Source organism: Dipteris shenzhenensis, chromosome 17 (genome assembly GCF_047967505.1).
Source record: "Dipteris shenzhenensis isolate YYH24624 ecotype China chromosome 17, Dip_SZ_1.0, whole genome shotgun sequence".
NCBI lineage: Eukaryota > Viridiplantae > Streptophyta > Polypodiopsida > Gleicheniales > Dipteridaceae > Dipteris > Dipteris shenzhenensis.
In genome coordinates, this window is record NC_141612.1 from 17,662,690 (window position 1) to 17,733,154 (window position 70,465).

Here is a 70,465-nt window from a genome sequence, read left to right on the forward strand (position 1 = left end):
CAACGTAACGTTAAAAAAATCAGAAAAAGAAAAAGATAAACCCGTCGAGTTTGCATTCAATGAGGACACTTGAGCTACTTTATTATATCTGACGTACGGTTCAGAATTTGGTATTTCTGACACTCGAACTTGTCAAATCACTTTCTTTTGTACAGGTGGCTTTTTGGACCTTTTTAGCCCTTTTCGGCCTCTGGGGAAAAGTCTGTTTGGGGGTTTTGGCCCGCTCCGGATGCGCTGGTGATGTCAAAAATAGCAAGTTATGAGCCGTACATCAGTGGGGTTATGTCATATTTTATTGTTTGAGGAAAGAAAAATGAAGAAATCATGAATTTCTCTCAGGACTCCAAAATGAGCTCCCTGTTTTCCTAATGTGACAGATTCAAAGTGGACTATAGACTGATAGTACCAGTGTATAGGAGCCTACAACATGTGCCCGAATAAGCATCAATATTGATGTAAACATGAGCATTAGCATCAACATTCACATCACTAGTAGCATAAGCATTAGCCTCAACCTTGAAGTGCCCCTTTTACCTTCCTGTTGTCTCTCCCCCGTGGCTAGCCCCCTTCTGACCTACCATTGAACTCACTTTATTCACCTCTTAGATATCTTCCCCTCTTTTAGTCCTCTAGCATTCCCATTGCCTGCCCTATCTCCTATACCCCTCATTGAGGGCCTTTCATTGACCTCCTTACCCAACAGTAGATTTTCAAACTTCCACATTGAGCCATCAGCTTGTAGCCACAACAATGTTGACCCCTATAGAGGCCTCAAATTAGATTCTTGTGGAGGTCCATTGCCTTCGTGAGCATGAGGCCAAGTAGGATAGGTACATCTATAGCGTCAACAAAAAAGTTACACCGCTCTACATGCACATCATTAGATGGCAATAGCTCCGACTGATGGACCAGTAGTGGAGGAGCCAATGGCCACCATGTAGTTGGCCATCGAGGAGACTACTAGATGGGTGGATGTTACAAAATAGGAGCCCGAAAAGGCCACCTTTCTTGAGTCAAAGTAGAGAGCCAGTAAGACTCAACATTTGAGCCCAAGGGATTCATGAGCCTCACATCTAAGTCTACGAGATTCATGAGCACTCCACCAATGCCATAGATGATGCTACTTGCTTTGTGGCCTCTGCCTTAGAAGTCCATGAGCATAAGATTGAGGGTGCCTGGTGCACCAACCTCAGGCCTACTTGCAAATGGACAATGCTATGGGACCACCCCTAGATTCATATGGACGAGTACCTCCCACACCTACAAATAGAGGAGAGGCACGTACCCTTCTATAGCAATGGGACATCATCTATAAGGAGGGGAAGTGGACACTAGTTTAGGATGGGTGTCTCTCGATAGCCCCTTGACGGGCATCTAGTTGTCCCCTTGCATAGTGAGTGTCTCTTGACACGCCCTCGATGGGCACCTATTGGTACCTCTGTATAGGGGGGCATAGTTTATGAGACTTAGAGCATTAGGACCATAACATTCATTGTTTGGATATGGAATTTCTTGCACTCATACACAGGATGAGATATAACTTTCTACACAGAGACTCATTAGAGCCCAGAGCGCCCTTTGCCTATACTTGTGGAAACACATGGGAGATAGCATACCGAGACGAGGCTTGAGAGATAGATGGAGTTCATGTTCAAGAGAGGTGGTACTATACAAATCATCTCTCATTGGGATGATCTTTATTGAGAGGCATAACACATTCTAAAATCTTTGGATCCAAATCTGATACACCTCTTGATAGGATCTATTCATCATAGTATGCTATTTTACCTTTGAGACCTCATATTTTGCTGTAGATCTCCATGAGAGGCTAATAACTCACCATAGGTAGCCCTACATCCAACCATGATGGATTTCTTGAGACTTGGGGAGTACTACTTCTTGATTTTTGAGATGATTCTAGTCTATTGCTTGATGTTTATCTAGATGAGGTAGGGATAACCCAAGTACTATAGTCAAGCAAGGCCTCGCCACCTTATACAGGCACTCTTTCTTGTACATGGGTAGGATACATGACCTTAGCATCTGTAATGGTTTGGATTGATGGCCCTCTTAGGGGGGATTCACTTGCTCTCCACATAGAGGGAGCTCTAGCATAGTTGATTACCTCATGGGATCCCCTGCCTTCGCCCCACACATTACTAACTTCTCAGTTTTCCTACCACCACCCAAAGCTGATCACACTTATGTTTTCTTTAGTATATCCATCCCCCAAATTCCATGCGCATGCTCACTTGGGATACTACATTACTTGAGGCATTCTAATACACACTACAAAATCATGCCGATGCTCACTTGATAAGTACCAAATGCCTTGGGATACTACATTACTTGAGGCATTCTAATACATACCACAAAACCATGCCATCATTGCATTCAAGACATAGGAGGATACGTTGGTGATTCTTTACCAAATTAAAGCCTTGAAAGGCACCAAGATACGGATAGTAAAAGAGCTCCCCCTCGATAGCTTAAGATGACATTCAAAAATTATAGGGAGCTTGAAAGCATGTGAAATGGGTAGTATATCATGGCATTACTCTCATTAAAGATTTCAAATTGGCCAAGACGCTAGCATAGATGTGGACACTCACTCTATAACTGATGTAGTACATAATCTTCTAAGACATTAGGATGGAATCTCTATCCGAGCTCTATCCTTAACTAACATTTTGGTTTCAATGGACTCACAATCCTCAATTGACGTTTTTGTTTTGATGGAATCTCATTCTTGAATAGATTTTGGTTTATTTAGCCTTTTGGTCTTCGTATATTGTAATATACTTTCTCTCTCTCTCTCTCTCTCTCTCTCTCTCTCTCTCTCTCTCTCTCTCTCTCTCCATCTATCCGTCCGTCCGTCCCCCCCTTCTCTCTCTCTCTCTCTCTCTCTCTCTCTCTCTCTCTCCCTCTCTCCGTCCCTCCGTTCCTCCATCTGTCCATCCATTCGTTCATCCGTCCCCCCCGCCTCCCTCCCTCACACACACACACACAGACACACACACACACACACACACACACACACACACACACACGCATGCATGTATGCACGCACGAATGCACGCATTATGTTCTTCAACAATATGAAATTCTATTTGCAGTTTGATTTCAAGGAATAAGCACTCTCTCCTAAACAACATTGGCCTTGCCTCAATCCTAGCTAGTGAGGTATCAAGGTTATCTTCAACTTAATTGATGGCTATTTAAAAATGATAAAACATAGTTGCATATTGATTTCTCCTTGAACTTTATTATCTACAAAATGATTAAGCCTCTTTTCTTCTCACAATCTTCCTCTCCTATATTTCACTTTCATTTGGTAGAGCTTTATTTCTCCATATCTACATTCTAAATGGTTTACGTTCTATGGAGACAAACAATCCTTGATACATGTTTTGCATAGAGAGAAATGTATAAATATCTCTTGATTATTTGAAGCTCCCACTCAGTGTTTACTTCACTTGTTTTCTTCATGTGCTTGATCTCCTTGTGTGCATGCTCCCTCATCACAATAATTAGCATATGATAGCATGTCCTAACACTACAATTCCTACGACCTACTCTCGTAACCTATAAATCCTAGATTAGTCCTCTCAACACCATAATTCATCGATACATGTTTTCTATGGAGACAAACAATCCTTGATACATATTTTGCATAGAGAGAAATCTATAAATATCTCTTGATTATTTGAAGCTCCCAGTCAGTGTTTACTTCACTTGTTTTCTTCATGTGCTTGATCTCCTTGTGTGCATGCTCCCTCATCACAATAATTAGCATATGATAGCATGTTCTAACACTACAATTCCTACGACCTACTCTCGCAACCTATAAATCCTAGATTAGTCCTCTCAACACCATAATAAGCACAATTTATCCTTGCAACATTAACTCTTGCATCAATCTTCTCGACCCTTACCCCCCTTGGTCCATGAAGGAGACACACTCTCCACTTTGTTAGCTATAAATTGCAAGTAACATGTGAATTTGCTCACTAGCAGTTTGATGGGCTTCACAAAATGATAGAGTGCATTTTCTAGATGGCTTAAAATGAAATTATTTGTTCATTACAACATGGAATTAGCTTGCTCATTCTCACACATTAGTTAATGGGCACCTTCTGTCACATTTGCAATGCTTCATTGAAGCCCTTCATTTGGGAAATTCAACTTTACCCTCATCTATTGTTGTAGCCATATCCTTACAGCTTTAATATCTTGCTGCTGCATTGTCATAATTGCCTTTTTCGTGTTTTTGTTTCACCTTGGAATAGGTGGATGCATGCATTCAATTATGGAGATATGGTGCATCTTCTGATATTGGGCCAATTTGTAGTATAAGATTATTTAAATAGTTAGAGTAACAATATCAACATTTAAGAAAACTTTTTTATGTCCCCATATTTGGAGGAGTTCCACACAAACAAAAAGATCAATCTAGGGAGCTGATAGGAAACCCATCTTTAAACATGGAGATACAAGTTAAGGTTCCTATAATATTACAAGGTTGAGAGGGAAGAGGAATGGGTATCAGGCTCCTCCTCCCTACCCAATGAAATTATTTAATGGAATAAAGGTTGTTTGCCACCCATCCAAGCAAGACAGTTTCCATCCCAAAGCTATGATATACTCTTGATATTAACAAATCAAATCTATTGAGGCACAATTTTTGGGCTAGTTTTTTTATCACACAACCATCTTTTTTCTTTCCTATTCCACAAGTCCTCCCTTAACTTGATGCCCCTTTCATTTAAATGTAGTGCCTACTTTATATTTGACTCTATCAACATAACATCCTTCCATATCACTAAAAACGAAACTAAATCATTAGCTATAAATGTGCCTATCCTTCTACAAAATGCTTCAACCTTGAAAAGGTCCAAAGCTTCCCCCATCCCTTCCACATGACTTGCTAAAGGCTAGAACCATGGGTAATATAAGGTTACCGTTGCAATTTTTGGGTAGTCCTTCCCAAGCCTACATCTAGCAGGACTGGTGTAAGCCAAGTGCTTTCTTAGTAGTGTAGCCTCACATTTGTCCTTGTTTTCCACTACATTTATAATCCATTGTCCCATGAATCTAGGTGCTGATCATCCTAGATTCACTACCCCTAGTCCTCCATCATGTTTGGGAGGGTGCAAAACTCCCATCGCGCCTTAGCTATCTTCTTGTGTCTTTACCCCCCCCCTAACTCCCAATCCCTCCCTCTAAGTGCTAATCATTCCATGTTCCTTGAACTAATGCTTTCAATCTCTAAACTGCTAGATCAACATACCTTTTGTCTCTAATCCTCTTAGGTATTTCAAAATCACTCTCGTAGAGATTATGCTCAATTTCACGTGCATGTCATGCTTGCATTTGATCACATGCATAATATGACATAAAAGTATCTTTATCCTTACCCTCACTCCTTCGATTGACTTTTTTCAAAATTCTTGCAAGCGCACACATTCCTTCAATTGACTCCATGAGAATTACGACAATGTCATTTTAACTGACTGTACCATGACCCATGGCTCCTTGTTCATTGGAGTGTTGAGGCATAGCCTTGCTAGTGTAATTTACTCTATTTTCCTAGGTTTTTTAAAAGGGGTGGGGGTGGGGTGGGGGACCGGGGGAGGGGGGGGTGTCCTTCTATGGACTCTTTAAGACCCTCAAACCAATGTGTTATAAAAACATTCATCATTGAAATGTAAAATGATACATTAAAAAAAAGTGGTTAATGGCCTTAAATACCCAATTTTTATATCTTGTCTCACTAGCCTTTCACACCATGAAAGCACTTTTGGTACATTTTTAAAATCTCATACCACTGGTACAACATGTCGTATCACTATAGTTTTCACACCTTGAATTTTAAATTGTTGCTATCTTGACATTGCCATTTCATCAACATGGATTTAGACTAGCACTAGCATTTTCTCTCTCACATACTCTCTCACATGATAAAAACTGTTACATTTCAAGATTCATGAAAGAAAATGGTATTATTGACATTTGAATATAGGATGGTTGAATTTGAAAAAGGCAACCATAATTGTTTGTCATTCTATGCAAATTTCTTTATTTAAAACATGGCTCCTAAACATCATCCCGTGGGACATACACAAAGAAAACATTATTAATCACAAGTAAGAATGGAAAAGAAACGACAAAGATCAGTAAAGGAGACAAGTGTAAAAGCAAGTTCAATGGATTCAATGTACAAAGCCTAGAGCGCATAAATTTGTATGCTTTAGTCATAAATGACTTTCTCTACAATGTGGACCTATTGTATGGGTGACAATATTCAAGAACAAGTGTAGATACATTTATGTAATAGAATCTTCACCAAAATGCAAGGCTCCTAAAAACCCTAATATGGGTCCTACAATTGGTGTGGGCATGATGACCTTCATCAATGTGCTAGTAGGTTTCCCTATATAAGGAATCCTTTCGAGTAAACTTTTCAAAACCTTATTTAGAACACGCGAAGTGATAATCCCTCCTACTATGAATAGCCCCAGCCGCTTAGTTCTTTCTAACGCTATATTCTTACAAACTTGCCTTGCTGCCCATTCAAACCTTGCAAAATCCATGGGTTGATACAGATCAAATGACGGATTGTCTACCGGAAGTATACATATATCCGAAGGTGTGGGTTGTCGTAAACACAATCTCCATGTTTTGGGATCCAATCCTTGTGCAAACTTCTGAAAAGGTTACACACGGAGAAAAAATTAATGGTAATCAATGATATGACTGCTTTCTCATCTATAACACAGAGGAATGTGGATTTGGAAATGAGAGAGACGTAAATGAACTGGTGCTATGACAACGTATGTTTATGGTGCTATGACAACGTATCAACCCATATTCTCTGCGTACCTTCAAACGATATACACCGATGATTTATGTGTAACGTAAATGAACTGGTGCTATGACAGCGTATGTTTTTTGTGGGCAGGCAAGTACGTACTCAAGTCCAAATGTTAAGTCGTCGAAATTGGAAACATGGGATCAAGTTCTTGGATAGATTCTTTGCTGTCGGATTGGGTATGTGCGATACAGAAAGCTCGAAACACAATACAAGACAAACATGAATTTGTGGGAAATTGGAACAGAAAAAGAAGAGGCATGGAGGATACGATCACCTTGAGCAAGGACTGGAGGGCGGGGAGTAGCAACTTTGCCGGGAGCTGTGTGCCGGTTTGGAACTCAACAAACGCCTGTCGCGCAGCCGCAGAGAAAGCTGGCGAAGAATCCAGCATACGGTCGATGCTAGCAGAGAACTTAGCCCAGTCGATTCGTTCGCGAAGCTCTGCAATATTGCGCTCTCCTCCTCCTCCAACTTCTCCCCCTTCGCGATCGACCTGCCGACCTGCATCGTCCTCCATCTGTTGGTCGAAGATGCAGAGCCCAAAACCCAAAACGTTGGGAGATCTTCCAACACTCGCTCCTTAATTGTCAGATGGGTGCACCATGAATTCGTCCATACAAGCCAGGCATCGCGTGCCAAGCAAGGTCGCCATTTTGTATATCCTCCAAGGAATAAAAGAAATGTTGGCATCAACAAATTTTTAAGGCTATAAGTCTCTTTTCTCTTGCTCATGAAATGTGGCAGCACGCCAAAATTTTGGTTCTCTAAGAGGTTTTCAGCATAGTCGTTGAAATCAATCCACAAGTATGCGGTTATTCATATTGGTTGAAATCAATCCACAAGTATGCTATTATTCTAGCCCTCTCCAAGACTCAAACCCACCTCCATGTTCTACTAGCCTTTCTTTAGGATATTCTTAGAGGTATAGGATATCTATAATTATTGAGTGCTATGTAGGCCATTTAAAAAAAAATGTTAAGCTTCTAGTTTGAAATCATGGATGGATGGACAACCTCTAGAAGTGTTCAAGCATTCTAAATACATGTAACTTGGGAAGTAATCTTGCACTTGAGAATCCTAAAAAATAAGAATATTAGCATACTTTGTTAAGTGATCTAGTGGTATATTCTTCAAATAATTTAGGAGTTACGTGGCCAATATATCCTCGAGAATTTTTTTAGGAAAGTAAGGTGTCATCATTAATCGAGAGTATGAAGTTTTAGGGATCCACCATACTATAACATGACATTAAAATATTGCCTCTTTCACATATAACCATCTAAGCTTGGGGGATCCATTCATACTTTAAGGTATCCCCATCATATGGATGTTTTGACCTTAAGAAGACCCCCTTGTCATTATGAAGTTTAGAGTCAATCCCTTTGGCCTCTTACATGATTGTTGAGAATGGGTGAACATAGTCTCTAGAATTGTTATAAAATATCATATTACTCCATTACAAATTCATTCCATATGTACATTAAAAAATAATCATGTGATCATCTAATAAGAATGATGTGCACTTGGAGTTACTATCTACATGCTGATGTGTTTGTTACAATGTATGTGTGTCAAGTGCCTTAATAAGCGACACCTTCCTTTCATTATGTGTCATATGTGCAAATGTCTTATAAAAGAGGGAAAGAGATGGAAAATATTAGAATGGATATGTGCCTTATAGGAGGAGAGCACAAGTAGATTATGAAAATATTGGAATAGATATGTGCCCTGTAGGAGGAAATCATAAAATAGATTATGAATGTAAAGCCTTGTGCTAAAATTTCATTTATAAGTATGCATACAAAATTTATGTTCACACTCAGAAGGGAAATAGTATGTACAAAATAAAATAGAGATTGTTAGGACTAAATCCTTTGCAAATGAGAGTACGTAAATACAATTACTACAATGCAAAAGGTTTCCCCTTGCTCATTTTTATGTGGCATATGTATGAGTGTAGTGCCATGTTTCCATACAACTTCAATGCTCTTTCAAGACCCCTCTAGCAGACTATGCATTGCACTTGTCAAAGCTATCAGCATGATATCTAAAGTTATGGGCAACATCGTTTGTCCTTGCAATCCCCTTGAAACATGAGATGCAAAATTATATTTCTACTCTTTTCTCTACTCTAAACTCTTAATGAACCACTTATAATAAACTTGTTGGTGGTAATGACCTCACCCCTCATGTAAGGCTTAAATGGGGCCTTGAATAGGCCGAATGGAGGTGTGGAAAGTGGACTAATGTGAAGGTGTCTTGTGCACATTAACACGTGTCTCTGTTCGTGTTGTGGATACCCATGATTACGAGCTGCACCTTTCTATGTGGGATTATATAATGCATGAAAAATTTCTCTCTTCTCATAGAAAGGTGCAAATCCTAATCATGGATATAATGCATAAATTTTTTTTCTCTCATCATTTTAGAGAACTTGTTTGGAGGAGGGGAGGCCAACTAGCTAGGCCACCCTATGTGGGCATGCAGCTTGGGCACATGGTTATCCCAATTACAATCCTCGAGGGCTTCACTATGTATAAACCCTATATATCACGTGCGTTCAAGACCTATTTGTAAATCCCCTTATTTGTAAATTTATCATGAAAAAAATACACCCTTTTTCTATTCAATTTGTGAATACCCCCTTTATATGGTACCCTTATGTATGTGAAAAATGTATGAAAAGGGGATTTTAAAAACTCCTTCTATTGAACCCACATGCTATAATTACATATTTATAAGTGACCCCCTGAGTTACAATCATATGATATGAGAATGGATAGAAAATCCAATAGAGCACATATTATAGAATGACCATTCCTGTGCACACTGTTCGATTCTTGAATGGCTAGGGTGCTGCAGCTATTAATGATATTGACACTCATGGATTGTGCATATTGATGGAAATTTTAAATATGCCATGGTGGGTAGATTTTGGTGTCAGCTATACTTCCTATTGATGGAGTATTGTTAAGCTTTGGTGACTATAGGCACTCATTGTTGATGTGAGTGTTGATCAAATAGTCTCCACTTGTAGATTTATCCAAAGGGGAGTGTTGGATGTGATGATGTCACCCCTTGTATAATTTACAAATGGCGCCATGAATAAGGCAAATACATGTGTGGAAAGAGGCTTAATGTGAAAGGGGCTTGGACACATTAACATACAACTCTCCTAGTGTTGTGGATGATCCCACCCTGATCCCACATACAAAGATGCAAATCCTAATCATGAGTCTATAATTTACATGAAGATCCTCTCTCTTGTCATCCGTGTACGAGCTTTTTTGGATTGGCCATTTATTTTGTTAGATTGATATTGCACTAGCTCTAGATGTGGACTTGCATCATGGGTTATGATTGAAAGACTAACCTGGGGTTTTGGCATTGAAATTCTAGGTAGCTAGGTTGTCTTGAAATGTTTTGTACATAGTCCTTGACTTGGTAGCTAGTCCTTTGTCACTAGATTCAGCCTTCAAGTCTATAGAGTTTAGCTCATGGCCTTGAGGAATAGTGATGAAATGGGTACTTATAGATTCCAAATAATGGGTTTCTCTATTTTGAATCTACTCATTGGAATGTATCATCAAATTTAACTATTGATCTCCTATATTTTCTCTTTCACAGGTCTCCTTGAACCAACTCTTAATACTAGTTTAGGTCATGTGCAAAGGTAAGTCCTCAAACTTCTTTTAGTAGCTCCTAGAATTGCTAGTCTTTGGGTGGCACTTTTGTGCCAAAATTTTGCAACTCTTGGCTAGACAAGCTCACCCTTAATCTTTGAAGCCAAGAAATGCCTTCACCATTGGCAATAAGACCACCTTCTCTCAACCTAGTTTATGGCACCTCTAGGACGTTGCTAATGCATACAATGGAAACAATGCATCCTATGAGTCTAGTGAGGGTAGGAAGGATTGTGACTTGATTGAATGTGTTGAGTTAGGAGGTGGATGGAAGCATGTTAACACACTATGCTTTTTGTGCTAGTTAGCAGTGACAAGATAGCATGAGTTGAAAGCACACACAAATGGACCTTTTTCGTAGATGTATGAAATATGAAAAAGATTCTTGGGCTCTAATTACTGAATTGCATGGCCAACTAAGTTGAAAGGCTTGAGAGGGGAGTGCTCGGAGGACAGCTAGTCTCCTAGCTCCAAAAAGGGGAGGAATGGTGGAGGAATGGCAAGAAACCTCCCAATCAGGAGAATCAAGTTGTAGAGGAACCAAGATGTAAGGAAGCTCGTTCAACACCAAAAAAGAAAAAGCTTCATGAAGAGGTGACAACTCCTACAACAAGGCCAACTCAAAGAAGAGCACAAGAATCACTGGCAAAGCCTTCTACAAGCTCAAAAGCAGAGGAAAAGAAGCATCAAGAGGATTCAAGTCCACATGCACTCCATGTTAGGATCATCCAAAGTAGGTTGGTTTCATTTCATACAACTATCTCTTAATCTCAAGCAGCTCTACACAAACAACTTTGACTTCATTAATGAGCATTAGGTCTATAGCTCTACATGAAATTTTCTCTCCACTTGCAAGTTATATCTCTGACTTCATCGATGAGTGTCATCTTTGTAGCTCTAGCTTCTAATACCAACTACACATTCCTTTTACTAAACTAACTTTGCTTCTTGTACTAACTACGAATTCCTTTTGCTAAACTTCCAATAGGTTGACTCTATTGATACAAAACTCATTTGTGTAGATAAGACAGCTTTGCTCTATCTTATCTATATTCAGTCATCTATAAAGGTGAACGGGTATTTTTAATTTAATGCTCAATATGAACTTGCTTATTATAAGTGTCACATCTGTTCTCTGTATATGGTGCTCAAGCATTAAAGAATGTGGACAACAAAAATCTCAAGAGCCTTAGTCCCATCACAAGGAGTGGCTGGGTAGTCACATATCTATAACTTTTCTTCATATTATTGGCTGGTGAATTGTTTGCAAAGAAATATACAACATGGTTGATACCTGTAGCTTTGTATGAAGTCTTTAATGACCTTTGTTGCTTGCCCAATTTGTGTGATACTTTTGTGTGTTGTGGTAGAACATATCTACATCAGATTTGGCATAGGATGTGGGTTTTGTTGAATGTATTGAGTCCGCTTCTTCCATAGATATGTAGATAAAGTCCTATTCGGTCATCTATATCTTATCTATATTTAGTTGAGCAACAATGAGAATAAATGAGGCAAGGTTAACTTGGTATTAGTGCAAGTGTGCTAGCAACTTGGCTAGATATATTTGAAGTAATTTGTTGTCGCTTCCCTTCAGGTGATTGGGGACATGATTTATTTTTGCACAAAAACTAGGGACATGAATTTTAACCTCTTGAAAATAGAAACAGGGGTAGATGACATCCATTGGTATTATTATACCAATGCCAATGATATTTTCCATAGACTACAAGTTATGATCCTTTGTTGACTCCCCTCATGTGATTGGGAACACAATTTGTGCACACCTTGAAACTTAGAACAGATGCATATGACATGCTTGTTATACCGATGCCATGCATACTTTTTATAGAGGTAGGTAATTACTCTACCATGCTAGGTAGCAGTGCTACCACTAACAGCTTAGCTTTTCAACATGGTAATTAACAGAGAGACCTAGCAGGGAAGTAAGCATCAAGAAAGAAATCAATTTTGAAATATTATTAGGCCTTCATATCAGAATTTAAAATGACACATGCTAACTAGCATAACATTAACCTGCTTTCATTGATTTTCTCTCTACCTATTCTCACATGGTATATATGCTTATATACAACACTTCTCCTTCTATCTGTGTGCAAGTAGATGGAAAGCTCCAAAAGTGGAGTATGCAAAGTAGTCCGGGTTGTGCCTCAAGAAGGAGGACTTTTATGCAAAATATTGATTCAGCTTGGCAGGAGTTAATCCTAAGACCTTGAAGGAGTCAAAGTTGTTAGAGAGTAATGGCTTGGTGTTTTTAAAACACCCAGGGATCCCTCCTTATACAAGATAAAGTGAAGATCTATACAACTTGATGGGTATAGGGATTTAATTCTTTTCCACAATAAGGTTTACTAGAAACAACGCCCTACCAACTTAGAACAGATGCATATGACATGCCTGTTATATCGATGCCATGCATACTTTTTGTAGAGGTAGGTAATTACTCTACCATGCTAGGTAGCAGTGCTACCACTAACAGCTTAGCTTTTCAACATGCTAATTAGCAGAGAGACCTAGCAGGGAAGTAAGCATCAAGAAATAAATCAATTTTGAAATATTATTAGGCCTTCATATCAAAATTTAAAATGACACATGCTAACTAGCATAACATTGACCTGCTTTCATTGATTTTCTCTCTAGCTATTCTCACAATGTGGTATATATGCTTATATACAACATTTCTCCTTCTATCTGTGTGCAAGTAGATGGAAAGCTCCAAAAGTGGAGTATGCAAAATAGTCTAGGTTGTGCCTCAAGAAGGAGGACTTTTATGCAAAATATTGACTCAGCTTGGCAGGAGTTGATCCCAAGACCTTGAACGAGTTAAAGTTGTTAGAGAGGTAATGGCTTGGTGTTTTTAAAACACCTAGGGATCCCTCCTTGTACAAGATAAAGTGAAGATCTCTATACAACTTGATGGGTATAGGGATTTCATTCTTTTCCACAATAAGGTTTACTAGAAACAATGCCCTATCAACATGGACTTAATGCTCCTTTCTCTTTCCCTCATTTTATAGCATTTAGATTTCGTGGCAATTACCAAAAGACAGCTATAATGGAGCGATGTTCTTCTTGGACCGCAAACTTTGTAGCCTAAGGCACCATTTGGTTGAATTTTAGAGCTAGCTGAGATAAATTGGAGCAAGCCGATGCAAACATGATCTGTAGGCTGAGACAGGACATGGCATGGAATGTTATCGAAGTTGACCTAGCACATAGAAAGAACAAAAGAAAAAGAAATTATTTGCTGTTCTTTTCTTCGATCAATGGCTCATATAGATCTATCCAGAGGATATCTTTCATGACCTTGATTATATTCCTAGTGGGACAAGTTCCTTTGATAATTCCCTACATAGCCAGGAGGTGCATGAAGAAAAAATTAAGCTAGATAAATTAATGCTATCCACTCCAACATAGGAATTACTCCAAAGAACACTTGCCACTAATATTGCAGCTAGTGTCTTTGTGACTGCAAGGAAGCAACTGAATTTCAACCCTCTCCCACCACCTCCAAAGAAGAAGAAAAAGAAGCCTATCAAAGTTCAAGTTCAAGTTCACGCTCAGCACAAAATGTAGAACCCATAGGTCAAACTTGCAAAGTTTACTAGCAAGAAAGGTCAAGACCCTGACAACCATGTTGGGCAATTTGAGACAAGGTGGACAACTAGTGGATTTGGACAACTGTCAGATGAGACCAAGAAGGAGCAACTTGCTGTGGCATGAATTGGTTTATGCAGTATGGTATTGCACATTTTCACACTTATGATGAATTGAAGATTGCTTTCTTAAGTCATTTGAGAAAAGAGAAAACACTAGAGGACATTTTAAAAAAGCTGAGAACAATGAGACATAAAGATCTCATGGTTGAGGACTATTCACAGATGTTTGGAGTTTAGAAGTCTAAGGGAGGTTATAGGGGTAGAAAAAGAGCAATTCATTAATTCTAGAGGCAATCCACAAGTTTGTATCAAACTGGATGTGGCCGAAGAGGGCCGAAGAGTTGTCCGATACACTAGTGATAGTCATCAAGAATGGTGAGGTTTATAAGGAACAGCCCCTAGTTTACAAGAACCTCCCCAATTCCTACTTTCTTTGTGGTCTTTTCTCACATACTATGAAAAATTGCACCCTCAAGAAGACTAAAGTAAATCTACCAAAGAAGTTGCTCCTCCTCCTCCTGCCCCCTCCCCCAAGTCTAGATGGACCATAAAAAAAAACAAAGATAAAATTGTCTCTACTAGTCTTGGTTGTGCATTCATAGTCGCAAGACGTGCCCTATTTTTGCTCAAATCATTGCCATCTTGTCTCTCCCTTCTCTCCATACCTAAGGCTCTTAGCTTAAGAGTCAAGACTCCTCATAGTAACAATCACATTCATTGGCACTCATGATCGTGGTCCACAAGTTCCCTAAACGCAAGGAGTCAGAGTATAGACCACCCTCAAGAACATACAAAAGACACTCGTATCTAGTAGCCCTCATGTTCATGGTCTACAATTTCCCCAAGATGCAAGGAATTAGAGGAGCAAACCACTCCCACAAGTATAATAAATGCTAACTCACTCTCCTCCTTACAACTATTCAGATCCAAGTCATGGTTCACTTTCTTTCCCAACTTACCAAAGGTTTTATCGAGATATGAATCACAACCGGATCGAATGACGAGCCTCTATCACCATTTTCACCAATATATAGCATTGGACTACATGGGAATCTACAACCCAAAGCACCACCGGTACATAAGATACTACCAGGGGTAGTAATCACATTACTGACGGTAATGTTCATTATCCCGGATGTATATAGTACCACCGGTATTTATACTGCCAGAATCATCAACATTATGGCCACTAATGTGGTTACTACCGCTGGTTATATAAGCACTACCGATGGTAGTTTTATCTGGTCTCCCGGTCAACAATGTGATCATGTTGTGTTGACACTACTTTAAAGAGTAATTAACGGACGCTAATAACCCATTAATGCAAACATCAAAATGTGAACATAGTCCTTGATTGAAGCTATGTAAGAAGCCTTGATATATGAGACGAGATGAGCATGACCATCATTGTGCCTTTGCCAATTTGTATTGCTGCATTTTTATTCCAGCCATTTACTTTTATGCAACGTTGCAGCCCCCATTTGTGTCTATTAATGTCATTATGAAATAATTTTGGTATTTCTCCATTGGATAGCCCTCTCCTTACTAGAAGGGTAGTCAAAGGCACCATTAACTCATTGGGAAAATTTCCCTAGTACGATTGCTGTGTTGACATAGCTTAACTATGCTTATCATTGATGTTCATTATGACTCCCCAAAGTGTAGTCTGTCTGGTGAGTTGAAAACTCCTTTCAAGACAGCAAAGGGAGAAAGATAAAAGATCTATAACTTAGCCAAATTAGTTGCCATTCTTGATTTAAACAAGGACATAATGATGAATTTCATTTGCCTTGGATATCTGATTTCAAAAGGTCAGTGATGATAATCATGACCAGCATTATAACATTCCAAAAGTAATTGGCAATCTCATAGGTCATTTTATAGATTTACATATCATTTTAACATTAAATAGAAGAAGCTAAAATCAAAGACATGGTAACTAATATCTACTTTGTTTCTCCCATTTGTGAAATTCCATGAATTTGTTGTAGTATACTCATGAATTTGTTGTAGTATTGGATTGTTTAAAACCAATTCCTCTACTCTATCACCAACAATCTCATCCTCAAAACCAGATGGCTTTAACTAGGTTCCTACAAGCTTTGTGTACTTTTTAAACTCACTGTCACATCTTTCCCAGTAACTTTCCAATGATGAGCAGTTTTCCTTCGATGTGGACATGGATGGGGGATGAGCTATAGTGGATGATTGAAAAGGAGTTGCAATCTTGATGGCTTGAAATATTGAGGAAATATTGGGGGATACAAAATCCAAAGTGGACATGGATGGAATCTATGAGCTGCAGTGGTGGTTGATTGAAAAGGAGCCTCCCTAGGTTGCAATCCTGATGGCGTGGAAATATCTCGGAAATATTAGGGGATGTAAAATATCCAAAGTCCCATGACAATTAACTGTTGTCACCCATGATAAGCTCCAAGTTTCATTCACCACAAAAGCTTTAGAATCTCATGCTACATCACTTCCAAATTGCAACTCTTCTATGTTTGTTGTGGCACACAAAAACCCTAGTTGTGCTCAATTTTGACATTGTATTCTTGGTTCTAATTGCAAAGAAACAGTACATTTGTATATCTAGCATAGTTTAGAAATTTCTATGAACGAACATCAACATCCAATACTGAGAATACACTAGCACTCTGGCCTTGATCAGTGTGAGGATTAAGTGGGCTTTGATATCTCTGAAACCTGCAGTTGTTAGCCCCTAATCTACCTTGTGTCTCAAGGTGTGCTGAAGACTAGAAAACAATCTATAGTGGCTCTACCATGAGGGACTAAAGATGTGAATGCTCATCCTGCAATGACATTGCTTCTCTTGGTTGAGCTATTTGTGTTTTCCACAGGGCAACGGTGTGGGCATGAAGTTGATCGAATGAATTCATAAAAAATTAGAGATGATCGAATGAATTCATGGCGAGAGCAAATTGGAAATCAGAAATGAGATTGGATGAATACCTCTATGGGGACTCTCTTGTTGTTTCACGAAAGCTTCACGCCCACCATGTTGCCTCATGGGAAATGTAGATAGCTCAAGCAAGCTCTTTGCATGCTTGCTCTCAGTCTCTACTGCTAATCACTCCTTCTAGGTCCCTCACCTCACTCTAGTGAGCGTAGCCAGAACCCTGTTAGCCAACTGCTTCTCGAGTAGGACTCCACTTGGAACTACTTCCTCATCAACCGGAGACCCTCCTTGCTTTTCAAACGTGCCACAAGGGAGTCTCTAGCCTTCAACTCATTTCTTGAAGCCTTGCTTCTTAGAAACCCGACAAGGTAATCTTCACGACACCCTCCCCTTTCCCATTACCTCCAGATGCTGATTCCCAAAAGAGGCATCCTCCGTATTAGGGACGTTTGGGCACATAATCTTCATGAAGAACTCCAGCTCCATCTGCAATTCATAGATGAGTACCCTTACATTACTGTAGATCATGAGTTCTTGGGAGTAGTTTGGAGACCTTCTGGGGTCTTCAAGAGCAATGTGGAATATCACTACAAGACTTTGAGGGCAAACGCCAACTCTATGATTCAACTCATACAACCGGGTTTTAGTTTTATTAATGAGGATGGAAAGTTAACGAATTGCGGCAATGGTGAATATTGTGCCTTGAAGTTCAACTTTCATAGATACGATGTATATGCTCCTAATTCAACTGAGAACCACTCAAGGATGGCCATATTTCTTGCCTTTCAGCGTGCACCTCCTTTTTCCACTTCATTTTTGCATTACATGGACAATGCTACTAGGGTAATACATTAGTTGGAATGGCTAGAAGGGTGAAGGTGAGGATTGAGGAGGGAGCGGCAAGGAGGGAGTGGAGAGGAGGGGACCAGGGAGTGGAGTTTCCCACCTTCACACCCAGGTAAATTGCCTTGGAGAATGGGGGGAAATTCTGACCATCCACGTAGGATGATTTTCCCACCAATTCCCGTAAAAGCCCCACTTTGGCATATGGGAAATGTAATTTCCCACAAAACTCCTCCCATGTCATAGGCCTCATGTACCCCTTAGAAATAGCTCCTCTGGCATTTCTCTTTAAATAATTCAACACTGCGGATCACTTAGGCGAAGAACCAAGCCACTGAATTGCGCCATAAGAGAAGCCTTTGGAAAGTTTTGAACATATTCTCGCTTCGATGTTGTCTGTGGAGATTGAGCCGGCCCTCAAAACAAAACAAAAACATTGCCGGCGGCAAAGCATTTCTCACTGTCATAGCTCCTGTCGCATTTCTCTTTAAATAATTCAACACTGCGGATCACTTAGGCAAAGGACCAAGCCACTGAATAGCGCCATAAGAGAAGCCTTTGGAAAGTTTTGAGCATATTCTCGCTCCGATGTTTTCTGTGGAGATTGAGCCGGCCCTCAAAACAAAACAAAAACATTGCCGGCGGCAAAGCATTTCTCACTGTCCTCAGAATCTCTTTGGAAGCGAATCGTTGTACACCTCCCAACAGATAACTAGGCTCTCTCATGCAGCAGATAATCCGGGCAGTCCATAAATTAGACGCAGCACAGTACCTCCTTATCAGTCAGTATGGCAGACCTTAAGAATCGGCTGTTAGCACGATGGAGCTTGCAGGGTTACGCTGCATTAGTAACGGGGGGCACGCGAGGAATTGGGTAAGGTTGGCAAGCGTCTTCGTTGTTTCCAGTACATAAGTTCGGCCGCTGCGATAAGTAACGCCACAGTGGGGGGAGCAGTGTGATATTACGCTCTTTTTGTTAATGCGGCCAATTTGTTCCACCGTCTCCCTTTCCTAGTACATAAGTTCGGCCCCGATATTACGCTCTTTATTTTCTCTTTTGTCAATGCCAATTTGTTCCACCGTCTCCATTTTCTCTCACCCTTTCGTCTCATTGCGTATTAGTTTCCGTGGGCTCAAACTCCGCGTAGGCGCTCGTTCTGTGTGAGTTCGCAAATATAACTTGGAATGTATCCATTTAGAAAAGAAGAGAAAGCAAGCAAGAATTAGAGCGATACCCGAATGCTATGAGATACGAGCCTAGATCTGCTGTTTGGCAAGTAATCAATTAGATCAGGTATCTACATGTGGCGGTAATCCGTTAGATTACGTATCTGCTGTTTGGCAAGTAATCCATTAGATTACATAAAAGAGACTTGTATCCGTCTGTGCAGGAAAGGAATCGTGGAGGAGCTAGCGGCGTTGGGAGCATCGGTGTACACCTGCGGGCGGGCGGAAGCAGATCTGGAGGAACGTCTTAAAGATTGGAGGGAGGCAGGACTGGAAGTGGCGGGATCAGTGTGCGATGTTTCTTCGAGGGTGGCAAGGGAAGAACTGATGCAGAAAGTTTCAGATCATTTTGGAAAGAGGCTCGACATCCTGGTGAGAGCATTTCCCAAACTAATCCAAACATAATCAATTATTACTACCATTAATAATATTAATGGGTCTCCTAATCTACTCATTGACGCATCGAATTTTCTTTGGATTTGTTCCATTAGCTTTGTAATTTTGTGTTTTGATTGTCTTTGCATTCAAACATTACATTGCATTGCATCTACCAAGCTTCTTAGATTTGAGAACTTTGCTCCAAACATGTTTGCTAATCTATCTAACACTTTAGCGTAAGTTTAATCTAATCTAATTAATGTAATCTAATTAATCTAACCTAATCTAATTAACTCAACTAACCGAACTAACCCTGCCTCTCCCTCTAACTCAACAAACCGAACTAACCCTCCCTCTCCCTCTAGCTCTCCGCCTTCCGCTCACCCTCGCCACCTTGCTCCCTTCCCCTCCCTCCACTCAATCCCTTCGGAGCTGGCCTTTTCCACTCGCTCTCTGGATGCAGCATCCTCATCCATAGCCCAATCACCTCCCACTCCCTCCTCAGCCCACTTGTTCACTGCTGCCATCAATTCGTTTTCACAACAGCGGCTGCTCATGCTTTCCTGAGATCAGACCGCAGCCTCCTTTATCTCTGTGGGAAAACCGAAACGGTTGAAATTATCCCCAAGATTGGAGGTGTCTTGCAAATGCTGGACCCCCTTAGCTGCACATCGAGCCTGGGAGAACATACAACCTTGAAACGAGGACCATCCACGAGATCTCGAACCTTGCGGTATTCCTAATCGTCTGTTCCCTCACCCTCGATGGTGCCCTCAAGTGCAAGCGGATCTCCCAAGTCTTTTGCTATAGTATGGAGAATCGAGCAATGGGTGTAGGGACAACGGAGGGCACAACAGTGCTGAGGCTAGAGGTCGATATGTGAGTGCCAACAATGAAGACAACTACTGCGATGATCTTTTTCTATTGATTGACCTTGGGGAGCTCTTGCTTCACAAGGAAGGCTCAAAATTGGTCGAGATGGGTTCTCAAGGGAACCAGCCAATACAGGGAGCTTCTTCTTCAACAGCTACACAAACAAAGCGTCTCCCACACCCCATTGCTGAAACGTTACCCACTACAACTTCAAGGTCGATTGGTTGATATGCGTACGGGAACTTGGGAAGGCAAAGGCAAGGAGATAGCTGGAGGCAACGGATATAATTAGGGGATAACGGAGGGAACATCGAGCATGGAGAGGAAGGCATTGAGCAATGTCGCATCGAGATTTATAGAGGAGCTTTAAACCTCCATCTAGAAAGACCTTAGATTATGATCACTTCCTTTTCCCCCCTCTCACTTTCCCCTAGACAAATTAATGGATTTTTTTCTCTCATAGGCCCCCTATTCACTCACTAATTAACCTTAGTTTTATGGGGAGGAAAACTAAAGGCTCCTAATCACTCCCTATTCTCTTTTTAAAAATAAAATAAAGTAAAAACTCTATTAATTAATTAGTTAGCGCCTCGGCTACCTCCCATTAATTGAATTAACGTATGCTCCCCTCCTCTGCTCGCTGTACCAACGTCACTGACTTCGTCCACTCAACTCCCTCCGCCTTCCTTCTCTAACCCTCCTCTGCTCCCTCCTCCTGCTCCCCCTCTCTGCCTCCTCCCTTGGCTTTCTCACTCCTCTCCCTCAGCCCTCCTTCCCTCTCATTACTCCTTTGCCTCCTACCTCCCTCTCCCTCAGCCCCGCTACGCTCCCTCTCCTCTCCCTCACCCCCACAAGCCCCACCCATCCCTCCCACTCCCCTCCCTCACTCCCTCCTCTCTTCTCCCTCCTTCCCCCCCTCTCTCCTCCCCTCCATCCCCCACTTCCCTCATATACTCACAAGAGGCAATTCACAGAAGGATTTAGAAGACTCTCAAGATTGTGGAGATTTTGCCATTCACACGTGGCTTAATTTTTGCTTGCCACCATCGCTTTAATTGACTTAATTGACGTACTATTTAGATTAATTTTTCTAATCCGCATAGCTACTATTGCTCATAGGCACAAAACACCAACTGGGGGCCCTATTCACTCCTTGCTTAACCTTAAATTTGTGGGGAGGAAAGAGAGGGGGTTAAAGGGCTTTTCCAATTCACCTATGTTTGTTATCATTGGAGGGTAATGGGTTTCCACAAGTTAAGCTATGGTATGGTCATAAAGAAAGTCATGAGGGAGGACTGTATGAGGTTTATTGCAATGCGACGGTAGCCAGGAACCTACAATCTAACTGCAGGGTTTCTTGGGCATCAAGGGCAGTTGCTAGGTTTGAGAAGGACACGGATGCCATTCTCTTAGTGATGATAGCGATAAGACATCCTTTTCCATAGGTTTTCCAAGTTTTTTGGCGGAGCGATGCCCTTGACGAGTTGAGGAGGGAAAGACTACTTATCTCTTGCTCCCCTTGTTTGCCTTTCTTTCTCCTCAATCTTGACTTGTTGCTCCCCCTCCTCCTCTTCTTCTCCTCTCCATGATCCCCCCTATTTTTCTCAATCTCCCTCCATCTCTTACATAAGGACAACCTCAACCCACTATCCTCCTATGCTAGTTGCAAGTTTAGCCCCTACTTTATATAGTATGGGATGTCATATATTAGCCCATGAGGGAGAGAGGCATAGTTCTCGCTCCTTACTTATTCCTTGTTGCACTAGTGAGTGGTGGGGTTAGAAGGGTGAGAGGAGAAAAGGCATGGACTCTATCGTGTATGTATGTGCAACGTGCATGTGTGCGATGTGTGTGTGTGCATGCTTCACAAAAAATGTGTGTGTGTGCGTGCGTGCATCACACACATGCGTGTGTGCATGCATGCATGTTGCAGACATGCGTGTGAGCGCACGCACGTGTGTGTGTGTGTGTGTGTGTGAGAGAGAGAGAGAGAGAGAGAGAGAGAGGTAGGGAGGAAGATGGGGATTTTATTATTATTATTTTCCCTCTCATTTGCCCCTTCTCACTCCCCCTCTTATTCCATTCCCATCCTCACTAAGCTCCAAAAGTCGATATTCTAGCTCCTGGTTCATGATTTTGTTTTTAAGCTTAGTGTAATAATGTGCTGTGGGTATGTCGATATTCTAGCTCCTAGTTCATGATTTTGTTTTTAAGATTGGTGTATTAATGTACTGAGTATGTACTCAATGAATCAACAAGCTCTTCCTGCAACCTCCCGTAAGGTCAACGATCTTGGCTATAATATATGATCAACCAAAGTTGCAAAGTCAAATATTTGATATGTCTCTCTTCAATCAATGGCTCAATCTCTTGCAGGTGAACAACGTGGGTGCTTATGGCATGGAGAAACCCATTCTTGAGCAAGGCAAAGAGGACTTTGATTTTATGCTTTCAACAAATCTAGAGTCAGGCTACCACCTCTCACAACTTGCATACCCCATGCTGAAGGATTCTGGCAAGGCTAGCATTGTCTTTATCTCCTCAGTGGCAGGTCTTGCACCCATAGCTACAGGCCCCAGCACCCTATATTGTGTGACCAAGGGTATGTCAATTATACTTGACATTTACCCAAGCTATGTTCTTTCTTTTTGCATGTGTGATTACCATTGAGTACCTTTGACAAGAAAGAAAGAAGCTCCCATCTATAACATAAATTGGCACTCTACTTTTGGCTTCAATTGCTCATAGTCTAAGGTATCTTTATGTGGTGCCTACAAGCTCTAATTCCATGGAGTTTGTGGCCATTTTTTTGTTTGAATTCCTACTTCATCACCTCATGTGCTACCTCCATTAGAACTCTATTTGCATTTATTTGAGTGCAGGTGGTATGCACCAACTTTCAAAAAGTCTTGCCTTTGAATGGGCTAAGGACAATATTCGAGTCAATTGTGTAGCACCAGGTGGCATTGTCACAGAGAAGCATGCTCAGGTCTTGCTCTATCTTTGCACCCTTGTTCTTCTTCCATTCTTTCTCATATATTGTTATACTCATCTTGGTTGTGCATGCTATAATAATGTACCATCACCTAATTTTCAATAGTGTACATGTTTCTAAGTATTTTCAACAATTTACATGTTACCTCATTTGTCAATTGTCAGACAAGCATCATTATCATCTCATTAAAGCATCTAGTGGGATAATGAGCTTCACATTGGAATACATATATATTTTTTCTAATTATACCCATTCAAATATATCACACTTTCAATTTTATCACACTGCTGGGCATCTTGTGCATACTTGTGTGTGCATATTGGGCATATATTTTGTATATGTGCATGAATATAATGCACACCTATGTACATTTGTATGTGTGCATGTTGTGCATATATTTGTCGATGTGCATGAGTTAAAAACACACACACACACACACACATGTACATTTATTTGTGTAGATGCTAGGAATACATTTGTATATCTGCATGAATCTCTCTCTCTCTCTCTCTCTCTCTCTCTCTCCCTCTCCCTCTCTCTCTCTCTCTCTCTCTCTCTCTCTCACACACACACACACACACACACACACACACACACACACACACACACCCACATGCACATGCACACACACATACGCAAGCACGTGTGTACACATGTGCACGTACGCACACACACACACACACGTGCGTGCGCATGCATGCATGCATGCACGCACACACACATAGGCACACGCACGCACATGCACATGCACATGCACAGGCACACGCACACGCATGCAAGCATGTGTGTACACATGTGTACGTGTGCACACACACACATGCACACACACATTCACACGTGCATGTGCACAAATACACACACACTAGTGCGCACATGCATTCACATGAGAGTTGCTAAAATAATCGACACAGTCAACCATTCATCTAGACATGCACACATATGTGTTTACCCCACGTGTATCACACTAGTTGCATGCATGCACATACACACATGCTTACATGTGCTCATGCACCCTTGACACATTTGTAGATGCACCTAGAAAATAATGCACACATAGTGCATGAAGCAAAAAATATGTTTAGATTAGAATTGGATGTTTTCCTCTGCCAATTGTTCTTCCTAAGAGTGATTAATCATGTGTCACAGGCTATTGAGGCAATAATGTTGGTGAAACCTGACTACTTCAGAGACAATATACCACTAGGACGAATTGGGAAACCTGAGGAAATAGGGGCCCCTGTAGCATTCTTGTGTATGCCTTGTTCATCATTCTGTACTGGAGATATTGTAATAGTGGATGGAGGAACAATGGTAAGGGGATTGTTTCCCTTGAATTGAATTATCTTATGTTTATACTAAACATAAACAAGGTTGTGAATTTATATGAAAACTTGTTATATATGATTTGGAAATGTTCAAGTACCTTTAAAAAAAACCCCATTTTTTTGGTAGATACCACAATACTAAAGACAATCACTTTATATAATCTTTCTATTACTAATAATCACACTCATGTATGTTCAAATTACCACCACTCTCAAAGTACACATCCTTTAACTAGAAACGTAACCTAAAGCATCATCTAATAAATCTTCTACCAGGCTTATAACTTGTAATCCACTTTGTCTTCCGATAAATTATTTCTTATGTGTGTCAAAGTACACGATTTCATGTCATTTACAGATGCCTTTTTGAAAGGACCTCCAATAACATTTTTTCAGTTTTAAAAAACTCAAGGATCTAAGACTGATGAAGACTATAGCTAAATAATGGTGTCCACACATGATTATAATTTTCTTCCCTTTGGACCTTCCCAAAAGTGGTTTTACCCATGACATCAAAAGAGGCTTTCAAGGCCTACTTTATTATAATGAAACATTTATAGGTTTGGGTCTTGTAAAAGGCTCTCTTAAAAAGCTAAGCAATCATACCATTTTAACAAAAAGAGCAAAATTTGCAAAGATACGAAAAATTAGAGTAATAATTTTATATCATATTCTAGGAGCACAATTGAAAACCTAGCTCAAATATAGAAAAAGATTTTCATCGTTCTTTGTTCCTTGAATTTTTTTTAATTTAAGAAAGGCTAAAATTTCATATTCTTGTGACAAAGATTTCTTTCAAGAATACATTACTACAAGCTATTGGTCAGTTTTTGACACTAATGCCAACGAAAATTACAAAAAAAAATTTGGGTGGGCACAAAGTATCACAAAATCATTGGTATATGTGTCGGTAAATGTGCGTTGGTATTAGTTTTGCTATATACCAACACTAATAAGCATCGGTATATACCGATGGTTTACAGAAGCTTAAAAAAATTTGTGGGGCAGAATGGGGCTTGTTACAACCCCATTATGCCCCACTATAAATATATTATTACAAGGTAGTACAGAAACAAATACATTCCATCCGAGCTACAAAATTTCCTACATCTCTCTCATCATGTATTACAAAATTGCCTACAACTCTCTCATATTATACATGCCATTAGCTCAACAATAGAAATAAAGATAAAGGTAGAAACTATTTGCGTTAAACAAAATTGGTCTGCAAAAATGACATTGTCATGCATACGTTGAAGAAAAAAGATTATTATTGCTCCCTCCATCATGGCTAGAAGGGTCACTCGCGATCTCACCTTGTATGTCTTGTTCTATGTATTGGTACTCTTCTTGGATGATGTAATAATACTGCATGAAGATATCAACACAACTGATTATATCCTTCACGTGAATCTCTTTATTGATATCGGGCATGACTCGATTTCTCCAAATCTTCCTGGGGCTCCTCTCGGGCTCCTCAAGTTGGTTCTTGCCACCTGCAAGAAATGCTCCTCCAATGAATTTTTCTCTCGATCTCAACCATGCGCACACACATCCACATTAAACTTAATCCAATGTTCATCGTGTTAAATTTTAGCTATGACATGGGATAGCAAGGTCTCCACATGCCATATGGTGGCAGCATGAGAGAGAGCGCTCAGGTTCATTAAAGATTGTAGGGGATTTGGGTGGTCTATTAATTTGGTGGAAAACAACAAGCAAGCAGGTGGCATAGAAGACACATTACAAACCAAGAATGCAAAAAATGGATCACTCATCGCATATAATCGTACTCGCATTTGCAAATATAGAGACTATATCGAGAGGAAAAAAAGAGAGGGGAAAGGAAGAGGGAGAGAGAGGAGATGAAGGGAAAAGAGAGTAAAAGAGAAGAGAAAAGAGAGAAAATGATTGGGCAACATATAGGGGATGAAGGGAAAAGAGAGCAAAAGATAGGGGATGAAGGGGAAAGAGAGCAAAAGATAGGGGATGAAGGGGAAACAAAGCAAAGAGAAGGGAAAATAGTCCTATGCTTACCCTAAACCTCTACCCTTATCTAAAGAGAAGGGAAATTGAAGAAAGAAAAGAGAGAAAAGAGATGAAAAGAGAGAAGAGAGAAAGAGAGGAAGAGCCAGAGAAAGAGAGAAAGACAGGAAGAGCGAGAGAGAAGAGAGGAAAATGAAAGATAGGAAGAGAGAAAAGAGAGGAAAAGAGAGAAAGAGGAAGAGAAGAAAGAGAGGAAAAGAGAGAAAGAGGAAGAGACAAAGAGAGGAAGATAGAAAAGAGAGAAAGAGAGAGGAAGAGAGTAGGAGAAAGAGAGTAAGAGAGAAATGTTAGGAATTCATCCTCATGGGTAGACTTGTGAGTGATTAAGGTTTAGGGTCATTTTATGAAGCATGATGATGGGTCCAATGCTGAGTGCAATGCTGACTCCACTTGAGTATTGCATGGTTGATAACGTGGTGTTATTTCATGCATTCTCCTATGTAGTAGGAGGTCGTGGTGTTATTTCATGCATTCTCATGCTATCTCCAGAAGTCGAGGGCAGGAAAGCATGCAGTTGGTCTTCGTCTCGTGAGGTGGCAATACACAGTCGGTGTTGATGGTTGATATCGTGGGAAGCAGCTCAACGTTTTTGGTGTGTGAGTTGTAGTGTGTGGTGTTTGTGCCTTTGTGGCCATCTATGATTGTACTGAGCAACAAGCCTAGTAGGGATGAGTTCTTGGTGATGATAATAGATTGAGTTATCTTTTGTGAGAGTTATTGAGTCATTTCCATTTCTTAGATTCTCTTGTTTTCATCTCGGTTATACTCATTTAAACCTTTGCATGCACCAAGTAATTAGAGGCATTAAGCAATCAATGGTAACATAGTATAGTTGTCATCATTTTACCCTTACATGATAATTGTTGTTGTGGTGCTTGCATGTCTCAATCTTTTGCATTGTATTGGTCAAACATCAAAATCATGAAGCAACGGAGGAGTAAACTACGTGACCAAAGTTCTTTACATGTACTTGCAGAAGCTTGCTTCAGGGTTCTACTCAATCCTCAGAGATTGTGAGCATGGATCCATCCAAGAAGGATAAGTATGGAGCTATCCTAGTCACCTTTGATGGCAAAATTTTTGCATCTTGGTAGTTGGCCACACATCTGGTGTTCATGTAGAAAGGACTATGGAGTATTGTCTCAGGCGTAGAGAAGAAGCCAAAAGAAAGGTCGTATGATGTAGATAAGATACCAGTGTGGGAGCAAAAAGACAAGAAAGCGCTGGGGTATCTAGGTAGAGCTTTAGGACCAAAGTACTTTCACCATTTGGATATCAAAGCTAGTGCATCAGAGAATTGATAGACTTTGGAGAGCGCATGAAACATTCCAAATCTAACTTGAAGCAAGATCGAATTAAAGATGGATGAGTCTTAAACCTTGGGAGTCTTTCTTAACCATAAGTAAGTGCTCCTTCGACAGTTGGGTGATCTTGGATCTTGAGTTGAAGATGAAGACAAGAAGGCTATTCTATTGAGAAGCTTACATCCTGACGGGACTATGCTTTCTTTCAATTGACTTATCCATGGTTTGGCCTATGCTCTCTTTCAATTGAATTATCCATGTATTTGATTTTCTTTTTCCTAGTATCAACACTTTCATTCATTCCAAATGCCCATTGGAACATTAAGTTGATAAAATCATGTTGTCATCTTGAAATATTTCGTCAAAAAGATGATTATGCTCACTATTTCTATGCTCTCAAGAGCTTTCTTGTTTCTTAAAATTTCAAGCCTTAAGTTTGCCACTAATTATTTCTCATTATGGTTAATGGTCAAATAAATTCTCGGTTTGTCTTATACCTTAGCATCATCATAAGTTGTTTATGCCTTGTGAATAAGAGAGTCAGTCTCCAATGTCATGGGACCGTTTAGCTTGGCTAACCCTGACCAAATCAACCCGTATAGTCTTGCAAATAAGGGAGTCATTCTCCAATATCATGGGACGGTTCGTCTTCACTGACCCTAACCAAATCAATCCATTTGCTAGGCAAAATAGGGTGGCTGAGGAGCAGCAAGACCCACCACCAACCACAATGTCGGCGGATAATGCACCTAGCAACCCTATACCCATATCAAGTGAGGGACCCTCAAGGCCGCACGTACAGATGAATATGAAGTTCCACAATCCACTTCTAATTGCTTGAGGGAAATGGCCTCTAGTCACCCACCAACATCTTGGTTGGCTTCTTTGAAAGAGCTTTACCAGCCCTACATTGACATAATCTAAAATGGCTCTTGCTCTAAGTGTTGCATTAAGCATATCTAAAGGATCCTCTTTATGACATCCCAAACATGTTGATAGGATTCCACAGTCGATCCATTAGGACCTAAGGATTCCATCACCTTGATTTTATGACTAGATGAACTAGATTACAAGCAAACCTAAGTTAGTCTCAAGTTAGTTGAATTTTCCAACCAATCTGCACCAGTAAAACTATCAACAATTAGGATCCTGCCACAATCCTCCCGAATTCCTTTTAACAAAGCCCTACCCCTTGTGACAATACTTAGTCTCAACACTCCCATCAAAACTTTGCATTACATTCTCTCTCACATATTTACTTTGAGGGACTGGAAAAAAAGTAAGAGGGGTCTTGCTTCCCAGCTCCTTAATTTCATATTTCCTCCATGATCCTTAATTGCCAGTAGCACAATAGATAGATCTCTTGGCCATCGACTTCAGATGTGGCAATTGACTTGAGAAGTAGGAATGAAAGATTTCTTGAGCATTGATTGAGAAGAAGCAATGAAAGATTTCCTAAGTAGACATGCTCACCATTCATTCCTTCCCTTTTGCATAGGAAATCCCTTTGTAGATTCTTAGCAAAACGATGCAGATATTATACGGCCATATCCTATCTATAAATTGGGTCCTCCATCTTCTCACATCTTTCCAAATTACCTCAACAATAGGATTTTTCTTTACTAAAATGCATAAATCGAATTTGAAGGGTACTTCCCCTCTAATTTTGTTAGCAATAGAAAGTGAAAAAAACCATTTAATGGGAAGATGATTAGACATAGAAGAGTACACACAACTTCACACCTCATGCTTCCTCCCCCCTCGCTTCCCCCCCCCCCCCTGCCCCTTGTACAGATAAAATCGATCCAATCTATTGGGCCGAAAATGCATACCAACTCAACTATCATCCTAAGTGAACACACTTAATGCATTACCGCCTAATGCTGCACAATGAATTGACTCAAACTATCAACAAGTGCAATCCATACATCAACTTTCATATTGCATCAATCCCTCCTGTGATGGGATGTATCTATGTTATGCTTTGTCCTATTTCAATCACTAGTAAGAGCTCACTTCTCCCCATGCCTAGCATCATAAGGTCTCAACCACAAATGTTTCATTAGGTGTAGAAATGATGCTATCTTGAAATCAACAAACTTAGTTTTCGAAAAAAAAATCCTGCAACTCATCACTACAAACATCACTTCCCAATTACCTTCTCCGTCCTTTGTTGCTCAAAATGTTAACCTCCCCTTGTTGTAGAATGAATTTCTATCAATCTCTAAGGAAATGGAATCTCTCTCAAACCCTTTCCTATTTTCTTACATTCAATATTCTTCCCAATCACCCTCCTTCACCTAATACAATCACTTCCTGTGATTAGCATTAGGTAAATCTTCGTTCTACATCTCCACATCAAACTTTCCCCTACTTGCATCAAGCGGATGTACCTTGAAAAGATACCTTATCAAAGCCTCTAAACCCTCATCATCATGCAATAAAAGGACCTCTCAATTGATCAAGGCTCGTCCCATCATTTGTCCTATCCATCTTCATTGCCCAATTTGCCTTGTCAAAGCTATGATTCTTCTCACCCTCACCAAGCACCACATTCTTACTTTGTGACCCCTTCTTCATGACCACCTTTGACCTGTCCTCATCTTGCATAACATCCACCCTCCTCGTGCCCACCCTAGGCTTAATGCATTCTCCACACTCCCATTCCTTGCATGCAATCCCATAATACTCCCAAGCATAGACCTATAGAGGTTTCATTAACATCACACCCAATACCTTATGTTCCCCATTTGATGTCTCATCATCCTATTGTAGCTTTTGGGTGCCCACCTCTAACTCTTTGCTTGCCTAATTTGAGCATGTTCTACTTGCATATGTAGAAATTGTTAGGCAATGGTCGAACTTAATTGGTAAGTCCATCAGTAAACCTAAAATGCATCAGATTTGTCTTCTCATAGGCTTGGTCCCATTCATTCCATGTTCTTTTAGTACCTTTCATTAATTTTTGCAAAAGGTGGTATGAACACAACTTTACCCAACGATGCAACCAAGTACTCTAGAGCTCTATGCATTTGCTCCATAGGGCATGAACTCATGACCCAAAAGCATATTTCTAACCTCCCTAGAGAGACATCTCAGGAGAAAAAAACCCCCTCCCAAAAACCACACATAATAAAGATCACTAACAAGGTCACATTCAAATGCCAACTTTGGCTTCATGACCTCAAGCAGGATATCACATATGATATGGTGAATCCTCCAAACCCACAATCCTTCCCGATGTGAGATGTCTACATGAAGCATTTCCTATGCTTCTTCGTCTACTTGAGCTGCAAAACATGTAGCAAGCAACCCCAAACCTTATGCACATATGAAAGCACTCAGAATCTTTGACTTTCTTGCTCTCGCAACACACTTACACACTCCATATGTCGTACATTAGCCACCACAATGCAATCTAGCCCTCTCATGTCACTCAAAGTGTTGTCTTATTTAGAGCATCATACGACCAAATCGATGAGCCTTTTGAGCTAAACAGAATCCCTCCCTCCACCCCTTGTGTAGAAGACAAAGAGATGGGCATTGAGTGGCGAAAACATCCTGCAATGTCCAAAGCTTTCTTTTCCCCCTCCCCATTGACGCAGCGACATGCACACATGGCCAACTTCGAGGGGCACATATGCCCATGGCCTACACTAATAAGCAATAGGGGGCATCATGAAGGACTCGAATGCATGCAAGCAACTCAATTTGGTGAACACCCAACTGATTGAGTTGCCACTGTCAGATTAGGTGGCCGAATGCCGAGCTGATTGAGCTACCATTGCTAGCTTAGGATTGGTTCAGACCACCGCTTGTCATCCTCCAAAAGGTGGTGTGAAGGGCTGCCATCCTAGTTGGCCCAATAGGAGGGATGGCGCCCGCGGACATTGACACAAAAGAGATTTGCAGTTCGGCACATAAAGGCCACCCTCTCCATGGCCAACTCCTCCAACTGCTACATGATTGGCCCATTCCATGTCCAACTGGTACAACAATCACATCCTTGGCAGCCTGGTCTATAATACATGACAGCAGGGTGGTGTGAACCACCACATCTGGCGGCCATCGTCAAATTCCATTTTCTCTACCATGGGCGGGTGGGTGGTTCGAACTACTTTCCAATGTCTAAAGATTTAATAGCATCTTCCCTTGAGGTGTTTAGAGTGCATTCCCACGCGGGCGTCAACGCCTAAAACTGGCGAAAAACGAGGCGCCTGATACGTTTTTGCGTTTGCTGCCACGTGGAGCCCACAACCCATGGCCAAGATGGAGGATGGCTATAAAAACAAGTACTGAACCTGTGCTTTGCACGGGCAAAGATGCATGACCATCCTCAACCACTCCCCATCTGAAGGTGGATCTTTGATTCTAAAATTTTGGCCAAGTCTTAACCCATGGCTTGAGACCTTCCATCTCCTCCTTTCATTCCATTAACCTTCCATCTCCTTCCTCGTCCCGAAGATGATCTTCCATCTCCTCCATTCCATTGACCTTCTATCTCCTCCTTGCCCCTAAAACTGCCTCGTCTTTCCACCTAGCCTGCCTCTTGTCTTTCCACCTCCTCCCCCCTCCAAACCTCCATCCAAGAGCTCCTTCTTTGTGACACGTGGCAGGCTCTTCTCCTCCAAGCTACCACATGTCCTCTCTTTTTTTTGGCTTGCCACGTTTCACGTGGAAGCCTTATTGGCGCCTGCCCAGCTTAGAGAAGCGAAAATGATTTTCTTTTTGATTTGCACTTGCTTTCCTTTGATTGTTTTCTCCCCCTTTCTCTCTTTCTCTCTCTCTCTCGGCTTGAGGGGCAAGGCCTTTTGAATGTATTCAACTTGTTTTGGTGTCCGTGGTTAATAGGTTAACAGACTAATAATAAAAATAATATAAGTGTAATAGTGAGGAAAGAATGGCGACATTTCATTTCAGCGGCCATGTTGGACCTTCAAAGCTTTGGCGTAGCTGTAGCTGTGCTTTCTTGCCCTTTCCTTCTCATCGTCTTCCTCCTCTCTTTCGTCTCCTACCCTCGCCCCGTCCGTATCCCCTTCCGTAATCGCCATGTCTTCATCACTGGTGGTTCCAGTGGCATTGGCCTCGCACTCGCCACGCTTGCCGCCTCTGACGGTGCCTCTGTCTCCCTCATGGCTCGTGATCCCGTCCGCCTTGCTGACGCTAAACGTTCCATCGCCGATTCCACCGGAAAGACCGACGTCCGCGTTTTCAGCGCCGACGTGAAGGATTTCGAAGCCGTCAAGGCTGTGGCCGAGCAGGCTGGCCCTGTGGATATCCTGATCTGTAGCCATGGGATAGCTATTCCCAATACTTTGGAGGCGACGACCCTAGCTGAGGTGAATGATATGTTGGACACCAATTTGAGAGGTACACTGCATGTCATCAAAGCTATGCTGCCGTCCATGAAGAATAGACAAGATCCTGACTGTGCTTCTATCGCGATCTTCTCCTCACAGGCTGGCCAGGTATCTTAAAACCCACTCGAGTACTTTAATGTGGTCAGACTACCTCAGAGACAACTTACGATACTTTTCTGAATGCATTTATGTACATTCTCTTTTAGAAGCTTAGTTTCCTCCAAATAGCTTTGGTACCATTCGAACAATAGATATGATCGCAAGGGATCCCCTCTAAGCATAGACTGGCTTCAGCCAATGCTTGATGGCTTATGTAAGCAACAAATACTAGATCATTTATTTTGAAGGACGAGAATTGTGTGTCGTTTTGCAGCGCACCTAGGTTATCATTGCATTCAAATGCATTGTATTTGTGATTTTCAAATGTATGCTTATGAATCGATGGCTTGATAGCCAGATTGTCTAAGGTCAGGTCACTGCACTTTTATTAAAAGGGCTAATTAATGTTTAGTACCTTACAATTTTAAGTAGGGCTGTTGTGGGATTTAATTAGGGACTGCCACCGTCCACGTCAAATGGGCAGGTTTATTATTGCATAAACAATTTTGGCACTGACAGCCTACTGTAACTCCTATTTAAAGGAGTGTTCAACTGTGATATTCATTTCACAACTGATTCAGTCCATTTGATATTACATGTGCAGCCTTGTAATTTTGGAGCAAGACTTTGTTTTTCAATAAAGAGGATTCTTACTTGGCTTATTAGCTTGTGTCCACTTGGGTGTACAATCCACACCTCCCCTCTTCCAAATCTGTACTGTCTACCTTAGCATTTTCCGTTGTACTTTGTCTTTTGTCATCAATTTTAGCAGTTTTTGGTTATTGGCAAAGTCTACTCTAGTATAGGACTTCTAGAGGGAAGACTAGGCTGTTCTAGTTGAGCTCTCTCTCGTAATCCCATCATAATGTCATGGGCATCCACAGCCTGTCATACTCCTCTCACATGCTGCCACATCAGGATTGCAGCAGGCAGATCCAGCAGTACAGAAGTCAGCAGAAGACAGCATGTCAAGTAAGCACATCCGTTGACTTTTCCGACCAACGGTCGGTGTTGACCAGCCGACCAGGGTAGGCAGCCAGCAGCCCTGTTCCTGTAAAAGCCACCACTCCTCTCATTCTCCCATCTCCTGGTGTAGCAAGAGTTCCTCAGCTTAACCAAAGTTGGCTGTAGCAGTAGCAGATGGTGCCTCAACTCCAGCCCTTGGATCAGCAGCATCAGCCCCAGCAACTTCATCCATAGCTTCTCAGACCGGTCAGCAGCGCCTCCAGCAGCTTCCCATGTAGCCTCAGCGGCTTCCTATCCTGTCCTTCCACGGACACAGCTCCCCTCAGTTAGCCTCAGCCTCACAATAGTCAGCTCAACCTCGGCCTTATCGTTATAGCCCTTGGCTTCAGCCCTCTTCAATGAGGATCAACAGTTGTAAAAGGATATCTAGTATCTGATAGGCTCAAAGCGTCAAGAAGAAAGATGGTGCCTCAATTTCCACCCTTGGACCAGCAGCATCAGCCCTAGCAATAGTCATCCACAGCTCCTCAAACCCGCACAATAGCAGCTCTAGCATATGCAGTGGCTCCCCATCTAGCCTTAGCAGCTCCCTATTAGAGTATGGCATCTCATAGTGAGAGGGCTTCTATGTGGGCGTGCCTGCCTGGGAGAGGCTAAGGCCCCAACGTGGTTGACCCTAACCCGACCCAACCAGGTTCGGGTAAGCTTTACTAGCCTGGTTTAAGTACTCTTGGAGAAGCTTATGAAGCAAAATTGATGCCTCCTTTCTCAGCTGAAAGACGGTTCATGACAGCTGACAAAAAGAGGAAGATAGTTTGAGGAGACAGAAGAAACTCGGGAAAAAGAAAAGAAGTAGAGGGAGCAAGGCTGGATTTTTAAAAAGTGCTCTTAATGATGTGCAAAGAGCGCAAGCATGAGGAGGCAATTAGATGTGACCAGATGGCTCAAGTCGAGATGCAGCACAACCTGGATCGAGAAGCCATGCTGCTCCGGCACCAGTAGATGTTGGCCACTATGCAAGCTAGCATGGGTGCATCTATTTTCGTAGCCACACCAGCCTCGGCATCAGCCAAGGTCAATATGAAGGTAAGTGTGACTTCTCAGCTATTTTGCAATTTAGTCATTTGTTTGCTGCTCACTTTCCGTTAGCATGCATTCAAGATGAACAAGACAAAGTCCTCCTAGCAGCCCCTCATCTCGTCAATGAGGCGGTTTCATTGTGGCAACATTGGGCCAGTAGCCATAGTGATCCTACCACGCATGTCACTAATTTCGTTAGGGGTATGTTTGTGTCTGATCTTAAAGCTCTTTTTTTGCCGCCTCAGTAAATGCTTAACTGAAAGATTAGTTTGCTCAGAATGGCTTTCTTGTGTTGTCCTATAGCAATAGGTTCATGGTCATCACGTGGGCACATCAATTGGGAGTGTCCAAAAACAAGCTGAAGCAATTCATTAGAGAATTGGGCTCCAAGTATCGTTTTCTATTCGAAAATTTGACCCGCTCGCTTATGAGTGTGCGCTTACCTTGCTTAGAATCAGGAGATGATGTTGAACGGGGAAAAGCCTAAGTAGATCCAATCAAGAGCCAAAGCCTTGTAGCACGCCTCAAACCTAGCGGGTAAAGGTCCTTAGTAGAAGGACAATTAATACTAGAAGAAAGATAACCAGCAATTGTTAATTGTCCTGGAAGAAAGGTAACCAGGAGTCGTTTGGTCAAAGGAGGAGGAGTCTAAGCCAAGGATTACTCCAAAATAAAAGGATAAAGTGGGTATTACAAGAGGTAACTTACAGCGTGATGAACAGAAGTGGTACTACACTGAGCATCAATGTTTCCATTGCCATAATATGAGAGGGCATGGGATTTGTGAGTTGAAGAGCTGTTATAGTAGTCACTCATGATCCTTTGATTTCTCTAATCACTGTTTTGGAGCCACTAGCGAGGAGTTTTCTGAAGAACTTCCTGTGACTGAGAAGTACTCACGTCACATATGTAGATGTTGTTGTAAGGCCCAAGATTTTCCTAAGTTTCTTGAATTGCCTAATGAAGATGCTTCTCAATTCAGGTCTTCTCAATTCATCGAAGACCTGGAGTTCATAGCGCTACTGAAAGGCAAAGACAGACTAGGAGTTCTGTTGTAAATCCTACGCTATTGTTTGCAAGGTGAAGCAAGGATAAGGTTTCATAGTTTTGTTCAAGCTGTGTTGCAAATGCAAATGCAAGTTGTAAGAACGAGATGGCCCAAGATTTTCGTAAGTTTCTTGAATTGCCTAATGAAAATGCTTCTCAATTCATCAAAGACCTGGAGTTCACAATGCTACTGAAAGGCAAAGACAGACTAGGAGTTCTGTTGCAAATCCTACGCTATTGTTTGCAAGGTGAAGCAAGGATATGGTTTCATAGTTTTGTTCAAGTTGTGTTGCAAATGCAAATCGGGATGCTAAATACCAAGAGGTAAGAGTTGCTTTTTGGGTCCAATAAGGGATCCCGATCAGATTTGGAAAGAGTTGTGTCACTACCAGTAAGCCCTCAATCAAGAAGTGGACCACTACTTGAACCGCTTTGCTAAGCTGTGGCAAGAATTGAAGGCTTCTTTGCATCAAGGAGTTCCATTCGAATTATCGAAGATCGAGAGATTTGGTATCGGGCTCATGCCAGATCTCTGGTAGAAAGTGGAATTGAAGAATGTAGGGAATCTATGATTCCATGGTGGTCCTCATGGGGTGACAGATTAATGTTTGAGGAAGGTGTTTGACTCACACCTCTCTTGGTCATATCCAAGCTTTGTGATTGGACCATGCAAGTCGTGCATGGTTATTGGTGGATTGCATGGAAGGCTACGTGGAGCATGGCGGCCTTTTTGGAACTCAAGATGCATGGTAGTTGAAGGCGGTTGATCAGCACGTGGAGGTTAGGGAGATTGGCGGTGTTCGTGGCGGTGATCTTCTACAAGAATGCTTGGCGCAGTTTTTATTAGTCTTTTTGTCGAACCAGGCTTCGTGCCTATGTAGTCGAGTTCATGCTTTGTAGTCGAGTCCATTAGAGAGTTGCATCTTCTTTGTAATCAGCAACAAGGCCCGTAGGCATGAGCTGGATATAGAGTCGAGGTCTTCTCTCTGAGTCAATTTCAATAAAGAGTGTTTTGTCCATTCTTTGTGTCGCTATATTTCTTCGTAGTGCAAGCATTCGAATGATAACGTGAAGCTGCATTTTTTATATTTTATGTGCAAGTGAATATTCAATTCAGATTTGAGAGAGGGAGCTGTGTGAACTATTGCATGTCTAAAATCTTACAAAGAATCCTCATCGGTTTGATGGAGCTATTGAAATTGAAAATGAGGCAGATTTCTATGCTATGACGTGAAGTAGGTGATTTTACATTTCCAACGAGAAAGAAGATCGTTTGAACATGATAGATGCTTAGCATGATGGAGAGGTAGATGCTTGGGACCAACTAGTCCATGAGGTAGAGACAATGATGGCCGTATTACAAGAACAAGTCTCCACAAGTTGAAGGTAGACAAGAGGATGGGCATGAGCCGTAGCAATCCCATATTGATGAAGAGGTTCTGCTAGTGCAAACAAGGTGTGAGGACAATGAGGATGATAATGAAGAGCAAGACTCAAGAGTGCGGCGAGATCTTCTCACTCTCCAATGTTGATGTGTTTGATGGAGAGCTTGTTGTAGCAATTCCAATGCAAAAGCAAAATGTTTGATGGAGAGCTTGTTGTAGCAATTCCAATGCAAAAGCAAAGGGTGAAAGGTTCTCGTAGGGATATGCCTTTTGATGCAATGGATGCAGTGCAAGTGCAAGCCTATGAGTTAGATGCCTTTGACAGAAATATATCTTTCTAGATCATGTGCAAAGAAGGAATCTTGGATGACTAGGTAAAGGTAGCACGTGATGTTTTGCGACATGACTCAATGTATGATGCATCTTATATAGAGAGTTGTCAAATAGAGACGTGTATGCACAAACACAAACCACTGACAATCGGGAGGTTTCTTGATTGGGGCTTTGAGGATTTACTTGTGTAGTTGGCTTGAGGCATTGTGACGAGTATGGAAGGAAGGGTATATTTCCTTTTGATCCAGGAGGATAACAAGGCAAAGTAAAAGGATGTTATTGGACGTGAATGTCCGCTGTTGAGGGGTGGACAAAAATGATAGATAGATGTTGAGGATCCCAATTTTGAGTTGCTAGTGGTAGGAACTAGGTAAAATTGACACTATTGTAGGACTAGATGTTTATTTGCATGATAATAGGAAGTGATTGTTGATTGTGGAACTTGTGGGGGTTAAAGGTCACTGTGCCTTTACCCCAGTTATGTACAATACTCAAACACATATATAAATGAATGAAAAAGAAGATTAGGGTGGTTCTGCACCCACCAAACTTGTGTGGCTCTCTGTCTCTCTCTCTCCCTCTTCCGTTCTTGCTTCCGTTGAGAGCACTCTCAACTGGTATCAGAGCCCGGGTGATCTAGCTGAGCGTGCGTGAATGCTCGAAGCTCAGCAGCTCTGTGGGAGGAAGGAGAAGCTTTGTGGGTGACTTTACTTGCATCCGAGTGTGCAGAGACCTTGGAGGAACCTTTGAAAAAGTCACTTTGGCTTTGCGAAGTGGTTTTGAGAGCCTGTTAAGTGGTTTCAAAGAAAAAGTCGTTTTTTGAGCTTTTCCCTATTCCGTTCGATGACAGAGACTCCGTATTGACTTGTAGAGACAACTATTGCTTGCTTTTGGTGTCCACATTACTTCAGGAGCTTGGAAACACCTTCATTCTTGAATCTGAGATCATTCCATTGGATTTCTGACTCACTGTGTCAGTTTTTGCGTTTTTTGACCGGGTGTTGGAACTCAAGTTTGGAGCAACCATTTGCAGATCTGTCAGTTCCGGTGGACTCAGGAGGTCCTAAAACTTCTATGTTGCTCATCATTTGCACTTCGGTGGAGTTTACAAACAGCTCTGTTTTCAAAAACGTTTTTCAGTCCGTGTGTTGGACCCAGTGATTGAGACCACGGTTTTTAAAACCGTCTGTCCCATTGCGTTCCAGACGTCCAAAAACCCCTACCTGTCAGTTCTTGCGCGATTCGGTGGAGGATTTTCAGAGTTATAGATCTCTGTGTATTCGATTTCGTCTCTCTGTTATGCATTTTTCATTCTAAGGTTTTAAAACCTTAGATTTATGTCACATGGCAGTGGATAAGTGTTGACTCTCATTTCTTACTCATCGGTTGGGATTTTGGAGTTCTGGCAGAAGAGAGATATTTGCAGATTTTCTTGCTGAGTCCGATTATGCAATGGCGCCCATGTTTTGAGGCATCTCAGGTTCTATTTTCAGTAGCGCTCATTACCGTGGGACTATGATTTCTTGAGCATACCTTATGCAGATCGCTCTGGTTGCAGTTTGAGCAGTGTGCGCTCATTCGTGGTATGCATTGGGTTGCAGTGGATGATTTATAGGTCATTTGAATGCATTGCGGTTCTTATTGGATGCGCTGATAGGTCCAAATTGCCTTGTGGGATGCTATTTTTTATGGACGCTTTGCACATGGATGCTATTTTATGCTGAGGGACAGCTTTGACATATTGCAGGTGATGCACTGATAGTGCTATGCTCTCTTGGATGAGATATTATTGATGCATATGCCAGTGGATGGTGTTTATGCTTGAGTCATTTGGCACTTATTGGCATTTTCTTTTGGGTCAGATTTGCTCATATGGATGCATAGTATATGCACATGAGTCAGATGCATCTTTTGATGCTTTGAGCTTTAAGTTTTGGTGATATTTCACTCTACTGTGGCATACACATTTGGGTGCACCTGGTATTTGGTGTGATTCTCTCTTGTATGCACTAGCATTTGGGATATTGTTTTATTTACATTATGGCATCCTCTTCCATGTCTGAAAAGGAGTTTTTCAGCATTAAAAAGTTTGATGGGACAAACTTTTCTTGGTGGAAAGAACAAATAAGGGATGTGCTTATTCAAAAGAAGCAGATTAAACCCTTGGCAAGGATTGAAGCTAAGCTTGCAAATATGTCTAAGGATAATTGGAATGAGTTGGATGCATTAGCAAAGTCTACTATTAGAGTTCATCTTGCAGAGTCAGTTTATTTCACAGTAGTATAAATGAGTAGACTACGGAAGATTTGTGGAAGAAATTGTGTGCCACTTATGAGAAGGAAACTGCCTCTAATAAAGTTTACCTCATGAAGAGGTTGTTTGAGCTGCAGATGAAGGAAGGGGTCTCCATTACTTCTCACTTGAATGAATTCAATATTATTTTCAGCCAGCTTCAGGCTCAGAAAATGAATTTTGATGTGGAGACTAAGGCATATTTCTCTTATGTTCATTGCCATCCTCATGGGATATCTTCCGTACAGCTATCAGTAACTCTGCACTTGGTGGAGTACTGAAATTTGATGATGTTGTGGGTAGCTTGTTGGCCGAGGAGATTAGACGGAAGTCTATGGATGACAACAAGCAGGATGCAGCCTTAAATGTGCAAAGGGGCAGATCATAGTTCAGGGAAGTCCCAAGAAAGAGGAAAGTCTCGTAGCAAATCTAGGGCACGGAACATTGAGTGTTACCATTGTGGTAAGAAAGGTCATATGAAAAAGGATTGCTACAAGCTGAAAAGAGAACAAAAGGATAAGAAAAAGAATTTAAATTGGGGTGCAAATCAAAAGGAAGAGAGTCCAAGGGAGAACAAAGGAAAAGTGAAGATCGAGGAGATCAATGCAGTCACACATGATAGTGACAATGACGTTCTCTTCATGTCTAGTTTATCTGCAGAGTTGCTTATCACTTCAGATGATGCATATTCTCAGGATTGGATTTTGGATTCTGGTGCTTCATTCCATGTTACTCCCCATAGGGAATGGTTCTCCACTTATGACAGTGGAAAGACAGGTTGTGTGCATCTTGGAAATGACTATGCATGTGACAAAGTTTTCTTTTGCAAATGGGTCTGCATTTGTTTTGAAACATGTGAGACATGTGTCTAAGCTGACCAAGAGTCTTATTTCAGTGGGTCAGTTAGATGATGCTGGTTTTCACACCACTTTTGGCTTTCAGAGTTGAAAAATTCAAAAGGGCTCTATGCTTTTGGTCAGGGGTGCCTAGTGTGGGACTTTGTATCCCTTACATGTATCAGGGGTATTTGATCATGTTGTTGCAATAACCGAGCAGCCAAGCATTTCTTTGTGGCATTGCAGGTTGGGGCACACGAGCTAGATTGGAATGAAACTCTTATGCCGTTTGGGTTATGTACCGCATTTGAGTTTCTCTGATTTTGAATTTTGTGAGCATTGTCTCTATGGGAAGCAAACTAAATCAGCTCATAAAAGAAGGGGAAAGAAAGTTTGAAAAGCTCGATTTGGTGCATTCAGACGTATGTGGTCTCATGCCTATACGGTCATTAGGCGGGGCTGAATACTATGTGACATTCATTGATGATGCAACTAGGAAAGTGTGGGCTTATGTTATAGCTCGGAAGAGTGATGTGTTCCAGGTATTTCAGAAATGGCTGGCCTTGGTTGAGAATCAGTCAGGTAGAACGCTTAAATGCCTACGGACTGACAATGGTGGAGAGTATCTCTCTCATGACTTTCAGCATTTCCGTGATACACGTGGGATTAAGAGGGAGCTCACATCCCCTCGTACTCCAGAGCAAAATCCAGCTGAAGAAAAGATGAATCGTACCATTCAAGAAAGGTTGTAATGTATGCTTTCCAATGCAAGTCTTTCTGGTGATTTTTGGGCTGAGGCAATGAAGACTGCAGTGCATGTGATCAATAGATCACCTAGTAAGAGTTTGAATGGTGGTATTCCTGAAAAGGCATGGAGTAGCAAGAAGCCCTCTTACTCTCATTTGCGTATATTTGGGTGTGAGGCATATGCACATGTGCCAAAAGAGCTTCGAAAGAAGCTAGATCCTAGGTCTAGGAAATGCATCTTTCTGGGTTATGGTGAAAGTGGAGAGATGGGCTATCGTCTCTGGGATCCAGAAGCAAAGAAGATCATACGCAGCCATGATGTGGTCTTCAATGAGAAGAAGATGCATAAGGCACCCATGAGGGATGTGGAAATGAGAAGAATCACTTTCCAGGATGTGAATCCACCTGCATATGTTGATAGACAGCAAGCTGTCCATGCACCAAATGTGCAAGAAATGGTACCACCAAGTACTCCCACAGGTATACAATCAAGGGTAGATGATGGATCATCTATTGGTGGAAATGATGAGCCAAATGTGGCTGATATGCAAGTGGGACAACAAGCTGAAATGCTCTTGAGAAGATTATCTAGAGTGTCTAAACCACCTGATAAGTTTGTTTCAGGGGTAGACTATGTGATGTTTACTGATTGCGGGGAGCCTTCTTGCTACAGAGAGGCTATGATGCGTGAGGATCAACGCAAGTGGGAGTATGCTATGCAATCAGAGATGAGTTCACTTATGAAGAATAAGACTTGGGACTTGGTTTCTTTGCCACATGGAAAGAAAGCCTTGCCATGTAAATGGGTCTACAAAATGAAGGTCACAGGTGATGATGTGTCGAGGTACAAGGCCTGTTTGGTTGCTAAAGGGTTTAAGCAAGAGAAGGGTGTGGACTTTGATGAGATATTGTCTCCGGTTGTGAAGATGACCACACTTAGATGCATGCTTGCACTAGTGGTATCAGAGGATATGGAGCTTATGCAGATGGATGTCAAGACAGCTTTCTTGCATGGGGATTTGCATGAGAAAATTTACATGGTGCAGCCGGAAGGCTTTGAAGAAAAGGGCAAAGAGCATTTAGTTTGCAAGCTGAAGAAGAGTCTCTATAGTCTTAAGTAAGCGCCTAGAGAATGGTATCAGAAGTTTGATGCTTTCATTCGGTCCCAGGGTTTTAGAAGGAGTGAAATTGATCACTGCCTTTACACTAAAAGGGCTAAGGATAGTAGCTTGATAATCGTGGCACTATATGTGGATGATATGCTATTGGCTAGCAAGAATACTTATGAGCTAGATGCATTAAAGGCCAAGTTGCATGAGGCCTTTGATATGAAGGATTTGGGATTTGCAGGTCATATTCTTGGTATGCGCATCACGTGTGATCGGAGTATGAAACTTCTTTGGCTTTCACAAAAAGAGTATGTTACAAAAGTATTGCAGCATTTCAATATGGAGGGGGGGAAGGCAGTGAGTACTCCATTGCCTCCATATGTGAAACTGAGTCATACAAATAGTCTCAAATCAGATGAGGAGAGGGTCATGATGGCCAAGGTTCCTTATGCATCAGCAGTTGGGAGTCTTATGTATTCTATGATAGCTACTAGACCAGACATTATATTTGCAGTGGGAGTTAGTCGGTATATGGCTAATCCATGAAAGAGGCATCGGGAGGCAGTTAAGTGCATCATGAGGTACATGAAGGGTACCAAGGAGATGTGCATCTGCTTTGGTAGAGGAGACATGCGTGTACTTGGGTACACAGATTCAGACTATGCAGGGCATGTGGATAGTAGGAGATCCACTTCTGGTTATGTGTTCACCTTTGCAGGTGGTGCAGTGTCGTGGATGTCTCGCGCACAAAAGTGTGTTGCTTTGTCTACCACAGAGGCTGAGTATGTTGCAGCCACAGAGGGTTGCAAGGAGGCTATATGGCTTGATCGGCTAGTGGGAGATTTGGGAATCCATACAGGTGTACCGACATTGCATAGTGATTCCATGAGTGCTATTCAGCTAGCACGGAATCCGGTCTTTCATGCAAAGACCAAACACATTGAGGTCAGGTACCATTTCATCAGGGAGGTACTTGAGGACAAGCGCATAGAGCTTGTCAAGGTTCATACAGATGATAACCCTGCAGATATGCTGGCGAAGAGTCTACCTAGTCAGCGGTTTGAGTATTGTCGTGTATTGATGGGCATTGGATAGTATGCTCACTGGTTGTTCTCCCTTAAAGGCACATTGTCCTTTAAGTGGGAGGTTGTGGGGGTTAAAGGTCACTGTGCCTTTACCCCAGTTATGTACAATACTCAAACACATATATAAATGAATGAAAAAGAAGATTAGGGTGGTTCTGCACCCACCAAACTTGTGTGGCTCTCTGTCTCTCTCTCTCCCTCTTCCGTTCTTGCTTCCGTTGAGAGCACTCTCAGAAAGGCGTGGGTAAAGAGCATGCAGCTAAAAGAAGCAATTGCACTTCCTTAAAAAAAGCAGCAGTCACTATTTTTGCAATAACTTTTGATCTGTAACTCGGATTTAGGAGCTTCTTTTTTGGTTGCGAAGCTGAAATCGAGCTCTACGACTTTCTAGAAGAAGTTGGGGCCTCAATCCGCAGAAAAGAAGGTCGAATATCGAGAATATGACAAGCGGCTGGTTTTGTGTTGGTAGGCTGCTCCCATCTTGCAGCTAAGATTGGACTTGTAGGAGAAGCGCTCCCTAACATCAGTGTTGATCTTCTTGTCAGTCGTTATGTACGATTGTCTTTATTGAAAATCAACCTGAGGGATTGCCTATATTATGTTTGTGAATATTATGTTCCCAGCATAGCGCAGTCCGGAGAACGATGTTGCAAGCATTGAGAGGTTGATGAAATATACAGCTTATGGGTTCATCTACGATGCTCTTTTTGTGTTTGTGAGTTGAAGAGCTGTTATAGTGGTCACTCACGGTCCTCTGGTTTCTCTCATCAATGCTTTCTGGCTGCCCTCCCAGTCTGGAAATTCAGAGCCCTTGTGCTCTCTTGAGAATAGCGTTTTGTATACAGCTCTTGCGCCCCTGTGAGCCACCTTGTACAAATAGACTTCTATTTTATTTCTGGCCCCTAATGCTGTGCTTTGCCTTTCTTCTCCCCTCTCCCACTCCTCTATTGCGATGAAGAAGTATGGTGGATCGCTGCTTACCCTCCTCCCTTCTATCCATCATGCATGATTTCTTAGAGACCAGAGTAGCTTCCCACAGCCTGTGCAAGGTTCCCAAGCATGATTTCTTGGAGACCAGAGTTGCTGCCCACAGCCTGTGCGAGGTGGTGGAGTTTTCTCTTCCTTTGCATGTGTTCTACAACCAGTTTGGCACATGGGTTTGAGACTCTTAGTTGGTGTGATATATTTATTGAGAATTCTAAGTTTTTAAGGTCTCATAATTTCACACTCTAATTGTGCTCCAAATTGAAGCAAGCTATCTTCGGTCAAGGCTTAAAATTTTTCATGTTTCTGTGGGCAGGTTGGATTATATGGCTATACAGTTTATTCTGCAAGCAAGTTTGGGGTTCGAGGGATTGCTGAGGCATTACAGCAAGAGGTACTTGGCGACAACATTCGTGTTTCAGTAATTTATCCTCCGGATACATATACCCCAGGGTATGATAAAGGTGGTTCCCACTGTCTCTAAATTTTTTGGAGAGGTTATTTAGGATTCAGGACCATTTTGTGCAAAATCTGTACTTCTTTTATGCCTAGGTGGCAAAAGTCTGATTACTGATTCTGATTCAAGTGCTTTGATTGGACAGAGAATGAGAAAAAACCGGAACTCTCAAAAATCCTTAGCAGTTCTTCATCTGCCATGAAGGCCATTGATGTTGCCAGAAAGGCAATAAATGGGATCAAGGCAGGGCAATTTTGTATTGCTTGTAACTTCGACGGCTTAATGCTGTCCATTGCAACTGCAGGGATGTCTCCTCAGCCATCTGTTGCACATGCTTTTGTGGAAGTACTATTTTCAGGACTTATGCGCATAGTTGCGTTATGCATAACGTGGAATTGGTACCAGACAATAGTAAAATGGAAAAAACAAGAAGCCAAGTAAGTCACCCTTTTTTGCTTCGTTTGGGAAAGCTCATTTTTTGCAGCACGCATCAGTCTTTTTTATCATTTCAAACAATGAAGCTGAATTATACATTAAATGCTATAAATAACCACACTTGAAGTTTGTTTAGTCCACGTATTTTAGGAATCAATATCCATTGATCTAGGCATCAATTCTTGGATTTAAAAGAGTGATTTTTTGGGTAAGTTGTCACATATTGGTATCATCTGCTCACCTAAGATACTGCAAACTGAATATCAGGTCTAGTGTTGCAGAGATATATGAGGCATCCAACAGCTTGACTGTAAAGTGTGGCATCAACTGATTCTCCTGCAGCATGCATTGTGAGTTTCAGCCCCGGTTCCATAGGAGTAGATATGGGCTTACACTCTTGCATGTTAAATCTGTCCAAGAGTTTCTGAACATACTTGGACTGAGACATAACAGTGCCACGTCTCTCATGAGAGAACTGGATCCCCAAATAAAAGTGAAGCAGCCCCAAATCTGACATGTCAAAGTTGGTCTGCAAATCAGCTTTGAAATCTGCAATTTTTTCTTCATTGGACCCTGTGAGCAGTAAGTCATCGACATAAAGAAGGATGACTAATATTTCCCCCCCATCCATCTTGATGTAGAGGGTGCTCTCAGTAGGACTATTGTGCAGCCCCTTGCTGGTCAAAAAGGCATGTATCTTAGCATACCATGCACGAGGGGCCTGTTTCAGCCCATATAAAGCTTTATTGAGTTTGCATACTTGAAGTGCATTTGCTGTAATTTCAAAGCCCGGAGGTGGTTTGACATACACCTCTTCCAGCAAGTCCCCATTTAAGAAGGCTGTTTTTATGTCCAACTGATGAACATTCCACTCAAAATGGGCAGCCATTGCAATTACTGATCGGATAGTGGTCATCCGGGATGTAGGAGCAAATGTCTCCTCATAATCTATGCCCTTTTTCTGAGCATAGCCCTTAGCAACCAGCCTGGCCTTATATCTGTCAATGGAGCCATCTGGCTTCCGTTTGACTTTAAATACCCATCGTGTGCCAATAGCATGTTTACCCTGTGGCAAGTCCACAACATCCCAAGTCTGATTTTTTGCAATGGACTGCAACTCATCGTGCATGGCATTCATCCAATGCACATTACCTTTTGCTTCTTCAAATGTGGCAGGCTCCTCCTCATCAAGGAGAGTACCTGCATATGCTGATTCCACTGAATTAGCACCTTCCATGTGCCTTGCTGCACTGCGAGTCCTGCCAGGTAACGGAGCATCAAGTTTACTCTCCCTGAGAGTCTGTAACAGCCAGTTTGGGACTGTTTTTGTTGCATGTATGTCTGCAATTTCTTGCTGCACCACTTGTTCCACTGCCTGTGGAGGAGGCAAGACATCCTGTGGCGGAACTGAAGCATTTGAAGGTTGCTGTAAATTCTGATTTGGATCAGAAAAATCAGCAGGGGAACCCAAAGCAATGGGTAGCAACCCTTGAAAGACATCCTCTGAAGATGAAGGCATTTGAAAATCAGCTTGAGTGTGAGCTGAATTTTCAGAAAATATCACATCTCTACTTACAATGATTTTGTGTGTAGCAGGATTGTAGAGACGATACCCCTTGCTTTCTGCACTGTATCCAACAAATATGCATTTGATGGCTTTATCTGACAATTTGTGCCTAAATTCAACTGGCACATGTGCATAGGCAAGGCATCCAAAGACTCGGAGGTGATCCACTGAAGGCTTCCTGTCATTCCAGACCTCAAAAGGAGTTTTTGTTTTTAAAGCCTTAGTGGGAGCCCTGTTCAAAATGTAATTGGCACACATCAAACCCTCTAACCAGAATTTATGAGGCATGTGTTTGCTTTTCAGCATACATCTGTCCATCTCCATGAGGGTTCTATTTTTCCTCTCAGCTTTGCCATTTTGCTGAGGGGTCAGCCTGACTGTGAGCTGATGCACAATACCCTTTTGCTTGAGGAAAGCATCAAATTCTGTAGATAGGTATTCCCCACCTCTATCCGTGCGTAATGTCTGTATCTTGAGTCCGGTTTCATTTTTAACCATGGCTGAAAAGTGTTTAAACACTGTGAACACTTCAGATTTCTTTTTCAGCCCATAAACCCAAGTAAAATTGGAGTAGTCATCAATAAATGTGACAAAGTAGAGATGACCACCCAATGACGGAGTCCTCATGGGACCACAGACATCACTGTGTATAAGCTGCAATTTGCGAACAGCTTTAACTGAACCATCCTTCTTGAAGGGAAATCTATGCATTTTACCTAAAATGCACCCTTCACAGGCATGTGGAGGAGGTATCTCAAGAGGTGGTAAGGCATCAACCATTGAAAATTTCTGAAGTGTCATTAAGCTATTGTAATGCATGTGGCCATATCTGGCATGCCATAATTCTGCATTTTGCATGGCAGCTGTAGGGGTAGAAACTGCCAAAGCATGGGCTGCTCTTTTCTCAAAAATATCAAGCTGAAAAAGCCCACGCAGCAGAGTACCAGATAACATTAAGGCATAGTTAGCTTCCCTGTCTCGGACAGCACATTTGTCATCCTCAAAGATGACCTGAAATCCCCCTCTGTTAAGAGTGGATACTGAAAGGAGATTTTTGGTTATGCGAGGCACATATAAGACATCAGAAAGTATGAAAGTTGAGCCATCAATTGCAGTGAGCTCAACTTCTCCTGTGCCACGTACTGAATATGAGGAGTTGTTGGCACAAGTGACTTTCTTACCAACAGGAGGTGGATGCAAGGAAGTAAAAAGACACTTCCTAGAAGTGATGTGCTTGGATGCACCGTTGTCAAAATACCATGTGTTCAGTGTTTCATTAACACTGAAAGCAGATGCATCTGTAGAAGAGTCAAAGCTGCAAGTCAAAAATGCATATGTATCATCACTGCAAGAGGCTGTACTATCCCAAGCATCTGGAACAGCCAACCTAGAATCTGAAATGCAAGATAAAAAGGCATAGTCTTGACCAACAAAGTTGGCTGTAGCATCCCCACTATTAGATGCACAAGGGGCTGAATCTGAAACAGCCATTCCTGAGCTGTTTTTCTTTTCTTTTGCAATCCTTTTCCTGCATTCTGCTATGTGATGACCTGGCTTTTTGCAGTAGTGACAAAAACCCTTCTTTTTGGGCTTGCATCACTTTTAGCCTTTGGTGAAGGCTGTCCTGACCCACTGGAAGGCTGATTTGCTGCTGTCTTTGCCTGTCCCTTTGTTTTTGATTTAAATTTTGAGAGCATGGCTTGTTCACCTGCACGTGAAGCCAAATTTTTCCTGGTCTGCTCTTCCTGAAGCAGAAGTCCTATCAACTCATGAAAAGTGAGAGGATTTGCACCCCCCCTCAATGATAAATTCAGCGAAGTGTGAAAGCTGAGATAAGACTCAGGAAGAGAATTCAGAGTGGTTGTAATCATCTCTGAATCAGGAATAATTTCATCTATGTTTAACAACTGCTCTCTGAGATCCTGTAGCTTTGTGAGGTGGACTGACATGGAGTCACCCTCCTCCATATGTGTGTTGCTCAACTCTCTTTTTAAGAAAGATACCCTGGCATCATTTCGTGCTGCATACATGCTTTCCAAAATATCCCACGCTGCCCTGGAGGTCTTACACGACCGGATATGCGGAATGATTGATCTTTTCACTGAAAGAGAGATGCATGACAAGGCTAAGGCATCCCGTGAATCCCATCTCTTTTGCTCTGGAGTATTGACTGTAGCTGCACCAACAACTTGTCCTGCAGCTGCACCCTGTGCACGACCTCTTCCACCTCCTTGCTGAGGAGGGGTAGCAGGTGCAATATCTGCTGGTCGGATTTCATCCCCATTGACATAATCCCATAAATTGCGAGAAATCAGAATATTACGTACCATGAAACTCCAGAGGGAGTAGTTGGTACCATCCAACTTGTCTTCCTGTGAAAGACCACCGAACTGGAACTCATTCTGATTTTGATGGGCCATGTCTGAGAAAGAGATTAAAGCAGATACAAAGCTGAATTCCCTTACTGGGAATAAAATGCACAACTTCCAAAAACACAGCCAAGCACGGGCTGTATATGCAACTTAGATTTCTGTACTTGAGCTGTCAGAAATCTGTCCAAGCATAAAAAACTCTCCAAAATCTGCCAAAAGTGTTCCAAACACTCCAAGAAAGGCAGTATGTACTGAATACTCCAAAAAATGCTCTCCCAACACAAAAGCCCCAATTTGTGGCTAGAAATTGCAGCCAGAAAGGGGCAAAATTACTAAAAGCCCCAAATCTGCAATTTTTAAACAAAAGCCCCAAATTTCAGACTAGATCTGCAATTTTGCTCCAGATGTAGTTTCAAACTTGCACAATGATTGCAATGTCTGCATTATGCAAAATGCCCCAAATGTACTCGCAGAATACTGAGCCAAACAATGGCTGTCTGCAAAATTTGCCTGCCAAAGATCACCTGCTAGTTCTCTTGTACAAAACCAAGAAGGTACCTGCTGTACTGAAGCAGATTCAGTACGGAACAAAACCAAGGAGGTACCTGCTGTACTGAAGCAGATTCAGTACGGATTTATTGTACTGAAAACAGTACGGAAATGCCGTACAGTTTGTACGGCACTGTACGGCTGGTACGTCGACAGGTACGCAGACTATACAAGAAAGATAACCTGTACGAAAAACAGGTACAAATACTGTACGGCGACGATGTACGGGAGCTGTACGGCGACGATGTACGGTACTTCACGGAACTGTACGGCGACGATGTACGGAGCTATGCGAAACTTGTACGGCAACGATGTACGGAACTGTACGACGACGATGTACGGCCAACGATGTACGGTGAGCAGGTATGTACGGCGCACCTGTACGGCAGAATACCGTACGATTGTACGGGCTGAAGCTGGACGAGGAGGTTGGAGCAGAATAGAGCAGGGAGCACGGAGCTCTTGAACCTTGCTCTGATACCAAATGAAGGATAGGGAGTGAGTGAGAGCAAGAGAGATTGAGAGAATGCAGGAAGCTTGGAAGCTGAAGACGTAGTTGCAATAGAATAGAGTGTAAAGAGTACAACACAAAGTGAGGAAGATAAGGTTTTGTCCTAGTGACAAAACCTTAGTAGTCACTAACCATAGTTAGTGAACTAACTGCAGTTAGGGGGAAAAACCTCTTAGAGAGGGAAAAGTGCCCCTAACTAGCTTATTATATTACATTGGTCACTGCTGAATTATATCTATAATTCTAACAGCACCCTTGTGGAAAGCGGCATGCAACCATGAAGTGGTGAATGACAGTGGACAGCAAGTTATATATACCAATTGTGTCGTTGAATAACAGCTCAGAGAGACTAGCTTTGTAAATTTTACTGTGTTTCTGCTCACAATTGCAAGCATGGGGGTCTCCCTGACCTTTCTCCAACCTAATAGTGGGAAGTTTGTGTTACGGCAAGACTGTTTCTTTATCTTCAGCTTGCAATACTACTAGATACTGTTTGTCTCTGGGCACAATGCTGCTACTGAGTGCTATTATATTAATTTTTAGTCCTTCTCTGTAATGACTTGTGTGTTCTCTCTATCACTACTTGTACAGTTGCCTGAACATTTACAGGGCAGATCTAGATTCCACAAAATTTCTTCCAAGCCCTAGGGATTGATCTCAGCACACAAAGGCCACCAAAGTCACAAGAGGCAGGGTTGAGTCATAGCACTAAACTAGAGGCTGGAATCCAAGACGAAAATTTTGAGTGTGGGGTCTGCCATCTTGTAACAAGAAGTGTGTCTTGAGATAGTTATAGGCAGGCAATGAATATGTCTAGGGTGGTATGATCTAGATGGGGATGGATTGTATGGTCTCCTTTTTGTGAGGACTTTCAGGAAATTGAGATTTGGCTGTATGCTTCTATTACACACGTCAGGCTTTGTTCTATCTATATAATCAAACTATGGTTTGGCTGTTTTGAGTGTTTAACCCAGTGCTTGTTCAAAGTTTTGATCAGAGGCAACCTGCCAAAATTGGCATTCTGATTCTCCTCTTCTTTTTTGATTGTCCTTGCAGGGCCAAATGATCACAAAGCTGTCTTTCAATTCCGATTCTCTTGAAAAGGGTTGTGATATACAAAATATCTCTAATAAATTGGAAATTCTAGTCTGCAAAATGGCAGCTGGGCATGAGCTTCTGCTGTTCATTCTCAGTACAAATAGGTTATATTAATGCTTCTTGGATTTTGTCCCGATGCTAGATTGTGGATATCGTACTACAGATGGATTACTCCAGCGTTGGGAATTTACTGTCTCTGAATAGACTGCTCGATTGTGCTCATACTTAAGGCTTAATTAAGAGAACACCAGCTTAGATTTGGCAATGCTAGATTATGCAGCCTAAGAATAAATGAGGAGACAAAGACTCCAGCATTGGGGCTTTGACTAGACTGCTGGATTGTGCTCATAATTAAGACTTAATTAAGAGAACACCAGTTTTAATTGGGAATGGCATGATGTGCAATGGTGGAAAATCAGATCGTATCCACTCTTGACCATTAATTGCAAGTGCATTGCAAGCATCGTAGAAACAAAGGCATACTTACTGTATTGTGTGGACATATAAAGCAATAATGAAGGACCTTTATCTCTTGTGACAATGATGTTGATCTCCCCACTAGGTAGATTGATAGGAATCCTTCTTTTCTAATTGCATGTACATTGCCCCTAGTTCCAACATTAAATTGATGTATAGGCAATTGTGTAAACTCTGTTAACATAAATGCCTCAAAGATGCGTAGGGGGTTTGCAGGTTTTGATAATGTTTTGTCCTCGACTGTTGTCTTTCGTTATCTGCAAAACACGTTCTGTGGTTGACCACAAAGATCAGAGAGTTTTTTTACCCTTGAAAGATAAGAATTTTTTGTGTCTGAAATCTTGGTCATCATATCTGTAGCATTGTTAGTTCATGGATTCGTCCCCTGCACCATGCCAAGGCTTCTTGGGCTGCAATCTTTCGTTATCTGCAAAACACGTTCTGTGGTTGACCACAAAGATCAGAGTGTTTTTTTACCCTTGAAAGATAAGAATTTTGTGTGTCTGAAATCTTGGTCATCATATCTGTAGCATTGTTAGTTCATGGATTCGTCCCCTGCACCATGCCAAGGCTTCTTGGGCTGCAAGGCTTTCAACATGTAACCTATTGGACTTCTGCTATAACATTTATACGTAGTTATGCAATATGTTTCAACCAAAGGAAGCTCATATGTTTTGTACATGGGGCAAAAGTTTGGTGTATGTGATTTTAACTGTAGCCTAAAGCTTGTATGAAACTTGATGGCAAGGGACAGAAGCCAAATTTTTTGGATGGAAACCACCATTTTTATAAGCAAATTATCTGCTTATCTGCTTCCTAATAAATGTCATGAAGACTAAAACATGTTGTAGCTCACACGCATAGGATTTTGGTCATCCCTTGCCACAACCTTCACAACCTTCAATTTTGTTGAAAGAAAGCTAAACAGAAGTGTTGCATGTGCTAGTGAAAGATATTCCTAAAGTTGCTTGTGTAGTTTTCGAGGGAAACTAGATTGCTTTACAAAGTGTAGAAACACAATGTGCCTAGTTATTTTTTGTATTAAGAAGTGGCTACTCAATGTATTCTAGAAAATAGATATCACTATGTTGATAAGGGTGCCAAACTAGATAGCACCAAGTGCATGTGCACAGAACTATGTACACGAACTATATTTTTGTTTAAGGGGTTTTTCATTCAAGCAGGTTTGTTCACTTCATTTTAGTCACTTGATTGAAGTTATGTCATCTTAAGAGAAGAGTTTTGTAACAAAGTCTCTACTTATCTAGGTGGTTGCTAAATGAAAATTGTTAGGTGATGGCATTTTAGCAAATATAGCCTTGCAATGTTGTACAAATTTGATTACCATTGTATACTTTTTCCTTCCTTCTGCCGTTGCTTGCTTTGTATCATCTATATCCATTTCCTGAAAATTTGAATGCCATTGTGACCTCCCTTTCTTCGATGCATGTCTTTGTATCAATTAGGCAAGTTCATGGCCACCTACTCTCTCTCTCTCTCTCTATCTCATAAATGTATTCATTGAGGACCCTACATTGTTTTCTTTTTAGTCCCTTGTCCTTTTTTTGTTTGTATGTTCAAAATTGAGTTTTTTATCTAGTTTAAGAGAATGTGGGACAATCTTATTCATGTGGGGTGGTCTTCACTGACACTTATAAATGTGTTACCTTCTCATTTAGGACAAAATGATGGTGGTCTCTTACTGTGTAGGATGCCTACTAGAAGCCCACTTTCATTTAAAGACAAAATAGAATAGCATAATGTATAAGTTCTTACTATTGAATATCCTCCTAGGATATCATTTGTGTTCTTGCTAGGTGTATTTATAAAGTTTGTGCTAACAAAGATTTCACCTTTGCAAAACTCCTCTTTAATAAGACCTTTTCTTTGTTAGGTGTTGGCCTCATTAAACAAAATAGTCTAAATTTTTAGGTGGCCTCTTATCTTCAAGTGGCAATCTAGTTAATTTGTTATGTGTTCCATTTGATTAAAAAATACACATTTTTTCATCCCTTTTTCTCTTGCCTTAGTATCATTAGAAACCTTATGGATGTATAGATGTTCCCACTTCACTCCCTTTACCTATGCAGTAGAGACAATAGTTGACGATGGGGAGGGTGGTCATGTGAGGAGCAAAGAGACATGACATCAGAGGCACCAAATTTTTGTTGGGCAATTCATCGATTTCTTTCATTCCGACACTTCATGTTGCGAAGGGATGCCACCAGAGTTCACACAAAATGCAATACTGATGGTACTTCTACTATCTTTGAGGTTTTCTTCCATCCATGGCCTGAGCCAAGAGATATCATAGCTCTGGAAGGAGATGGTAGCTATAGGATAGCTCTACACAGTGTGCCACTAGTAGAGGCTATCAAGGAATAGATAACCACCATGCAGTCAACCATTGCAGAGACCTCTAGGTGGGTAAATGTTGCAAAATGGGAACTTGCAAAGGTCATCGTTTTCACCACCATCTTGGAGTAGAAGCAGCAGAAGGCCAACAAGGCTCTCAATGTCAGAGTAAATGGGATACCCTGCATAGCTACTTTATAAAATTCTATTTCATAAGCCTAATATCGAAGGATCCAACTCAAGCACTTAGTTTGACTTTGCATAGTTCCCTTCAAATATTGGTCCCCATCTTTTTTTCCCCAAAGACTAATAAAAATATAATTTTTATAGTTTTTAAAAGACTAAAAGACAAGAAAAAATGCATCTTGACCATGTAAACCATATCCAATGGATAGGATTAAAATGGGTCGTATTAAGGCATCCTGAAGCATGTTTTTTCACCCTTGTGCATAATGGATAGAGAAAAACAAGGTAAAATCCTTCCACGACTGATGCAAACCATATATGATGGGCATGATACTTTGCATGGGCCTTAAAGTGGGTGAGAATGAGGCACATATAAAGTGTTGTAAAGACTCGCACGTTCAAATGAGACACCCCGATGTGTGTTTTTTTCTACCTTGTGTAGGATGGGTGGTAAAAAAACCATGGAAACAATATCTGATGGACATGATAATTTTAATGGGCCTTAATGTGGGTGAGATTGAGGTATGTGCAAAGTATTGGGCCCATCGAAGACTCACACATTCAAACAAGACACCCCGATGCCTGTTTTTTTACCATTGTGCATGACGGGTGGTGAAAAAACATGGTATAATGCTTCCTTGACCATGCCAACCATATCTGGTGGGAATAATACCTTGCAAGGGCCTTAAGGGGGGTGATATTAAGGTGCATGCAAAGTGTCGTGCCCATCGAAGACTTGAATGTTCGAATAAGACACCCCAATGCCTAATTTTTTTACCCTTATGCATAATGGGTGGCAAAAAAATAACATGTATCCGCGACCATGCAAATCACATTTGATGGGCACGACACTTTGCAAAGACTTAAGGTGGGTGAGATTGAGGTGCATGCAAAGCGTTGTGCCCATTGAAGCTTAGAGGCTCGAATAAGGCACCTTGATACGGTAAAAAAACATGGTATAATGCTTCCCTAACTACGTAAACCATATCTGATGGGGACAATACTTTCTATGGTCCTTAATATGGGTGATATTGAGATGAATGAAAAGTATTGTGCCCATAGAAGACTTGCACGTTCGAACAATGCACCCCGATGCTTCTTTTTTTACTGTTGTGAATGAAGGGTGGGAAAACAACAACGTATAATGCTTCCTCGACCATGCAAACTGCATTTGATGGGCATGATACTTTGCACGGGATTTGATGTGGACAATATTTAAAGTTCACGAAAAGTATTATTCCAATTTAAGATGCGGACATTCAAACAAGGCACCGTGATGTGTGTTTTTTGCCCCTGTGCATGACGCATCGTAAAAAAACCATGGTAAAATGCATCCCCAACCATACAAACAATATCCTATGGAAACGATAATTTTTATGGCCCTTGAACTGGGTGATATTGAAGCACATGCAAAGTATCATGTCCATCGGATACTCAAACGTTCGAATAAGAGACCCCAATGCGTGTTTTTTGACTATTGTGCATGAGGTGGTGGGAAACAAGGAAAAATGCACCTGCGACCATGCAAATGATATCCTATGGTCATCATACTTTACACATGACTTGAAGTGGGTGAGAGTTAGGTGTTTTCAAAGTATTGCTCCCATAAGAGGCTCACCCTTTGAATGATGCACCCTGAGGGATGCGGGTGGTGAAACAACATGGTATAGTGCTTCCTTGACCATGAAAATCATAGTTTATGGATACAATACTTTTAAAGAGCCTTAAGGTTGGTGATATTGAGATGTGTTCAAAGTATCACACCCATCAGAGACTTGGGCATTCGAATAAAGCGCCTCGCTCCATGTTTTTTGACTCTTGTCCAAGATGGGTGGTGAAAAACCAAGGTATAATGCATCCACGAACACAAAAATAATGTATGATGGACACAATGATTTTCAAAAGCCTTAAGTTTTATGATATTCAGGCACATACAAATTATCATGTCCATCGGAGGCTCGGACATTCTATTTTTTGACCCTTGTGCATGACGGGTGGTGAAAAGACAAGGTATAATTCATCCCAGGCAATGAAATGATATACGATGAAACTGATGATGAGCAGTTTTTAGTAGCGACTATCTTATTCAAGAAAGGTATCCAATCTTGGGGTTAGCTTTGGAATAAAGAGATTTTCAGGTGAAAATCTTGGCTTGAAATCAAAAGGGATTTCTCCCTAACCACCCAACATTAGAGATTGATCATGGAAATACTAGACTTATGGAAAGGAGAAGTGAGTTGGAAGGGAGGCTCAGTACTATGCATTCACAAAGAGTTCAGTTGGGTAGGGTGCTCCTCTTTACTACCTATTCCAACTCCCACCGCAGATATGGAGGATGTTTTTAGAACCTTTAACAACAGGTGGAAACTAAATGATGACAAATCTAAATGGTATTTCAGATTTCACAGAATATGGAATAGGAATGTTCCTGAGAAAATGTCTTGTCTTGCTTGGTTAATTCTTCATAAAGCAATGTGATCTAACTCTAGAGGGTTCAACATTGGTAAAGGTGATGGAAAATGTATGAGATGCCTAAACTCTGTGGAGGATGTCTTTCATTTATCTATTGCTTGCCCTCATGCTAGAAGAGTATGGACATTCATTCACATGGAGTGTGGTGAACCTATAAATTGGAAAGCCATATTGCTAGGGGATGCTTGCAAAGTAAGGCATGAGCCTTGGTTTCTAATAAGGGTCCATGCTCTCTGGTTCATCTGGGTCTCTAGAAATAATTTTCAATTTAATCATAAAGATATTTGTATTGATGCTATGTTTGCTTCATGGTGGGATAGGAAAAGAGAAGACTTGACTTCTTTATTAGTGCATACAACCTTGAACACCAGAGACTAAGTGCAGACATCTCTAGACATAAATGTTCTTGTTTCATATCAGATGAGCATGTCAAACTAGCCCCCTTCTTACAAAGGAAAGATGCAGCACAACTGGTGCTCCTTTACAGATACCCTCTTCTCCAGGATCCTCCTCTCTACCTCTTGATGGTTCTTCAAGCAAAGCTCTTGCTGTTGATGTTGCTGTCCCTCCCTTCTATCCTACTGTGGTTAGCCTCTCCACCGAACCCCCCCCTTGGCTGTGCCTGGATCCAACACTCACTTTCCTTGTGCTGGTTTCTCTGCTTAGTTCCCTTCTACCCTTCCTGATCAGACCCAGGGTCTTTCAGTGGTTCTACCTATTTTAGGGCATGATTTGGTTTCTATGCCTATTGACCCTTCTTAGGGCCTTGCTGCTGCTGCTCATGGTCACTCTACAGATACTACTGCTATACTGCTACTTCAGATTCCAAAGAGGAAACCTCTAGCTTCTCCTTCCATCTTTGACAAGCCCTTCTTATTTGTTTTTAAAGATGGTAGTTTTTGGTTATTCCATGATGTAAGCACTGATGTAATCAGAATTGATAGTCCAGGGGAAATCTTTTGATGTACTAAATGTTATAAAGCAATATAGACACTATTATTCTGCCCCCCCAAAAAAAAAAACTTGGATACATGAAATTTAAGATGATGAAAGGTCGATGTCAATACTTAGTGACTTTATTTATATGCATATTATGGTAACAATAGTGAGTCCTTTTTTAATGCACATAACTCACTATCTTCACAAGCTCTCATAACCATCATTTGCTAGATATATTTGAATAGATTTCCATAAAATTTGCATTCCAATTCGAGTATTCAATGCATGTTGTTGTTCTAATGCTATCTTGAATGCGAAAAAATCTTGGGAATCTAGTACACATGTAGCTCACATGTAGTCATTGCCATTGAAAGACACTTGTATCTCCAATGTTTTCTTTATGACAAGAGCCTCTATTACTATTAAAACTATCAATATGAGCTTCAGTGAGCATCTATATCATGGAGCATCATGTTTAAAAATATAGTGTTGCATTTTAAAACTATATACTTAGTGACGTGGACGTTGAATGAAACTTGTGTTTGGGATATCATAATGCAGTTAAAAAGTACTAGAGTCTCTTGACACAAATAAAATCTTAAAGTACATGCATATTTGATGGCCAAGATTACATGTGTACTCAATGCCAAAAACACTTTTGCACTTATGATAGCATGCGCACAACGTGGTGCATTGGATACTCAAATTCAAATGCAAAAGTTGTGGACAATAGTTCAAAGGTATATTAACCATAGTGAACTATGGTTATGAGAGCTTGTGAAGATGATTTCTTGTGTGCATTAAAAACTGACCATTTGTTATGATAATATACATATAAAATAAAGTCATTGAGTATTAAGATACAACTTCCACCATTGTGAAGAAAATAAACCAAGTTTGTTATCTTTGTGTCAGTGCAAAAAGATTAAGTAAAAGATAAGAAACTCAGCAGATGCTTGCTCATGAGTTTGATGTCCTACAAAGTCCCATCAAGAAAGACATTAATATTATAATTCATGAATAAATTCTAAAATTATTGCATATTTGACTTCTTGATAAATTCTCAAAGAAATTGTGAAAATTTTTAGAAGAATAACTCACCACCTCTCTCCGATGAGAGGTTGAAAAATGAGACTCAAAATTGTGATATTATTACATCACCATAAAAAATGTATGTACAATGGTATTGTATTCTATTACAATTGGCTAATTTGCAAAACTTAGAGAAAGATTTAATTCTTCAATAGGCTGCATAGCCAACTCCCCATTACAACCAAACACTTTCAATTCTTGGATTTCCTGCTCAGGTATGACCCTCAGTGATGGGTTCCATCATTCTTCTGATAGTGTTTTCTCGAGGTTTTCTCTTCATACACTCCACAAGTACTTGGTTAGGCATACAAAGATCTTGATTCCAATAGTCATAGGAATCATAAAAGAATTAGATCATTTCCTTGATAATCCAATCAAGGGTAAAAGTATCAGACCCTAGACTGTATCTCCCTCTTTGTGCAACTCTAGTGCAAGATAGTGTTTTCAAGGATGTTCATGCTTGCATCATTGAATCCATCGATGCCAATCCTATGAACTCGTATCCTATAATTGCTTTAATTTCTTGAAGGCCTTTCTGGGCTCCTCTACAATATCTTGTGCCATGTCCCAATCAATGATTCCAACATGACATGCACCATTTGAAGTAAGTGGAGTAAGCTAGGATGCAGATTTGTGTGGAACCATTGAGCTTGAAACAATCGTTCTACTCCTTGCACGAGACTATGAATCAAATAGAGGAAATTCATAAAAAAATAGTTTATTCTTTCCCTCATATCTCCGAATTCACTGATTGCATCACAAGTCTTCCTTGTGCTTGCGCTCTCTTCTCTACTCCTCCTTTAAATTGCAAATCAATGTACTACCTAAAGGACCCTTCATTGTACGGTAGCTGCAGAGGAAGAAATAGACAAGCTGCCATCATTGAAATATGGTGTGTTGATCCACGTGGGCTCTTTGTGGGTTGCTGCAATAACTCTCATGAGAACCAAATGCACTACTTACATTGCCCATTCTCTTTGTGCTTCTCATCTACTTGTACCAATATCGCCCTTGTACTACTTGCTAGCATATCGCCTATGTTGAATGAAACCTGGGGAACTTATTAAATGAATCCTAAACATAGTCCCATATCCTTCAAACCAATCCTCTCTCCTTGAAATATCGCTTGCTTTGTGAGAGTGCAAAGATAAGTCACATTTCCTATATGACTAGCTCAATGTTGTAACCTTTGTGCGGTACATCCAAGCATTGTGTCTCTTTGAACTGCATTCAAGCCTTCCTCCACAAGATGTTGAGTGCGTTCCTTTGCAATTCCATATATCAATAACACTTTCTTCTCCCATGAATCAATCCTATGCTGCTTCTTGTCCCATCGAAATTCAACATCTTTGTTATCCATCCCAATCCTTGATCTTTGTTTCACTAATATGACTGACAATCAATCAGTCTTTATCACTCAACTCCCTAAACCATGTGGATGCATTGCCAGTTATGGAATCAATCTAGATAAATGCATTCGACTCCCAATCGACCATATTGGTGGCTAGCTCATAGATGAGGGCATCCTCTTCAAGCATTGCCTTTGTGCAATGTAAAATCTCCTCCTTGAAATTGCATAGTCGGTCTGTGCTTTTTATTATGCTATGCATCCCTCTCTTATCTTGGATGAACGGTGTTAAAGAATATTGAGAGACTATAAACTTTATCCCATGATCACATATAGATGGATTTGTTAGAAGATTACATAGGAACCACTCTTAATTATAAACTTTATTACCAAGAATGTTTACTACCACTTATTGACTCTGTGTATTAACATTTACTGAATTATTTGTGGGGGTTCAAGTGCCATAGTATGAATTATTGCATATCAAGTTGGGTGATATGAATAACAACTGTGTGCTAGCATGGAGCGCTGCAGTCCCACATTATAAAGGTCCTTGTTCTAACTTGCCTTTTTTGTGGATGGATGCAAGTGAGTTGGCACACTTCTCAACCAGATTTGTAGACCAATGTTTTTTATTATTACACTGGCACACTAAATATTACTGGTGAGATAGACGAGCACCTATATATAGCATATGATTTTGGTTATGCTTTTGCATAAATCCTTGGGATAATACTGAGAATTTTGAATGGTCCTTGTTATGTATGGATTTACCATACAAGTCTTGAGGTTTTTGGTAAAACTCAAGAATCCATAGTGATAGCCATTATTAGATAGTTTTTGTGGAGAACATCTATGTATTCTGGTTCACATTTCCCCCCCAATTGACTATATGAGGGATTTGGTTAAAGAGAAATAGTGAGGACAGGTTGGGGGATTGACCTACTTATCTGATCAACACTTGGATCTTGCTAGTATGATGGAATTTGAAAAAACTTGGAATACAAGGGATTGTGAAAAGTATAGTAAGACAAAAATGTGAGTATTGGAGGTATGTAGGTTACTTTGAAGGGACAAAATGGTTTTGAGTAATTTAATATTCGAGGACCCCTTAATAAAAAGGATTCTGTAATTTGAGTGTAATTTTCAGTTTTATTTGATTGAGTTATTTGGAAAGGTAGTAGAAGTATAGGATGAACACACATTAGCCTAACCATTGTGAGATAAGAAAAACCTCATGACTAATGGTTATGCTTGGCTTTGATTAGCAAGCCTCTTCATGGCACAAGGATCTGATGGCTCTCGGGTATGTGGATCCGTTGCCTGCCCCATCACAGGCCATAACGACTATGCTGAATAAAAGAGTACATGACAGAATCGTGGCCCTGGATATGCAAGAAATAAAAGAACACCTTGAGTCCAATAAGTTAATGGTTATGCAACTTTCCATCAATGATTGGTGCAAAATCCTAGTAATCAAAAAGGGAAATACAGATAAAATTTTGGAAGTTATTAATTAGCTATCACTATCTTTGGACCAGTTGATGGAGGAAGACAATGTTACTCTAGTGGAATTTGCTGAAGAGTCTCCTAATACTATGAGAAATCTCTTTATATATTCTAATCTCTCTCCCCTAGCTGGGCCGATCTCACCAGATAATTTGGGACTGAAATGCTTCTCTTTACTAGAAGGCTCCTCTTCTAGCACAACACATCATAGTTTTTGTGACCTTGAAGGGCTTTCAGAAGACTCTCAGAAGATGTCCAAGAAACAATATTTTTAGATGAAATAATGTCTACAATAGTCACTCTAAAAAAGAGTTCTACACACACGTACACTAATCCTTTTTTCCCTCCACTGATTTTGGAAGCATAATCGTTGGCTTATGATAACAAAGTTTGGGAACTCCATGACATGAATTTATTGGCACCATTTGCACTAGATATGTGGTTATTTTTGGCTGACCTTGTTGAATCATCAAAAGCACTAAAAGTGGAAGCAAAAAGACAAGCACAAAGTTTCAACATTAGTATCGCACATAATCATCCTCTTTCCAACTTTTGCCCAATGTCAGCTTTTGCTACTACGGGCAGGTGCCCTTCCCTTGTGGGAGTGTTTGTTATTTCTAAGAATTGGAGAGGGTATTTTGTAGGCTCGTTCATGAGATCCCTAAGATTCTTTAGGAGACTAAATTTTTATTTTTTTGACCCAGCTGGGAGAAAGCTACCAAGCACAATGTTTTCTAGCATGTCATCATCTTCATAGCTAGAACTTGAAATAGGAAAAATTATTTCAATAGCCTTTGTGAGATTTTTGTTGCTATCCTTCTCATCTTGGCCTTTCTTTCTCCTATTTGGGATGTCTTCTACCAGAACATCCATGCCACCCTTCACAAGCTTCATAACTTCCTCTACAATGCCATCCAAGTCATGTGCACCATCTTGAAGATTGTCTTTGTCTTTGTCTTTCTTCTATGCACTATCAATCAAAAGCAAGTTATTTTACATTAGAACTGCAATTAAAATTAAGCACATACAAGTCATATCCTTGTTATCCTTTTTCTACTTACCCTCATACAAGGAGCTGGAAAAACTCCTCTTTTTTGGTTCTATTCCTCCCTTCATCGCACCAAAAGCCTCATCTTTTGACGTGCAAAATACTATAAACTCCACATGTTTTGTCAATATGTAATGCAATAGGAAAAACATAGGAAAAAAGGAAGAATGCCAAAGGCAATTCCTACTTCCTTTCATGCCCACATCTGTAACCTCTCCCTTCCCCTCTCCCTCACTTCCAACCCCCCTTTGCAAATTCTATCTCAATCACCTTCTTATGCTTTCTTAGTATCTCCAACATATCATCATCATCTTTATCTTTTGGCTCCATAGGGTTCTCACCAAACACTCCACTACCATCTATCATGATATCCTCTATGGGTTTAGCACATAAGGCCTGTGCAGATCCATGATAATCCCTCTTCACATTGGAAACAACATTGCATTGCAATGAGTTTCAAAATTCTCATCGTTGACAGGTTAGGACCAGACTTCTCCATAGGTTGTGTAACATCAGCTCCAAGTGCATTTACATTCAGTGCTATAAGGAAACAATTCCATACTAAATCAAGTAACCTAGTACTAGAGTAGTTGTAATAGATAAACGAATGTAATTAGTACAGTTAACTAGTATTAAATAACTAGGGATTCCACTTGCGAGTACTAGAAGGAACTAGTTTAGTACCAAACCAACTATATACTAGGTTATCACCACTACCATAGTTCTAATCAAGACTAGCATAATACTAAAGTAGTTGTAAAAGAGAAACATATATAATTAGTACTAACTAGTTCTAGCTAACTAGAGACTTCACTTGCATTACAATACATTATTATAACCATAATACTAACTTAGTAGTTATAATAGAGAAGCACAAGTAATTAGCATTAACTAGTACTAACTAACTAGAGACTCTATCTCCATTAGCATTGAGAACTACAGGGAACTAGTTTACTCTACTAAACCAAGATTTTCACCTTATAAACTAATACCACTACTACCACAGTTGAAAATGAATACTACCATAACACTGGAGTAATTATAATAGAGTCACCAGTTTAGTTAGTGCTAACTAAAATAACTAGTACTACCCTACTACAGACCACCTGCATTAGCATTGAGTACTACAAGTAGGGAGTAAGTTTAGTACTAAACCAAGTGTATAATACTAGAGTAGTGGTAATGGAGAAACAGATAGTATTAGAATAGTAATAGAGAGTACTACATTAGTACTCTATATATATTAAGACTATAATAGAAACAAATAGTACTATATATATATATATATACATATTCATATATTAGTACTATATTAATGCTCTACTATACTAGTACCAGAATAGAAATAGACAATACGATATTAATACTAGAATAGTAGTCTACTATTAGTACTTGTATAAGTAGTTATTAGCATTGTATTAATACTAGATTAGTGAAAAATTTAGACCTAACACATACTTAAACTCGTACACCAGCTTATAATAATTACTTGCAAAAAAAGAATTTTAATACATGCTACAACACAATCTTACTAGTTTTTGAATCCCATGGTAGCCACCCACTCTTTTGAAATAGACTTCATGGTAATCACCTAGTTCACCTATTATAAAGTCCCTTAATCTCAAAAAATTGTTCCATACATGCAACTTGACATTAGGTGAAGCTTGGTTTAAAAGGCCTTGATTTTCCAAAGGAAAATTCAAATGATTTCTTAGGTAGAAGGTGGAAATAGCTCAATTAAGATAAGGTTAAAGGGATAAATTCAAAACTCCATGCAAAGGGGAGATTTGAACTCAAGAAATTCTTTATCCATGCATAGGGCCTTTCCACTAGGCCACATGAGATGTGAAAAACTTATTGCAAAAGGGTTTTAAATTATTATTCTCATTGGAAAGGAGGGGGACCTTCCCTCATAAACATAGGGACATCCTCATTATTCACTCTCCTCTTTATCACCACAACTTGCCTTTAGCACACCTCCTCTCAAGTTCTTTTCAATTTTAGTAATAATCACTAGTTTGGTAATAAGATATAAAGTCTTCACAGAATTATTGTAGCATGTTGGTAGATGAAAAATTAGTTCTGTTTATCATCATGTCAACCTAATGTTCTAAAAAAAACTTAGGTTATTTATAGAAGAAATAATACAAATCCAACTTTGAGTTTAACAAAAATCATAAAGACATCCAATTTACAAGCAATGTTTTAGCAGCATGACAAAATGTGATAATCCAACTTTGGGTTTAACCAAAACCTTAAAGGCATCCAATTTACAAGCAATGTTTTAGCATAAGGACAAAATGGACAAATTTTCCCATTGTGAGTTGTTTTCTCATGATTTTCAAGGCCCCACAAGATGGCTTAGTAATAGAGCTAATTTCAAAGCTACATATTCAGTTATAGCCAATATATTATTTTTTGAAAATGCTAATAGTGAAGATAAATTTAGACTTCGATGAATTTTCACACTTAAATACCAGGTTACATATCATACAAGATTTCTCATATACCTCTTACACAATGTCAAGTAATGAAAATTGAGTTTTGGGAGGGCCAGTCGTGTATAACACTACTTTGAATTACTCTTGGTCAAAGTGCACATGCACATGAAGAATAAAGGCCTAAGGCTCACTATCGTTAAAGTTGCATATCTAAAATTTTAAAAAGAGTACCCTATAATGAGTGATGACTAACCCAAATATACAATATGACCATCTAAAGAATTGGTACATTGGTTTCTCCAAAGGTATATAATAGAATTTAATACATGTTTTCTTTTGTAGACAGGTTTGCAAATCCAAACTAGAACTTATAAGGTAATTGAATGCATGAATCATTCATCATTTTTTGTAATAGAAAACTATGCTATTCTTGTGCTAGCTTAAGTCTACTAATTTGGACCATCATATCATCATGAATCAATAATAGAAGCATACCCTTTATGACTAGCTTACAAAATGATACATAACTGGATCTCTTATTTAGTGATTGAACTACTAAGCAATTTTTATTTTTTTGCATGTGTAGCATGAATTTCCAACTTTCTATGCTATCAAAGGTTATTGTAGCTTGCTACAACATAGAGAAAAACACTGAGACATAGAAGCAGGAGGAGAAGGGGGAAGAACCCTTGCATTGCTTGCTTGTTGGAACCAGAGGCCAGCTCTAAGAAAGACACAAGTCCCAAGAACATACTCCCAACAATTACATGTACACAATCTCCAAGAAGCCCCACAACCCATGACTATTTAATTTCCTCCACTACTCCATTACTCTACTAGTGCTAGAACCTTTGACCAAGACCACAATCATACTCTATGTTTGTGTCCTAAGTGTGGTGCCTAGAATCCCCTTAACACTAGGCACTCTCGGTGGATGGTCCTTTTTGGAACAAAAAAACAAAGACACAAACCCTTCCTAACCTCCATGGTGCAAGTTCTATTGATTACAATTGAACAGTTTCATGGCTACATGCCAGAGCTCGGTACCCATCAAGTATAACATCATCCATACATGCTGATAAAGAATGAAAACATAGAACCATGAACATATGAGTATATCTAGACTCCATTGGCACGGAGTAGGCATGGTGTAGGAATAACACCGCTCATAAAAGTATGTCGATGAAGCACCAATAGCTGAAACATAAGTATCCATGGGCTCCATCGGAGCCATATCTGCATCATAAGAAAAATCTCCATCAATCTGCTCCATCTTGCTCATGCACTGGCACACATGAGGAAGGTCTTCAATTAACACAAGTGGGGAAGGCATGATAATAGTCTCATCAAAAGATACAAAGACATAAATATATCATGTCTGCATGCCAATAACACAGGAAAATCCATGCTATCCCACCATGCCATATCATGCATAAGCATAATCCTAAACATCCATCCATATGTAGCATGATACAAATAGACAAATCAGCCCTATCATGGCTACTCAAACAATGGTAGAGACCCTCAATATCATGGCATGAACCAACCACCTGCAGCTCATCCTGCATGGAATATGTTTCATCAAGCAGCATGTCATATCCTGAGAAATAGCATCATTGGCATCATCCTCATGTAAAGCATCATCCAATGGAACATCGACACAGAAAGGCATATCAACCAAATCATAAACAACAATATCCATATGAGAAACATGAGCATCATCCTCGTGAGAATGAGAAACCTGCAATACTGCCTCATCATGAGACACACGCATATCAGCTGAAAGTATAACTGCACAAATCATATCATCATGGTGATCATAATCATCTACCAAATCATGGAAACTGGCCAATGTGAAGGTGGATACCACTGAGACCTCTTCTGGGCTCTTTTGGCTCACTGGGTTGTTTTGGCAAACAAAGTAATCATCCTCACTATCATCATTATCATCATCACTGGCATGTCTCCTTAACTCCTCTATGGCTGACTGCAATGTTTCTCTTTTGCCCAATCTTGAACATGATTTGTGGTAATGTTCATCAATATAAGCATAAGCATGATGCAATGTCTCATAAAAATCAGCCAACTTGCCTTTGGCTTTTCCAACTTTCTAGATGAAGAAGCTTTTCTTAAACCTTTGATGACGCAATAAATTCAGCAAAGCAAAAATACTTGCATTTATCCCCGTTTTAACATGGTTTTCTCAAATATGAACATATGGAAGTCCTATGATCCAGGATTCCAAACATCTTCTTGCCATATAACACTGCTGCTTCTGTTGCTGGCCCAACGTATCCTGAGGGTTTGTCACACAGATAGCCCTCGTACTTCAAGTACTGCTGCAAGCACGCAACATCATTACCATAGTTGCCACAATCCAAATCCCTGTGGAAGTAGCAGAAGTTGGCACTGACATTGTCACTAGCCATTCTCCTCTAGGATCTTGATTTGTAGGATGTAGAAATCCTTGTATGGATTTGAGTTAAAAATATATGGGCACTTGCACGGAAAACAATTGATATTTTAAAGCAAAAGCTGTAACGACTCTCTTAGTTGAATGAAGCAAATTCTTCTCCTTTGTAAATTTTCGTGTTTTTCAAATTAAAAAAGTGAACACTTTTTTCAATTGATAACACTAGACATTTTTGGGTTCTGGAGTAAAATGTAAGTAATATTTAATGCATTCTTTTTCCATAAAAGTACTAGTTTTTGAAATGACATGAAGTGTATATTTTGTCCCTATAATTTTGAAAAAATGTACTTTTTTGGGAATTTTTTCCAAAAATAAAGTTGACTTGTCATTTGCATGATTTTGTTGTCGTTTTTTATGACTTGGTCTTTCTTATTGTAGAGAATTTGTTGAGCCTTTTCAGCTCACATAGAGATAAACCAAAGATCACACACCCATGGCTGCATCTTAGGTGATGTTACATGCTTGCAAGTGACTTGATTGTAATTTGGATCAGGGGTACTCAATGACAAGTGCTAGTTTGGAATCATGTTCAACTACGCCATCAACTACCTTAGGATGATGAGTAAGTTTAATGATCATGATTAGTCAATACAATCAGGTTAGTGACTAGAAGCCATAATGAGGATTGATAGCACTCATGTCTCATGCACACAATTTGTGGCCATTGATAACACTCAAGTCTCATGCACACAACTTGTAGCCATTAGGTTTCACACACCCATTTCACATTTGGGTGACCTAGTAAGAGTTGTGTGCTTGTGCTCATGGCCATTTCTTGCAAAGAATGACATACGTATGTTTTATAGGCTTAGTTGGTGCAAGTTGGCTGAAATTTTATGAAGCCTTCACTCTAAAGGATTAATTTTATGCTTGTTAACACCATTCCTCACCTAACATTTTGTTTTGACCTCAAACAAAATAAATTTCCATTACTAAGTCATCTTAACAATATTTTTTGATACTTTTCCCATTCAAATTTGCACTATAAAATCCATTCTTTCATGTTTAAGGGCACATTAAAACCTTCTTTTCAAGAGCTTTCAAGCACTTTGAGTTTAGCTTAAATCTTAAAAAAGATTACTTAAAGTCTTACTTAAATAACATTTCCACTATCCCCTTTTAAGTTCAACCTTTAATTTTCCACATCAACATGTTTCCCTTTAAGCAAAACAAGTCATTTACGTACCTATTTCAAGAGGGTTAAATTTACAAGCATTTCTAGCTTGTCCTTAGGAGGTTTAAAATAATAAGAATCCTAGTAATTCTCTTAAAACCCTTGAATGATCCTCTAGAATAACAAGAGGAAATAGGCACTTAGTTTGCAAAAGGGACAACACTTGTATATTTTGAAGGGCCTTCCTAATTTTTATTACTCGAAAACCTATATTGTGAGCAAGACATTCCTTGTTCATCAAAGAAAAATTGACAAAAACCAAGGAAGGATATGGGGAGGTCCTTTCCTAGTTGAAAGGGTTGCTTGGCGCCGAGCTAGGTCTGAGGCAAGGTTCAGAAAAAGAGAACCATGGCCAATTGAGTCCTCAGTTTAAACTTTTGAGAAATTTTAGTGATATAGCAAGTCAATTTCCGTTTGGAATTTCAAATTTGTCAGTTTGATAATGAAATTTTCTGGTCTTGCCTTTAGGCTCTTCAAAGTTTCAGAATGTC

At 40.5% G+C, this 70,465-nt stretch overlaps 3 protein-coding genes across 3 annotated transcripts; 2 read left to right on the top strand and 1 right to left on the bottom strand.

Annotated features, from left to right (window-relative positions):
• Positions 1-6,326: 6,326 nt before the first annotated feature.
• On the bottom strand, positions 6,327-7,391 carry LOC147891777 (uncharacterized). Its single transcript, XM_087388509.1, has 2 exons — positions 7,149-7,391; positions 6,327-6,707 (listed from the first exon to the last, which is right to left on the bottom strand). Exons 1-2 carry the CDS (start codon positions 7,389-7,391, stop codon positions 6,327-6,329), a joined length of 624 nt encoding a protein of 207 aa, XP_087244635.1.
• An 11,397-nt stretch (positions 7,392-18,788) lies between these two features.
• On the top strand, positions 18,789-24,811 carry LOC147891778 (tropinone reductase homolog At5g06060-like). Its single transcript, XM_087388246.1, has 5 exons — positions 18,789-18,874; positions 19,392-19,599; positions 22,855-23,080; positions 23,361-23,467; positions 24,620-24,811. Exons 1-5 carry the CDS (start codon positions 18,789-18,791, stop codon positions 24,809-24,811), a joined length of 819 nt encoding a protein of 272 aa, XP_087244372.1.
• Positions 24,812-33,055: 8,244 nt separating this feature from the next.
• On the top strand, positions 33,056-52,985 carry LOC147891779 (3-dehydrosphinganine reductase TSC10B-like). The gene is made up of 4 exons (XM_087388284.1): positions 33,056-33,616; positions 45,788-45,935; positions 46,074-46,365; positions 52,419-52,985. The coding sequence occupies exons 1-4, from the start codon at positions 33,074-33,076 to the stop codon at positions 52,426-52,428; spliced, it is 993 nt and encodes a 330-aa protein (XP_087244410.1). The 5' UTR covers positions 33,056-33,073; the 3' UTR covers positions 52,429-52,985.
• The last annotated feature ends 17,480 nt before the right edge of the window (positions 52,986-70,465 follow it).

What these genes read in the sequence shown, in the direction of transcription:
- LOC147891778 (XM_087388246.1), top strand. Translation starts at nt 18,789, where the DNA reads ATGGCAGACCTTAAGAATCGGCTGTTAGCACGATGGAGCTTGCAGGGT. An exon ending in GAAAGAGGCTCGACATCCTG is followed by an intron (nt 19,600 to 22,854) that starts GTGAGAGCATTT and finishes AATCTCTTGCAG; the next exon opens with GTGAACAACGTGGGTGCTTA. An exon ending in TCACAGAGAAGCATGCTCAG is followed by an intron (nt 23,468 to 24,619) that starts GTCTTGCTCTAT and finishes CATGTGTCACAG; the next exon opens with GCTATTGAGGCAATAATGTT.
- LOC147891779 (XM_087388284.1), top strand. Translation starts at nt 33,074, where the DNA reads ATGTTGGACCTTCAAAGCTTTGGCGTAGCTGTAGCTGTGCTTTCTTGC. An exon ending in TCTCCTCACAGGCTGGCCAG is followed by an intron (nt 33,617 to 45,787) that starts GTATCTTAAAAC and finishes TTCTGTGGGCAG; the next exon opens with GTTGGATTATATGGCTATAC. An exon ending in TACCCCAGGGTATGATAAAG is followed by an intron (nt 45,936 to 46,073) that starts GTGGTTCCCACT and finishes TTGATTGGACAG; the next exon opens with AGAATGAGAAAAAACCGGAA.
- LOC147891777 (XM_087388509.1), bottom strand. Translation starts at nt 7,391, where the DNA reads ATGGAGGACGATGCAGGTCGGCAGGTCGATCGCGAAGGGGGAGAAGTT. An exon ending in CCCTCCAGTCCTTGCTCAAG is followed by an intron (nt 6,708 to 7,148) that starts GTGATCGTATCC and finishes TAACCTTTTCAG; the next exon opens with AAGTTTGCACAAGGATTGGA.